The sequence below is a fragment of the Borostomias antarcticus genome, assembly GCF_949987555.1.
Source record: "Borostomias antarcticus genome assembly, contig: scaffold_123, whole genome shotgun sequence".
NCBI lineage: Eukaryota > Metazoa > Chordata > Actinopteri > Stomiiformes > Stomiidae > Borostomias > Borostomias antarcticus.
This window is the reverse complement of record NW_028176338.1, coordinates 291616-363483: the sequence shown is the minus strand read 5'-3', so window position 1 is coordinate 363483 and position 71868 is coordinate 291616. Positions and strand designations below refer to the sequence as shown.

The 71868-nt window shown below is 49.3% G+C and overlaps 3 protein-coding genes across 3 annotated transcripts; 2 read left to right on the top strand and 1 right to left on the bottom strand.

Annotated features, from left to right (window-relative positions):
• Positions 1-27777: 27777 nt before the first annotated feature.
• On the top strand, positions 27778-31121 carry LOC311328605 (protocadherin-1-like; the record flags this gene model as incomplete). Its single annotated transcript, XM_084462550.1, has 3 exons — positions 27778-28602; positions 30209-31044; positions 31103-31121. The coding sequence occupies 3 exons, from the start codon at positions 27778-27780 to the stop codon at positions 31119-31121; spliced, it is 1680 nt and encodes a 559-aa protein (XP_084318676.1).
• Positions 31013-35918, top strand: LOC311328603 (protocadherin-1-like). Its single transcript, XM_084462548.1, has 2 exons — positions 31013-31594; positions 33202-35918. The coding sequence occupies exons 1-2, from the start codon at positions 31124-31126 to the stop codon at positions 35536-35538; spliced, it is 2808 nt and encodes a 935-aa protein (XP_084318674.1). The 5' UTR covers positions 31013-31123; the 3' UTR covers positions 35539-35918.
• Positions 35919-48093: 12175 nt separating this feature from the next.
• Positions 48094-69066, bottom strand: LOC311328604 (ankyrin repeat, SAM and basic leucine zipper domain-containing protein 1-like; the record flags this gene model as incomplete). The annotated part of the gene is made up of 13 exons (XM_084462549.1): positions 48094-48141; positions 50588-50701; positions 50947-51052; positions 53148-53260; positions 53740-53796; positions 54281-54353; positions 55037-55083; positions 55253-55387; positions 55526-55637; positions 63518-63629; positions 64896-65018; positions 66633-66729; positions 68950-69066. The coding sequence occupies 13 exons, from the start codon at positions 69064-69066 to the stop codon at positions 48094-48096; spliced, it is 1254 nt and encodes a 417-aa protein (XP_084318675.1).
• Positions 69067-71868: the final 2802 nt, after the last annotated feature.

Sequence of the window (71868 nt, the reverse complement as noted above, 5' to 3'; positions counted from 1 at the left end):
ATACATTATCGGATTTGTCCGATATATCTCACGCTTCATGACGGTTCTGTCCTGAACACATCTATGTGTCAGTATTGCATCATACTTATAGCGCCACCTATTGGTGAAACAGGAAGTCCTCATAACTCCTCCATACATTATCCGATTTGTCCGATTTATCTCACGCTTCATGACGGTTCTGTCCTGAACACATCTATGTGTCAGTATTGCGTCATACTTATAGCGCCACCTATTGGTGAAACAGGAAGTCCTCATAACTCCTGCATACATCATCCGATTTGCACCAAATTGCTGACGCTTCATGAAGGTCACCTTCTGAACACATCTATGCGTCGGTATTGAGTAACACTTACAGCGCCACCTACTGGTGAAACAGGAAGTACTCATAACTCCTACATACATTATCCGATTTACTCCAAATTGCTCATGCTTGATGAAGGTCGCATCTTGAACACATCTGTAGGTCAGTATTGCGTCATACTTACAGCGCCACCTACTGCTTACAGGAAGTCCTCATAACTCCTACATACTTTGTCCGATTTACACAACATTTCTCACACTTCATCAAGGTACTGTCCTGAACACATCTATGCGTCGGTATTGAGTCACGCTTAGAGCGCCACCTACTGGTGACAGGAAGTTTCTGTCAGTACTGGACACCGAAATAGCACACCCTTTAACGGCGCCACACCCCGACCCGCGTGGGGTGCGAGGGCCCGCTCACTGCTGCTCGCAGCACTAGTTATTATTCTACCTTCTCCTTCTTCCAAAACAAATGCCTTTTTGGCGGCCTAAACATCGATGAAAACGGATGAAACTTTGCAGATACGTCAGTCCCGGTGAAAAATTTGATAATTCATGGGTGACGGAAATGGGTGTGGCAAAACGGCTCAAGAGCGCCCCCTGGAAAATTTAAAATGGCAAGCCCCACCTTCCAGTTTGATGTAGGCGAACGAAATTCGGTGGGCATATGTATTTCCTCGAGCAACACTAAAATGTCTCTTGGAGCTATACCAAACATGCAACAGGAAGTCCGCCATTTTGCTTTTTATGTGCCATTTTGTCCTTGTTTTGACCATTTCCATGCCTCGTACTTCAACGAACTCCTCCTACAGATTTTATCCGATCAACTTCATATCCGGTCAGCTTCATCTTAAGACCTTTGTGATCAAAAGTTATCAAAAAAATTGAGTTTTCACCAAACACCCTTGCCGTGGCGCCCCGCCAAAGTTTGACATTTCGCCATAAAACACGAAGTCCTCATAACTCCTACATACATTATCCAATTTGTCCGATATATCTCACGCTTCATGACGGTTCTGTCCTGAACACATCTATGTTTCAGTATTGCATCATACTTATAGCGCCACCTATTGGTGAAACAGGAAGTCCTCATAACTCCTCCATACATTATCCAATTTGTCCGATATATCTCACGCTTCATGACGGTTCTGTCCTGAACACATCTATGTGTCAGTATTGCGTCATACTTATAGCGCCACCTATTGGTGAAACAGGAAGTCCTCATAACTCCTCCATACTATATCCAATTTGTCCGATATATCTCACGCTTCATGACGGTTCTGTCCTGAACACATCTATGTGTCAGTATTGCGTCATACTTATAGCGCCACCTATTGGTGAAACAGGAAGTCCTCATAACTCCTCCATACATTATCCAATTTGTCCGATATATCTCACGCTTCATGACGGTTCTGTCCTGAACACATCTATGTGTCAGTATTGCGTCATACTTATAGCGCCACCTATTGGTGAAACAGTAAGTTCTCATAACTCCTCCATACATTATCCAATTTGTCCGATATATCTCACGCTTCATGACGGTTCTGTCCTGAACACTTCTGTAAGTCAGTATTGCGGCATACCTACAGCGCCACCTGCTGGTGAAACAGGAAGTCCTCATAACTCCTCCATACATTATCCAATTTGTCCGATATAGCTCACGCTTCATGACGGTTCTGTCCTGAACACATCTATGTGTCAGTATTGCGTCATACGTATAGCGCCACCTATTGGTGAAACAGGAAGTCCTCATAACTCCTGCATACATCATCCGATTTGCACCAAATTGCTGACGCTTCATGAAGGTCACCTTCTGAACACATCTATGTGTCGGTATTGAGTTACACTTACAGCGCCACCTACTGGTGAAACAGGAAGTACTCATAACTCCTACATACATTATCCGATTTACTCCAAATTGCTCATGCTTGATGAAGGTCGCATCTTGAACACATCTGTAGGTCAGTATTGCGTCATACCTACAGCGCCACCTACTGCTTACAGGAAGTCCTCATAACTCCTACATACTTTGTCCGATTTACACAACATTTCTCACACTTCATCAAGGTACTGTCCTGAACACATCTATGCTTTGGTATTGAGTCACGCTTAGAGCGCCACCTACTGGTGACAAGAAGTTTCTGTCAGTACTGGACACCGAAATAGCACACCCTTTAACGGCGCCACACCCCGACCCGCGTGGGGTGCGAGGGCCCGCTCACTGCTGCTCGCAGCACTAGTTCAGACTTAATTTATGACTTATGCGGCAGTGGGTGCATTAGGAATATCAGCTGTGGCTCCTTGCCACCCTCTTCAATGGGCATCACACAGAGAACCGTCAAGACTAGGATATACAGGAATGGGTTTGGGGGATAATTGTAGGGGAGTTGTACTGTGTGTGTGTGCGCGTGTGGGGGGGGTCATAGTAGAACAGCACACAATAGAATACCCATCTACTGCCTGACAGTAGACAACACAATTCCAAACCAATGTAGGCTGGGAGATACCCTGAAAAACACTTGATTTTCTGATGGCCAGTTGATCATTGTTACCTCTGCCCCTGCGACAGTGCAGGGTGAGAGGTTATTTTTTCGGTGGCCTGTGTTGGTTGGTTGTTTGGGTCTTTAGCAGGACTCCGAAAAAACGACTAGACTGATTTTCATGAAACTCGGTGGAGGGGCTAGCATGGGCCAAAGTAGAAACCATTACATTTTGGAGCGGATCCAAATCACGAGGTGGGTCCACGGGTTGCCCAAACATGGATGGACATTCACTTCATTTTTTGGACTAAGATTCCACAAAAACTATCAGACAAATTTTCGCCTGAGGGATCGCCTTGCTGAGCATAAATACACAATCAGAAAGAGGAACCATGATTATTCCCTGGCCAGACATTTCAGCGAGTGTCACAATGATAATGACTGTTACGTATAAAAGGTATCAAACATATCAAACCGCAAACTAAATCAAAAGGAAACTTTTTGGATTCATAAATTTAGTGCTCTAGAACACCCAGGCTTTAATGAGGAGATTGATTTTATTGATAGATTTTTTTCTTGTCTCTTCTATCCTGTGTTCTTTATTATAGCCATATCATTTGCTGTTATTATTTATGTTATTATATACATTTTATTTGATATAATTAGCATGAACTGCTATTATTATATTATTTCTTGTTATTGTAGACTTTACTTTTATTTGTTTATCATTTGCGTGAACTTTCACCTGTAGCGTAGCCCAATATGTAACGTGATAGCTTCCCCTGATGAAGTCCCATTAAGGTTGAAACATGCTGGCTTTTTATAAATTAGATGATTTAACCACATTAATAATGGCATTTTAATTTTACTTCCTTGTGGACATGTCTTTGGAGTGCCTGGATTTCCCCTGTTTGGTCCATTCCCGGTTTTCCAGGAGCACCTGAGATCTGTTTGACCTCTCATTGATAGTCAATCTTTCTTTTCCCTGACATTTTCATGCGTTTGAGTAAAGTTTTGATGATGGCTCTTTTGCAAGACATATGCTTAGTTTTCTATTATAGGAAATCACGATAACAGTGGCCACAGTGACAGCGTTCTTGGGACTCTTGCAGGGTGAGAGGTTATGTTTTCAGTAGTGTGTGTTGATTGGTTGGTTATTTCTTTAGCAGGATTATGCAAAAACTACCGGGCTGATTTTCATGTAACTCGGTGGAGGGGTGTAGGGGTGCATGGTCCAATTTAGAATCCATTAAATTTTGAAGCGGATCTGAATCACTGGGCGGATCCACAAATTGAAATAGAAGTGAAGCTAGCTCCCTGTTAGAGACACATGGTTTAGACAGGGGTGTGCGGGGGGGGGGATGCCACAGAGCCATCCAGACACGGCCACCCATTCACCTCCATTCATTTTTGGGATTTGGGCTCAGAAGCAAAAAATCATTCCCCATTCATTGTCAATGGCGGGGATTGAAACAGCCATATATCGACAAACTCTCGACCTAAAAAATGCAGCAATACCAAACATACCCTGCTTACACACCCATGCATGTGTACAGAGCCACAAGATGCATTCATGGGCGGAGGTCTGTGGTCTCTGAGCACCATTTCTAGTGTAATAAATGTATTTATTTATTTTCCCACATACCCTGTGAAAAAAATAGTTCCTAAGTCTCTGCACCTTTAAGTTGCACAAAAATTCCAAAATCCATTGTCTTAGCCTTTGCCAATAACGCGAGTGATACTGCATGACCATTACTGGACCATTGGGCTTACAAGTCTCAGACAGGGCTACTTCATCACAAAATCTTGGGTTCAAACCCCCTCCTCCACACCTGTACCTGTCCAGAATGTACAATTACCTCCATGGTAGTTGAAATACCTCTGCCTTGACTTTTATTGCTTTCAAAGTAAGCCATTTTCTTAAACACTCACTTGGCTTTCATTTGGTTTCTTTGGCAGAGGATTTAGCTTGCTCAGAGTCTGTCTGCTTCTTCTAACCTGCATCATTCACTAAAGACGTATTAAAGGCATATTCCAGTAAGGCAACCCATGTCTTTAAATAAGATCTTGCTCTTTCCATACCTGTCTTTGTGCTACAAACTGCTTTGCAGTGCCAAGAACACTTTGTCAGAGTCCATCAGGTTTTTTCTCTTCATTATTCTAATTGCCTTTAACCTATAATCAATATTTACGGCACACTCAGACCAAAGGGTTGGAGGACTAAGCGTTTCTTTCTGTCTCATTGGCTCTGATTTGATTAAAGCTGGGCTGGGTCCCAGTCACTGATACGGTTCTGTGTCTGACAAGTCTGACCTTTTACATTCAGAAAGGATTCAGGTCTCTTCAGCTTTTTCACATTTTGTTACCAGCTTTATTCTAAAACAATCAATCTCATCAACCAACATACAATATTCCATAATAACAAATAGCAAAAACAGGTTTTTAGAAATTTGAGGCAATAGGCTGACTTGACAGGGTTGAGTCATACTAGTTGTGAACAACTCGTGTTAAGCAAGCAGTACAAGGGAATCTGTATAATGTATTGATGAATCTTGAGATACATGTCTTATTAATAATCATCCCTGTTGCTTTGTCTTTGTGCTAGGGATATTGTGAGTTAGAGCGATTAGATGGTTGCCTGTGTGCGTGTGCTGTAGAGGCCTAAGGGAGAAGGTGTCGGCGAGGGTCACCCATGAATGCTGCAGCTGGTAAAGTTATGTTCACAGAACTAGGGAGTTACATTCTTCTGGAATAAGATCCAGTCCAGTAGATTGACAAACTGAGTGCATTATCCTGGACAGACAGGTGTCTCGGATGACGGGATATCTTACAAGGTGTCACAGTGGATATCTGGGGGGAGAAGAATGGTGCCCTTGGTGACCTTTATCTAATAACTTAACTGGGACCCAGTGGGGGCAGGAAGGAGCCTACCTAAGAATAACACCAAGACCTTGGGAGTTGATTTGGATTGCGGCCGCCACACAGGCCAGGCAGAGAGGGCACTTAGACCATGCTGAGAGAGTCTATTGTGCTGAACATCTGTAATAAACGTATATTTCGCCGCTTCCTATCCCGTGTTGGAGAAAATTCTTAAGTGATTCTTCATTGCAAGAAAGTCAATTAAGATCGTGGTTATAGTTAGGTGGTTCTGCACCCCTTTATTAAACTTAAAAAAACAAAACGCAGAACAACAAAAACAAGACGACATCAAAAGCCAACAGTATGAACTATCATCATTTGAATAACTAGGCGGTTTCCCTCTCCATCCACGTACGTCGTCTCCTATCGATTAGATACCTCACTGGGAGCGAGTAGAACGAGAGGCCGTCTGTGTTCACTGTTTCTCACGCTTTCTCTGAAACTCCTCGTTCTTTTCCTTCAGGTTCTTTCCGTCTCTGGGTGTTTGTAAGTCGGTGATACCCGGTACTGTTGGTTTGCTGGCGCGGTCGTACAGTATAGCGCTGTGTTAGTGTGTTAGTACCCTTCGTCTTTTCACTCTGCCTACTGTCAATCTCTGCCTCTTTTCTCTTCTGCTGTATCACTCACTCACCTGTGCACGGTTGGCTCTTTGTACCGTACTTCCCCTCGTCTCTACTACATCATCAGTGTTTTCCCTCCATTCCTCCATCCCTCCATCCCTCCCTCCCTCCATTCCTCCATCCCCTCCTGCTAGACTAGTCCCACATACGCTTGTTAGCAGTCGGCCGGTAGGGCGATACCCAGGGAGTGAAAACATCCAAGGAAGGCAGCAGTCTGCAGGGGGTGGCAGGCTCTGAAGCATGGTTAAACGGCACAGAGAGGGGAGCGTAATCCCCGTCAACACACGCGCATATGTGCTTGTCGGCAGGTAGGGCGATACCCAGGGAGTGAGAGAGGGATCACTCCAAGGAAGGAACAAGACTGGGGCAGTAACAGTTGGCCGGTAGGGCGATGGCGGATCCGGGAAGGGGTGGTTCGGTCACGGTGGCGAGGTGGTGCTTTAAACCTTAACTCCCTGTTCAGCGCTGCGGGGGGAAAGGCAGCGGCACTGCTTCCCCCGCCCGGTCTGCTCTCCTGGGGGTGTGCCTTATCTCTAACCCCCCTCGTGTAGCGCTGCACGGGGAGGGAGGGGAGGGGAGGGGAGGGCACGGCCCTGGGCCCCGGATGACCGCCCGTAGGGACGGAAGGCGTCTTCCTCCCCCTCCATCTCAATGTATGGACGGAAGGTGTCTTCCTCCTCCTCCATCTCCATATAGGGACGGAAGGCGTCTTCCTCCACCTCCTACCTGTGGTCGACCTGGTCGGACAGGGTGCAGACCAGAGTAGCGAGGCCCCTCAGTCGCTCGTCCTGGGCTTGCTGTTGGGCGGATACATGCTGCAATTGCACAGCTTGGGTCTGTGGGAGGGCTTGGAGTAGTCCGGGAGGTGCAGGTCTCTCCTCCATGTTGGCTGGGAACAAGGACTGAGCATAAGCAGGTCTCAGGATACATTCCTCATAACGGGCTGGACACCGTCTTAGCTAGCCGCTTGTTACTCCAGCTACAGCACATTTACCTGTACCATATAAATAGAGCTAGATCATCCTAAACACAAACCTCATGGCTACACCACAGCTTCTAACGCCAAATCCATGTGTACAGACCAATCGCGCTGCAAGGCGATACCCAACTGAGTCCTCTGCGTACAGTATGATCCTATCAGAAGTACCATTTCAAAACACACAGCAGAGTTCAATGCAGAAGCTATGTCAACGATCACGGCAGCTAGCGTGGCCCTGTGAACTCACCCCCACCCACCCCCCACCCCCGACCGGATCATATCAGCCCCATCAGACCGGCTACTGTACCACAGAACAATACAGCATCAGCCACAGCTGTATTTGCATTCTGGACGCCCCCACAGAGTCATACAAACCAGCACTTCAACCACGAGACTGGACCTCCTTTGAGACACCACCACGGAAATCTCCATAGATCTCAATATCTATGCTGGACAACTGGAGCTCTGTGTGATCACAATACATTCGTGCTCTTTGACCTGAATAATGTCAATCCATATGTGGAACACGGTCCTTTTCCCAGCTGAAATCTGACCACCCCCCCCCCCCCCCCCCCTCGCTGAATTCCACAGCCGCCCCCACATCATATTCTTTGACGCGGATCTCAAGACCAGAACCGCGCTACTCTGTCTGTGAATAACACCGTCGTCAAGCTCAGCCCCCTCCAGCCCCTGACCCCTGACCCCTACCTGTCTCTTGAGGCCGGAGGACTGGGCAGGAGCGTTCTCCTCAAACTTGGCCAGCAGCTGAGTGGCCATGGACTTGACTTTGTTATGGTTGCCCGTGGCAGCCGACTCTCCTCGGCGGTCGGTCAGGGCGTTGGAGACGGACGGCCTCTCGTCGCGGCCGGTCGTCGACATCTCGTCCTGACAGAAACACACCGGTTAATCTTGCCTAGATAGGGGGGTCTAAAGCCTAGCCTAGCCTGGTGGGGGGGTCTAAAGCCTGGCCTAGCCTGGTGGGGGGGTCTAAAGCCTAGCCTAGCCTGGTGGGGGGTCTAAAGCCTAGCCTAGCCTGGTGGGGGGGTCTAAAGCCTAGCCTAGCCTGGTGGGGGGGTCTAAAGCCTGGCCTAGCCTGGTGGGGGGGTCTAAAGCCTAGCCTAGCCTGGTGGGGGGTCTAAAGCCTAGCCTAGCCTGGTGGGGGGGTCTAAAGCCTAGCCTAGCCTGGTGGGGGGGTCTAAAGCCTAGCCTAGCCTGGTGGGGGGGTCTAGCCTGGTGGGGGGGTCTAAAGCCTGGCCTAGCCTGGTGGGGGGGTCTAGCCTGGTGGGGGGGTCTTAAGCCTGGCCTAGCCTGGTGGGGGGGTCTAGCCTGGTGGGGGGGTCTTAAGCCTAGCCTAGCCTGGTGGGGGGGTCTAGCCTGGTGGGGGGGTCTTAAGCCTGGCCTAGCCTGGTGGGGGGTCTAAAGCCTAGCCTAGCCTGGTGGGGGGGTCTAAAGCCTGGCCTAGCCTGGTGGGGGGGTCTAAAGCCTGGCCTAGCCTGGTGGGGGGTCTAAAGCCTAGCCTAGCCTGGTGGGGGGGTCTAAAGCCTGGCCTAGCCTGGTGGGGGGGTCTAAAGCCTAGCCTAGCCTAGCCTAGCCTGGTGGGGGGGTCTAAAGCCTAGCCTAGCCTGGTGGGGGGTCTAGCCTGGTGGGGGGGTCTGAAGCCTGGCCTAGCCTGGTGGGGGGTCTAAAGCCTAGCCTAGCCTGGTGGGGGGGTCTAAAGCCTGGCCTAGCCTAGCCTAGCCTGGTGGGGGGGTCTAAAGCCTAGCCTAGCCTGGTGGGGGGGTCTAAAGCCTAGCCTAGCCTGGTGGGGGGGTCTAGCCTGGTGGGGGGGTCTGAAGCCTAGCCTAGCCTAGCCTGGTGGGGGGTCTAAAGCCTAGCCTAGCCTGGTGGGGGGGTCTAAAGCCTAGCCTAGCCTGGTGGGGGGTCTAAAGCCTAGCCTAGCCTGGTGGGGGGTCTAAAGCCTAGCCTAGCCTGGTGGGGGGTCTAAAGCCTGGCCTAGCCTGGTGGGGGGTCTAAAGCCTGGCCTAGCCTGGTGGGGGGGTCTGAAGCCTAGCCTAGCCTAGCCTAGCCTGGTGGGGGGGTCTCAAGCCTAGCCTAGCCTAGCCTGGTGGGGGGGTCTCAAGCCTAGCCTAGCCTAGCCTGGTGGGGGGGTCTAAAGCCTAGCCTAGCCTGGTGGGGGGGTCTAAAGCCTAGCCTAGCCTGGTGGGGGGGTCTAAAGCCTGGCCTAGCCTGGTGGGGGGGTCTAAAGCCTAGCCTAGCCTGGTGGGTGGTCTAAAGCCTGGCCTAGCCTAGCCTAGCCTGGTGGGGGGGTCTAAAGCCTAGCCTAGCCTTGTGGGGGGGTCTAAAGCCTAGCCTAGCCTGGTGGGGGGGTCTAAAGCCTAGCCTAGCCTGGTGGGGGGTCTAAAGCCTAGCCTAGCCTGGTGGGGGGGTCTAAAGCCTAGCCTAGCCTGGTGGGGGGGTCTAAAGCCTAGCCTAGCCTGGTGGGGGGGTCTAAAGCCTGGCCTAGCCTGGTGGGTGGTCTAAAGCCTGGCCTAGCCTGGCCTAGCCTGGTGGGTGGTCTAAAGCCTGGCCTAGCCTAGCCTAGCCTGGTGGGGGGGTCTAAAGCCTGGCCTAGCCTGGTGGGGGGGTCTAAAGCCTAGCCTAGCGGGGGGGTCTCAAGCCTGGAACCTTGCCCTAGACCCACCGGATCTAAAATGCAAAGCGAACTGTCCCAGACTAAGCAAGTTTCTGATCTATCTAATTCATCTAACAAGCTAGTTTACATTGCGAGTGTTTGTGAGGCTAACGTTTGCTAGGTCAAATGAGACAAGCTAGTCCTGGTGGATCGCTAGCGAGCCGACAAAGTGTTGACGGTTGTAATATGTTCTTGATTCGAGTCCGTTTATAGCTAACTATAATCAACACTAGTTGGCTGGCTAGCTATAATCAACACTAGTTGGCTGGCTAGCTATAATCAACACTAGTTGGCTGGCTAGCTATAATCAACACTAGTTGGCTAGCTAGCTAGCTACATCAGAGTTGAACGATGTGATGATAGGCTCAATGCACCAGCTCCACTACTTCCTGAAAGGAAGTGGGCATCTTCATTTCCTGTCCTATACTATTGGATTAAGTGATTGATCAGGTGTGCGGCAGACCCAGCGCACAACTGATAAATCACTTAATCCAATAGTATAGGACAGGAAATAAAGATGCCCACTTCCTTTCAGGAAGTAGTGGAGCTGGTGCACAGAGCCTATTTCCCCGTGTCAGAGTTGGAGCTGTGTTGTACTGTGGGTGCAGTAAATGTATCTAACAAGGTTATCAATGCACTACCAAGCACACACCGTTAGAGATGGCAAGATTTTATTTGATCCGTAGCTATTTCACTTGACACTTTTGATTTAAATGTAGCGTACTCCGTCTCGGCGTGAGTTGTGGCTTGGCTGTTTCTCTGTTGATCAAACACGACTGCTTCATATGTTTCATATTCCTTGTTTCCTTTGGGGGGGCGTTTGCACATGCAAATGAAAACGTGTTTTTATTTTGCGGCGTGCACTTTTGGCCGTACAATTTAGGACCATAGTTCACAGGTTGGCTGATTCTGTCGAGGTGTCCATTTCGTAGTAAAAAAGTGGATTTTTCTTCTCCACGATGACGGCTTTCTTCCGTCTGCCCGAGACCCGGTGAGCATGAATGGGAATGATTTGATCGGTCAGTTCTTCAGATGCAGGTTCACAGCATGTTTAAAGTTCAAAGTCTGATTCCAAATGCAGAGAGCAGGTTGAATTTGTCCTCCATTTAGGTGTATTTTAAGCTTGTATTGTAACAGGTGGAGTGGAAGGTGATCTGCATGGTAATATCACAGCACCCAGACGGTAGCAGGCATTTGGATGGAATCATATGAAGTCAGAACTCGGTCAGCTGTAATACATATGTTTTTTTAGCCGATACAATGCTGTGCGTAGAGAGTAGGTTCCATCTGCCATGTGGGGGTATAAAGGGACCTCATACTAAATTGAAGTCAGGATAGTGCCGTGAAGAACCATACGGGGTTGAGATGGAGATGGGTGACTGCTCATAGCTTCCTGGATGTTCTTCACCTCGCATTATCCTACCAGGCAGCTGAGTTATAGGGGCCGTTATAACCTTCTTCGAATCTGAATGTGTGATGTGTGTGTGTGTGTGTGTGTGGGGGGGGGGGGGGGGGGGGGGGGTAAGGACTTGTTTCTTCTCAGAGAGTGCTATAGTGCATGGGAGCAGACAGGTTGAGGCGGTCAAACAACAAATTATTTATTATATACCGGTTGGACGCGGTTGCTACCTCTCTCCCATCCCAGACCACTCATGCTGCAGATCTCTGACCTGCGCCCCCTCGTTTACTGGGTAATATCAAGCGTGCATAGAGGCTGATACACGCGCTCATTGATTGTAGCCTAAACCATTCAACCCTGTTATTGCCTCTGTCTCCGGCGTGACATTTCCATTCCGGCAGCGTTGAGTTGAGTTGACCTGACCCCAGTGAGACGGGGAGGCTCAGCGTGATGCTGATCAGCCCAGCCGTGTCACATCCAGGGCCGTCCGCCAGCCGGGCTCCAGGGAGTCCCGCCGCCGTGCGCCTCCGGACCTGGCGTGCGGCCGGCGCTTTGTGGAACATGGCGCCCCCCCCCCCCGCCATCTAGCCCTTTAACCGGTCCAGCCTGGCAGACAGGCACCGGCAACAGTTTGCAGTTTTCTGCATCTGAATGACGAGAGAGAGAGGGGAACGGGGGGGGGGGGGTGCAGACTAATCTGGGCAAACAATAGGGCTGAATAAAATCATTAAACTAATCCCCCCTGTGCTGGGGTGTTAAGGGACCACCCATGCAGCATGGAGAAGCACCAGCCCAGGGGTCCCGGAGGGGCAGCAGTCGGGGTAGAGAATGGGCAGATTGTCCTGGACAAAGGCCCGGCTGGATGGGGCCGCCCGGAGCCGTCTCCCCCCGATTGCCCCGGCGTCTCACCTAGTCTTGATCGATCATCCTTCTACCCCCCCCCCCCACACACACACACACACACACACTTGCCTAGTTTGCTGTCCAGACCAGTTTATTTATTTATTTTGTATTGTGAGGATAGCGAGTTTGCAGTTTATCTGCTGATCGTTGTGCAACTACCCGCTGACAATTAAGCAAAATATGATAAGCCTATGTTGTATAATCTGACGCTTGCAGTGCGACTGTATATTTTTAGACTTTTCAAGGGCTTACGCAATATATCATCTCGCACTGGAATGGAGGAAAGAGCCCGTGCATGAAAAATGGAACAAGTCACGTTTAATTGTTACTATGGCTTATATAATCTGCTGCACAGGGGGAAAACGCACTAATGCACAAGATATGCTAGTGTGTGTGTGTGTGTGTGTGTGTGTGTGTGTGTGTGTGTGTGTGTGGGGGCTGCATTGTTAATTTGAACATGCTGTGCATTTGAAATAAGCGTGCGCGTGCGAGCGTGCGTGCGTACTCGTAGGCTGTTCTTGTTAGTTGCTCTTTGGCGAGTTCTTAAGTAAACAAGCCCACGTCGTATTTGTTTGTCTTCAGATCCTGTGAGCTGCTGAGAAGGGAAGCCGGTGGTGCAGGAAAGCGCCCGGTGCATCCGCCTCCATGGTTAGGTTAAACATTAACTGGGCACAGATGCTATCCTCCACCGCCCTCCGCGTCACTCATCCCGCTAGCACACTGGAACTACATTGCTTCTTAACCTCCATAAATGTCAGCGTGTAATTTGATTCCTGAGTTATTCTGCCTTTGTGCATTCCAATAAGAGCTCGAGCGAAGTGGCGAGTTAATACGCAAGCCGGCCCCGCCTGCCGTTGCCATGACACGGGCTGTATCGTACGGTGGCCGACGCGTGCAAATCACAACGGCAAATCCGGAACACAACGGCAAGTTCAAAAAACACAACCGCAAAGTTCAAACACAACAACAAAGTTAAAAAACACAACAGCAAGTCAGAAAACACAACTGCAAGTCGGAAACACAAATGCAATAAAGAATACACAACAGCAAGAGAGAAAACACAATCGCAAATTGGAAACCACGATTGCAACTCCCAAAAACACAACGACAAAAACCAGAAATCACATTAGAAATGTGTCAACCGGAAAGGGATTTACTACTTGTTGAATCTGATTGGGCAGCTATAGTGTCAATAACAGTGGGACATGTGCGGGAAGCGAATATTTAAATTAATTTGAAATGATACGTTTAATGACTGGGTTTAAGAATGGAACTATTTTTCTCCCACATGCAGGAGCCTATCTTGCCTCCTGCCAGGCTGTTGTTATAAATAAGAAGTTCTTAAAGTCCCAGTTAACCAAAATCAGAGATTTGCTTGAAAACACATTCTATGTGTTAGTGATGCATTGCTGATAACATGTAAAAATGGGATGAACCATGTGTAGTACTGAATTGTGAAGTTAGACCAGTTTTGTGTTTTTAACCAGTTTTGATTTCCGGATTTTCTGGGCGGGCTTAAAACGGGTACCGGATGACGTAGAGCGGTGTTCTTAGCATATCCCCGCCCTAACACTATATAAAGCTAGAACGGATTTGAATCTCCGGTTTTCCTGCTCAATCTTGAGTCTAGAATTAGCTAGTTTTAACCAACAGTCTAGAATTAGCTAGTTTTTCTTAGTTAGCAATGCCTATGCATAAATCTAAACGAAAATGCATCCTTCCTGGATGCCAGCAGGAATGGGATGATAAGGTCTCCTTCTTTCACTCCCGAGTAAAGCTGAAATGAGAAGCAAATGGTTAGCATTTTTGAAGAGCCATGGTGTTACAGAGTCTGTCACCGCTAGCGCCCGCCTCTGCAGCAAACATTTCACTCCCGAAAGCTTCTGCAATTATAATATGAGGCTTTTGGGTTTCACAGACTCACGACTGGTCCTGGTGAATTCGGCGGAGCCAACCATCTCCCTCCCCAGCCTCCATTCTCCTGTCGCATCAACCTTTGGTGCCGACACCGCTGCCTTGTGTGCTTATAGCTTATTAACGTTATAACGTTAGCTAGGTAACGTAAGCAATAGGAAAATACACTGCTATTAATATACAAAATATGTCTTGACATGTATGTGGTAATGTCAGCTATGATGAAGTATGTAATCTTAGGAGGAATTATAGCTAACATTAGCTATGTAGCTTGTTTCAGATGGGAGTGTGTATATAACCTTAGTCTAGCTAACAGCTAGCAGCACCGACCAGGCGACCACCCACCAAATAACGTTACGGATGATATATTATGACTATAAGCGTTAACTATACAGAAACTGCCTGCCATATTTGTGGCACCTGATGTGCGTATGGGTTCACCGGTAATGGTTACAGTATATTTCTCCAGCGGGAGACCGGGAGGTGGGAGCGAGGGGGATGTTTAGGAGACCGGGAGGTGGGAGCGAGGGGGATGGTTAGGAGACCGGGAGGTGGGAGCGAGGGGGATGGTTAGGAGACCGGGAGGTGGGAGCGAGGGGGATGGTTAGGAGACCGGGAGACCGGAGCGAGGGGGATGGTTAGGAGACCGGGAGACCGGAGCGAGGGGGATGGTTAGGAGACCGGAGCGAGGGGGATGGTTAGGTAGACCAGCGGGAGACCGGGAGCGAGGGGGATGGTTAGGTAGACCAGCGGGAGACCGGGAGCGAGGGGGATGGTTAGGTAGACCAGCGGGAGACCGGGAGGCGGGAGCGAGGGGGATGGTTAGGTAGACCAGCTGGAGAAAGACGCACCCTCTCCCAGCGAAGCGGTGCTCGGCGGCTACTGGCTGAACATTACAGTTCTGTTGGATATGTTGCGGGAAAGTTGAAGCCGAGTGCTCGTTATTCTCACACATAACATTGCCAACGAGAGTGGATGAGTCTGTCCCGATTATCAACTCCGGTAGTGTACGCTTCTTCGCGCTATCAGCGCTGTTCAAGCCAGTGACTAAAAGGTACATTTTAAACAACTTTTTCCATTGATCCCAAGGGACGACAGGATCGCCTGGGAGGGATAGGAATGGGTCCGGAGGTGGCAGGGAGAAAATAGGGACAGACTCATACATTCCTCGTTGCCTGTTTTTGTATTTTGCATCTAAGGGCAGTAACACTGGCGCGTTGGTATAGAGTAGCTACAGTTTTACCTGTGTTTGTCAGGAGGTAGGTTAGGAGGAAGCATCTGTGCGTTTGATTCATTAGACAAGTGTAATTTCAACTCCTCTCTCCTGTTTTCACAAAGCTGTGCCTTCCTACCACAAAAGAGACGGCGTGCCAGTGTGACTATGCAGACCAGAGAACGGTACTATTTGACAGGTTCTTCCCTCCACACCCCCTCCCCACGCAATTGGGTGTGGCTTCGGTGCCTTCAGCAGACACGCCCCCACGGTCTCAGACCAGAGAATGCTGCTGATTTTTAACCGATTTTGAAGCCTTATTTTATATACTTAGCGACATTTTTAATCACTCAGATTTGGCTGGGTGGTTAATGACATGTTTTCCTGTGGTGTGTGAAGCTCATAACAAAAAATTGAACTGGGTTAACCTGGACTTTAACTACTTGCCTGGATAAATAAAGGTTATTGATTGCTGATGAGCTAGCTAGCTAGTTCATTGATGTCATATCAAATATTGGACATTTGTATCTATAGCTAGTGACCTGCTTTAGGAGGCTAGTGGCCTCTAAGTAGTTTGCACAAAACAGCTGATCAGACGTTACGATGCATAGCCAGGCTCTTGGCTAGTCTATGTGACACCTAGATGGCAATAGCGAAAATAATGAAGATATGTTTAGAGTATATCTGTGGTGGTGATGGGATAACATTCATATACAGAGAGAGGACGAGTAGTTGTTTTGTTGTATATTATTTCAATATACAACAGAGATCATTCTCTACAAAATAGATTACATCCTAATTCGTAGTTTTACTGGTTGCACCAAACCAACCTCCTTGGGGTGTTTGCTGGGCTGCGACATTTTGCGTTTCAACATGAAGCAGTCGGCCCTTACTCCAGCCAACCAGCTAACTTCAAAATCACTAGGACAATGAATGAATGATGATGCTAGTTGGGTGGAGTGCGCGGTTCACTGCACCCTGGTTACGCACCGTTCCTGTGGGTGGGTGTCTCTCTGTGGCACGGCGGACCAGTATCCAGTGCGCATATTGAGAGATACGGGTGCAGCCCAGTCTTTTATACTCTCTGATATTCTGCCTTTCTCTGAAAAGTCTTCCACTGGTTCTAGTGTATTGGTGCAGGACATCGAAATTAGCTATGTGTCGGTGCCTCTCCATCTGGTGCACTTCAGTTGTGATAGCCAGTGGAGTGTAAGGTGCGTCCGTCTTTTCCAATAGGTGTAAATGTTCTTGCTCGGTAACGATATTGCTGGTGGCAGGGTTATGCCTAGGCTGGAGGTTTTGGAACATATCCCTCTGTTCTACAACCTGATGTGTTGGCCCAGAGCTAGGTTTCCTGAAGTGTTCCCTGTGTGCGCATGTAGCCTACCCGTGCGCAGGACTGAGTGAGGACTTGGTTGATACCGTGTTCGCGACTGAGTTGTCTGACTCATCAACTGCCCCAGTTCCATCTATGCCCACCTCGCCTACCGCTGACACAAGTGCTCGTAGTCAGAGCATGCTCCAGAGTAAAAACCTTGTGTCCGAGCCTACCCAGCTACCTATGACACGCAGTAACCTGATTTCCTTACAGAGGACAGATGTTGAGTTGGCCAAGCGTTGGGAGGCTGCTCGGGATAAATGGATGATGCTACGAATTAGGATGTAATCTATTTTGTAGATGATCTCTGTTGTATATTGAAATAATATACAACAAAACAACTACTCGTCCTCTCTCTGTATGTGAATGTTATCATATCACCACCACAGATATACTCAAAACATATCTTCATTATTTTAGCTATTATTGCCATAGGTGTCACATAGACTAGCCAAGAGCCTGTGTATTCATCGTAACGTCTGATCAGCTGTTTTGTGCAAACTACTTAGAGGCCACTAGCCTACTAAAGCAGGTCACTAGCTATAGATAAAAATGTCCAATATTTGATATGACATCAATGACAATTAGCTAGCTAGCTCATCAGCAATCAATAACCTTTATTTATCCAGGCAAGTAGTTAAGAACTTCTTATTTATAACAACAGCCTGGCAGGAGGCAAGATAACAGCCTGGCAGGAGGCAAGATAGGCTCCTGCATGTGGGAGAAAAATAGTTCCATTCTTAAACCCAGTCATTAAACGTATCATTTCAAATTAATTTGAGTATTCGTTTCACGCACTTCCCACTGTTATTGACACTATAGCTGCCCAATCAGATTCAGCAAGTAGTAAATCCCTTTCCGGTCGACACATTTCTAATGTGATTTCTGGTTTTTGTCGTTGTGTTTTTGGGAGTTGCAATCGTGGTTTCCAATTTGCGATTGTGTTTTCTCTCTTGCTGTTGTGTATTCTGTGTTCCGGATTTGCCGTTGTGATTTGCACGCGTCGGCCACCGTAGTATCGCCATGGTAAATGACTCGCCAGCCGGTCTGTAACCTCGCTCCCGCCGCGGTTGGCTAGCTACGCGGGAGACGTTGTGCTCTGACTAACCTCCCCCTCGCTGGACAGCAGCCCTGGGCAGGTCCAGCACCAGGGGCGGATCCAGAGTTTTTTCAGGGGGGGGGCACAGGGGGTACCCACTGTGAAGTAGGGGTGGCACCAATGCGAGCGTGCAAGGCAAAAATTTTGGGCACTTTAAAAATAAAAAAATAGAAGCATAAATAGGGTTTTAAACTACAATAAGATCAGATGATGATTTCAAAATTCCCCATTTTCACATAAAAATGAAGGCCTCTATCAACCTCTCTCAAAATTAAGACGACAAAGTGGAAACAATTACACTGTAACTGTACAATTAAGAAAGGTATGTCTTCATGTATTTCTTAGTTAAATTATTTACCTGGTAAGGAAGGAACATGCTTCATGACCTTTTCGTTTTGTCAGCATTAAAATTCTGATGTCCACTTCTTTAAATGACACTCATCATCATCATCTTTCTCATGTTAACTCACCATCAGTAGCCTAAAACAGATTAAATAGGTGCAATGCATTTGACAAGAATAACATTACAGCAGTCAATTTTCACACATTGCGATGTTTATTAAATGTTTGTCCAACTATATACATGTAAGTAGATCAATATAATTATCATTAGAACAATAGAAACAATTTTCACACATTGCGATGTTTATTAAATGTTTGTCCAACTATATACATGTCAGTAGATCAATATAATTATCATTAGAACAATATCATAAGAAATATTTTGATTGGTGTGTGTGTGTGTGTGTGTGTGTGTGTGTGTGTGTGTAGACATTAACTTAGTAAGAGGTCTATGTGTGGTGTGTGTGTGTGTGTGTCTCAGATTGTGTCCAGATTCCTTGGTCTCCTACACAGACACAGAATTCAAAACAACTGTATTTTGCGATTTCTGTGTCGACTACTAAACAACTTTACAAACAGATCCATGTCCAAGGCCTTGGCTCTCTTGGACTCCACACTTAGCACCCCAAGGTCACTGAGTCTAGCATTGTTCATGGTGGTGCGCAAATGGTTTTTTATTAATCTCAACCTAGAAAAGCTGCGTTCACAAGTAGCTGTGCTTACAGGTAGGGCCATGGCAACTTTGCACAGTCTGAACAGTTCATGGAAGACCTCACCGAATGGCTCCAGGAATACTGTAAACTCAAGCATATTGGTTAGATCCTCCATTCCAGCCACCTTCTTCCTCTCCAAGACCCGTTTGGCTTGATGTAGCTCATGCTTAAGATCATCAAGGTTTGAGTTGTAAGCCTTTCCTAACAAAAACAGAGTTGTCTCGTCCAAAAAGGTCTCACTTTTGGGGTTGAGTGCTTGAATTCCTTTCATGATATCACAGTTGGTTTTGGAAAACCGCCTCGTAAGCTCAGCATTCACAGTGTCTAAGATAGGATAGAAAACAGTCCTACGAAAATACTTCTCGTCTTGATCTCTGTCTAGCTGTCGCTGACCAATAGTGGATGTGACAACAGATCCACAAAGAGCAGAGCTCATCTTTGGCTGCCTTTTGGAAACCCTCTCTGTGCTAATGTTGCACTGGCGAGCAATGTCCAACACTTCAGTCCACAGCTCCCCAAAAAAGGCTTCTTCTCTGTACTGTACAAATGTGTCCTGTAGTGACTCTATGAGGTCAACTGCCCTGGCTAAATCCAATGACGAGGATTGCAGCATATCAGAAAGAAACTTTGTGTCTCCCAGTATCCTCCGAAAAGTTGCCAAAAGGCCAATGAAGTTTAGGTCCATCTGCCCATACAGCCCACGTGCCTCTACACTTCTGTCTCCACTGTTCTCCTCATCAATCTCCTGGAGGACACGGAGAACAGCTGGAAGCCGGTCCATCAGGTTTCGACAGGCAAAAAACCTGCAAGCCCATCTAACATCACTAAGTTTGGGCAGCTCTCGCGGCGGCTGACCCTGGTACATTTCTTTCTGTATGTCCTGCCACTTTTGGTGTACATAAGACCCTGAGAGAAATGTGTAAAGGCGCTGCAACAAAGAAAAAAAACATGATGCCTCTGGCACTGCTTTCACTGTGTCCACAATTACCAAATTAAGGCAATGTGCGTTGCAGTGCACATAAAAAGCATGCTTAGCCTCTGACTGAACCCTTGCAGACACACCAGTGTGTCTGCCGCTCATCACCGACGCTCCATCGTAGCCTTGCCCAACTAGCTGCTCTCTATATTCCAACCCATACTTTTGGAGGCTATTCACTATCTTTTCTGTAAGCCCAGCAGCATCAAGCTTTTCAGCTTGTTCAAAATGCATGAAACTTTCATGCACTGTTCCCTGGTAATAGTATCTGAGTACTAATGAAATTTGTTCTTGTTTTTTTAGGTCTTTTGTCTCGTCAGCTAGGACGCTAAATGCCCCACTTTGTTTCACCTCTTCAGCAATGTCCTTCCTAACCATCTCAGCCAGCACTTCCAAAATCTCATTTTGAATGTTATGACTTGTGTATTTGGCATTGCCATGCTTTATTTTCTCTTTTACTAATGGGTCATGTTTGGCAATGAGTTCCATAATGGCCAAAAAGTTTCCTCTGTTGCCCGAGTCCTCTGACTCTCGGTGGCCACGCTGCGCTATGTTTTGGGTGGCTGTACACCGCAGGACATCAGCAACAGTCTTAATGTACTCTCGATTTTCTTCAACTTTTTTTTTGTATTGGTTATCCAGTACCTGGAGCAAAGATGTATCATTTTCCACACCTTTTTTATACTCTGCCCATGCCATCATGGCATTAACATGGTGCTCTGACTTTGCATGCATTTGGAATCCGCCATCTGTATACATGGCCTTTTTCCAGTTTGAAAAACCAGTGCCTGGGGAGAATATTGTCTCGAGAGCAGAAGGCAGTGAAAAATGCCTGCATACAAAACAATGTGCGTTGTCCTTGCTCGGAGCGTACTCAACCCAGGTGAAGTCTTTGAACCAGGAGGCATTGAAGGATCTTGTCCTACCCTTTCCGCACTGAGTTCGAGGGTAGTTCTTCAGGATAGGTTGAGCAGGGCCCGCAGCTCTTGTCTGAGAAATGTCTGGAAAACATTAAGTTTCAAAATGAGTCTGTGGAAACTAATCTGTATGGTTCATGCTGAAATTGGCCTGTCATTGTTTCATACTCAGGTGTTCAAGGCAAGCTTTAATACTCTACCTTGAGGGCCTTTAGGTGTAGCAAATGCTCGCATAGGTTGGGCAGGGAGGGGATTGCTGCTGCTGCTGTCGTCAGAGTCTTCAGATTCCACATCAGTGTCCTCCCTGGTAGCATCTAAAGTCATCAAGATAGTTAGTCAACACTTCATTAACTATATTTGAGATTTCATTTCAATTAGCCTACACTTGTATAAATTTAGTTCAGACAATAAGCCATTGATTAGCCACTACCAATTGACCCCAAAATAAGACATTACTAACCATTGTACACTATTAACTTAGAGCGCCTAAACCGCCTACTGGGCCCAGTTATTGGCTTGTTCATGTTTAGCCCTTTATAGATCCAAGATGACAATATATATCTGCATACTTTTTATTTTCCATCACTCAACCCCTTGCTTTCACCTCAATCCAACATTGCAGTCCCTGGAGCCACATAACACCTTCAAATGCCATCATTGGTGCTGATCTGAGTTTCTGCCATACCTGCCGGTCTCTGGCTGCATTCAGGCTGCTGATCATCTCTTGTGGCACTTTGAATTTCTGCCACACCTGCTCGTCCCTGGCTGCATTCAGGCTGCTGATCACCATCTCTGGGGGTACTCTCTGCTGCCTGACCTGCACTCTGACTGTCCCTGTTTTTTGCCTGCCTCTTGCCAAAAAAGGCGGCTATGTCTGCTGAAGTCCCTGCTGCTGGTCGTTTCATCTCGTTTCCCTGAGAACATGCATGCACACAAACCATTCTTTTATTACTCTCTCTGTCACACACACATTCATACATCAATATTCTGAATACTGTATGCAATATAATTCGGCTAGACGGTACAGGCGGGCTGAGGCGGCTACGGTATAGCTGGCTAGCTTACGTTAGCATTAGCTTGCTCTTGCATGGCAACATAATAGGCTACTCTAGCGAAACACTCCTCTAAGTAACGTTAGTCATTTCCAACATAGTTTCGTTTTCATACAATGCTCACCTGTAATAGACATTACACATACACACATAGCCAAGATGCATCATGGCGGCAGCTGTTCCTATGTAGCAGCTAACGTTAGCGTTAGCTGATGTTAGCGTTAGCTAACGTTAGTCAAATGCATTTGAACCACAGCAAGAGGTAACCACAATGCATTATCCAAAGTACTCTTGTCTAGTACAAACATACTTTACACAATGAAAAGTAACATTTTTCTTACATTTAAATCAAACAAAAACAGATGGGCTAGCTGTTAGCTTTAAAACTGAACACCAGACCACGCACATGCAAGCTAAGCTGACTAACTGTTAACGTTAACCACATGAAAACGTAACCTACGTTTGTCCAATTGATGACATTTCCCCATACAAACGAAACCAAAATAATTTTACCACAGTAGAAATTTGCAAATATCTGCTAATGTTCTTACCTCAAAAAGTAAAATGTCCCACCCGGTAATGTTACCATTGCATTGCCTCGATGACTCGATCCAAGTCCAACTGACTCCTCTGCGAGGGAAAATACTTTTTTTCTCTTCATTCAAAACCAAAGTAGAGAAGGCTTTTTTTATTAAGAGAAGGCTTGCTCAGCGCGCGCTATGCACGTTCAGCTCAGCAATCAGTGATTGACATCACTAAAAGCCAATGAGAATGGGGGGGCACACGGGGGGGCCAATCAGATCACAGGGGGGGCGGGTGCCACCCCGTGCCCCCATGGTGGATCCGCCCCTGTCCAGCACACCTGATTAAACTATCGGCTGAATTATAACTCAACACTGAGGCCCGGCCGTGGCGATGAATACGCCTTGGACACCAGGACACCAGGACACAGCAGCAAGTATATATATGTGTGTGTGTGTGTATGGGGTGTGATTAGTGCCAGCACACCATACTGAAACGCTTGACTTGCGCCTACTTAAGAAGACGCGATGACATCAAACGTCTAAACGCACGTGTATAATTTCCATTGACAAACAATGGAGAGACAGACGTCTCATAGCTGTAACGTACCTGTCACGCAGACGCTGTGCACATGTTGTTTACACGAATTGCGCATCGTGTGCGTGACGGCAACACTACAGGTTAGATGCGCCTCACATATGCGACACCAACACTACACATGACAGTTTGGTAAAATCATAGATGAACGTACGTACTTCGCTTGTAATGTGTGCAGAAATTACGTGTCAAACGTGCCAGTGCCTTGCTTGCGCAGCAGACGTGTTAGCGGCCGCACGTGTAAGATCAGTTGCCTTTAAATCATAGCTGGTTCTAATCTCGTCCTTGCCCATTGCGAATGCATTCTCAATAAATGGAATTCGCACATGTTAAGCAACTTGTTTTTAATAAAGCCTAATATCTGAATGACTCTTTCTTCGCAATTTAAAACAAATGTTCAGATACACGTGTTTCTTGTCAATAGAGGGCGCTGCAGCACCGTCAGCACCAGTTTGAACAGCCACAACCTATTTGAAAATGTAGCGATAGTGGAGATAAAACGACACATATCTAGGAAAAGTTATGCAAGGAGGGTCCTGGAATTTGATTGAGTGCAAATAAATATTATTAATTTTTATTCAATATGGACAAATGAGCCCCGCTCGCAGCTTCTAGTGCCCGCTGACTTAACACGAGCGTGCAAACGTTACATGCATGTGCGCAAAAATGGCACGGCACTTTTTACACGTGACCCTCTGAGAATGCGAGCGACTCGTAACGCGTGCGTATATGCACGCCTATTAATCAGCTCGCCAAAGTACCTTTATACACGCAATGCAGGCGACGAAAGCACTGAGTGTTTGTTACGCTGGCACGAATCACACCCCATAGTGTGTGTGTGCGTGCGTGCGTGCGCGCGTGCGTGCGTGCGTGTGTGTGCGCGTCCATTAGATGTGGTTGTGTAATAGCTAGAGAGTGCATGGGAAGGGTGCAGTAAGACTAATTGCAAGACATCAATTCCTCAATGTGGCGGAATCATAAATAACACATTCTGTATTACGTCAGCTGACGGTGTAATCTTCACACACACACACACACACACACACACACACACACACACCGGTGATGAGGGAGGTTGGAAAGCGCTCCTGTGTTGATTTATATGAGGCTTGACCCAGCCGCCATTCATACACACGCGCCCGCACACACACACACACACACACACACCGGTGATGAGGGAGGCGGGTAAGCGTTCCTGTTCCTGTGTTGATTTGGACGTGGCTGCAGTCAGCCGCCATAAATCGGACCCCCGCATCCTCTAAATCCCCAGCAGCTAACGGTGACAGATAAGGCCCAGAGAGAAACCAGCCTCAGCCCTCTATTGTCATTGAAATGTGTGCATGTCATTGTGTGTGTGTGTGTGTGTGGCTGGACCCTGGTCGGAGGGTCTTCTCTCCAGGAGGCCCCCGCCAGGTGGCAGATGCAGATTTGACTTTCTTAAGACCCCAGTGTCGTGTAAACGCCGGCGTCGTCGGGGACCCCCCCCCCCCCCCCCCGTCACTCGCGACGCACAGCGACGGCCCATTTCCATCACAATGTCAGCCTCTTCGCCAGCACTCGACTTGACCAGGACTCTCTCTCTCTCACACACACACACACACACACACACACACACACACACACACACACACACACGCGCAAACACACACACAAAGACTTTTGAGGCAATGCAATTCTTACTTTCCACCCCTTTACTCTTCCCTCAGGAGCTTGCTGGCTCTGCTTGCACATACAGACACATGCACGCACACACACACACACACACACACACACACACACACACACACACACACTCGCAGCCTGGTGGGAATGTCCCAGTGCAGTCTGGAGTGTGGGAAAGGATATGATGAACAAGGCTGGTGCTCCCTGGGGTTTGAGCACAGTTCCCAACAGTTCCCCGCCCGCCCCGCACCCCGCCCCCATCCTCGCTGTCCAGAGCCTCAACAGACCCCCCCCCCCGCCCCCTTAGTATAGACCCTCACACAGCAGCATCCATCACCACACACACTTCACATCATAGAGTCACAGGAAGATACAGATGAATTTCCAGCCTCAGGGCTCATTTTAAGATATTTTTTTATTGGGGGGGGGGGGGCGTGGGGGGGGCGTCCGGATGATGAACGATCCGGTTTAGCGACGCTTTGTCTTTTATCGACCGCTCGGGCGTCGGGGCCTCACTCGGATCTCTGGAACGGTACTATCCTTGATGAGGTCACTCAGCTGAATTTCAGCGGCAGCCCGTCCGTCCATCCGTCCCCCGTCTGTCCCCCGTCCGTCCCCTGTCCGTCCCTCCGTCCGTCCCCCTGTCCGTCCCCCTGTCCGTCCCTCGTCCGTCCCCCTTCCGTCCATCCGTCCCCCTGTCCGTCCCCCGTCCATCCCCCCGTCCGTCCCTCCGTCTGTCCCCCTGTCCCCTGTCCGTCCGTCCCCGGTCCGTCCGTCCCCCTGTCCATCCCCGTCCGTCCTCCCAGGCTCCTCGTCTGGTGGAATGCGCGGCGTCTGGGCTGCCTGTGAGAGGCCAGGAGGTGGGTTAGTGGCAGAGGTGAGGTATTTGGCACCTGTGTTGGTTGAACTATCCCCACACACTACCACACACACACGCGCGCGTGCACACTTTATAATTAGACAAATATAAGGGCGCAAGTGTGCCCTCAATGGGGAAGAGAGGAGAGCCGTCGCGACAGACCCAGTGTTCGACGACGGGAACGAGTCCCTCCCTCGCTCTCCGCCACCGCGTTTCCTAGACGGCCGCGTCCGTTCAAATGAGCGTCGTCGGGACGTCGCGGTCGCCGCGCAGCCCCCCCGTGCCGTCCGGTCAGCGCGCGCATCAGAGCGGCTCGTGCGTAAGCGGCGTAGAGCCGGCGTGCGTTCCCGCGAGCGTCATGCACGAAGAGCCCTTCACTCGGCGTCACGCTGTGAAAAAATAAGGCCTTCCTCCCGCCCACTGCTGTGTTTATTTATCCCCCTCCCTTTCGTGTGTGTGTGAGCGTGCGCGTCGTGAAATCGTTCAGGCGGAGGTCGAGTGGCGGGTCTCGCTCTCTGGGTCACTGATCCCCCCCCCCCGCCCCCCCCCCCGCCTACTGCGTCATTACAGATGGGGATGAAATAACTGCGGGAGAGAGAGAGAGAGAGAGCGATGGAGTGAAGGACAGAAAGAAAGACACGCCAAGAGCGAGAACAAGGCCCCAATCTTCCGTGAGGGCACTCTGCAATTAGCACAGCGGGCAACATGAAAGTAGCCTGACCTCCAACCCTCACCTCAACGGATTAAAAACCCAAATCGGCTTTTTATTCACTTTTTTCCTCTCTCTCTGCGCCTACGCCTGCCTCGTGTGCAGATAGATTGTTAATGTGTCTCTTTAATGCGGTGTGTGTGTGTGTGTGTGTGTGTTGTCACAGCCACTCCCTCCCTTCGCCATCCTCCTGCATCCCTCCCTCCCTCCCTCCCTCCTCCACTCCTCTCCCCTGCAGACTGATGAGGATTGAATGAGGGAGCCTTTTGCTAGTGAATGTTTAATAGCTGGAGTGGCCAATGGAAGATTAGAAAAGCACTCTTTCGCTCTCTCCCTCATTGTCCCTCTCTCTCCCTCTCCCTCTCTCTCTCTCTCTCTCTCTCTCTCTCATTCCTTCTCTCCCCATACTGCATGCCCCATTCTTTTGCCTCGATAATGAGTCCAGAAGACACCAGGGGACCAGACATCTAAGAAATGAAGTTTCTCTCTCCTTCTTATCATTGCATTCCATACAATCTCACGCACGCGAGCGCACACACATTCAGACGCGCCGACATGAGCACACGTACTCAAGCCCGCGTGCAGCGGCACACTTCTGAAGCAATCAGTCCAGATTGCAGCAGAGCAACTCGGGCACGTATGTGGCCCAGCTGGAAGAGGAGGAGGAGGAGGAAGAAAAGGCAAATCGGTCACTCCCACCCCTCCTCATCCACGACGCCAAATCACAGCCTGAGGTGTGGGGGGCTAGGGCTGTCGGGGTGGTGTGGGGGGGGGGCGAGCAGAAGAAGTCCTTTCCAAAACAAGGATGCGAGAACTCCACAGATTAAACCCCGTCGATCGGTCCCCCCCCCCCCCCCCCCCCGCGATCGCATCCGTAAGGGTGCGCGTATGAAGTGAATTCCGGCCGGAGGGGGGGAGGGAAAAAGTGTCACACCCCTGGGGAGGCGGTGATCAAAGACAAAACGCTGAAATGGAGCGGTAATTAATACGGGACGAAAGAGGTTAAGAATCAAAACGGAGCGTTGCTTTGTGTAAATTACCTTGATCAACATCTCATCAGCCAGGAAACAAAAGCCAGATTCCTGGCACCGGGTATTAGCATGCTGCCCATTGAGCGCTGGGTCCGCTTTCAAAGGAAATCCATCTAAGTGGGGTTTAGCCACAATGTTTGTTTGCGGCACATTTGACGGACTCGGCCGCCTTGTGTTCATATCAGAGGCTGTCGACATGAGACGGGGCGATGGAAGACTGAGTTTTTCCCACAGTGCTCTCTGTGTGTGTCTTGCTGTACTGAAGCACCTGGGAGAAATACAAGGTCAGAGGTCTCGCACGAGTGATTGTTCTCGACACGTTTAGTGCCTCGCGAAGATGAAGCGTACAGTAATACCTTAAAAGACCCGTCATAAATCCCGAAGAGCTGCCTTTCGGGGATTCAAAGTCAAGTGTCTTTAAGAGGTTTTTTGGCAATGTCCGGCTCCTCTGTGGGAGATGAGTGAGCCGTCCTCTAATCGTGTTTTTTTGGCCCCTCCCTGTTTGTTTCCTGCAGATCGATGCTGTGCCAATCGGGCGGAGTGATGGCGTGGGGGCGCGGGGCCGTGCTGGCGTTGGCCCTCGCGCTGCTGGTCTGCTGCGGCGCCGCCCCCACCGACATCCTCTACCGGATGCCGGAGGAGCAGCCGCCCAACACGCTGATCGGCAGCCTGGCGGCGGACGAGGGCCTGCCCGACACGGGTCACCTGTACAAACTGGAGGTGGGCGCGCCCTACCTGCGCGTTGACGGCAAGACGGGCGAGATCTACACCACGGAGATCCCCATCGACCGCGAGTCGCTCAGGGACTGCAGGAACCTCTTCGAGGGCGCCAAGTGCTTCCTGGAGTTCGAGGTGTCCATCACCGACCTGATCATGGGCCAGGGCCAGCGGCTGATCGAGGGGCGCATCGAGGTGCTGGACGTCAACGACAACACGCCGCAGTTCGCCTCGCCCATCCTCACGCTGTCCATCCCGGAGAACACGCACATCGGGGCGCTGTTCGCCATCCCCATGGCCACCGACAAGGACTCGGGCCACAACGGCGTGGCCGAGTACTCGCTGAGCATGGGCCACGACGCCAGCCAGCTGTTCAACCTGCAGGTGGCGGAGGACACGGACGAGAAGCTGCCGCAGCTCATCGTCATGGGCAACCTGGACCGCGAGCAGAAGGACTCGTACTACCTCAACATCCGCGTGGTGGACGGGGGCGTGCCTCCGCGCGCCAGCAGCGCCCTCCTGAGGGTCAGCGTCACCGACCAGAACGACAACGCGCCCAAGTTCGAGAGGACCCACTACGAGGCCGAGCTGCCCGAGAACAGCCCCATGGGGCACTCCGTGCTACAGGTGAGGACGTCACGCGCCAACCCACACATTCGGCTCCTCGTCCGGACAGAGAGGCGGTGTCTCGCACATCAAATGGCTGCCGTTTCATGTTACGGGGGCTTGTTGTTACAGTCCATAAATCAACATCACTCTCTGGGGGTCAGGGGTGTTCATCTTCCCATTTCCAGTCTGTATCTGACTAATTGGATGCGGTTGAGACCGTAGCAGAGGCACCGGCGACCCGGTCCGACACCTCGAGAGCACTCCAGCCCCTCAGGCTCTGTGTGACAAGCGCCCTTGTTTCATTAGGCCTCCCGTTCCCCCGAGGCGCCGGGGCACTGCCTCAAAAACAACAGGGTTAAGGTTAAGGAAACAATGAAACTCAATCATATTTTCGCAGCCAATCGATTTAAGTCCTCTTTTTTTCCACTGCTCCTCTTGAACGCTGGCTTCACGAAGCCCTAGTGAATTATTGACAGGTTCTGAGAATTGCATATTGGATTGCAGGGCCAGCGCAGTCGATGCTTAGATCAGGGAAGCAGTTGACTTGGCTCTGTTCCAGGAACTATTTGAAGCTTACCAGGCATAAAATTGCTCTAAACTGTTAATCTTCTAGTCAACAATTAGTTTGAGCGATCAAGTTGGTTTTCAAAGAGCTTGTCGAGAGAGTGCTCTCTCCCGTCACAATCTTTCAAAGGGCGCAGTAGCAAATGAACGAGAGGGAAATGGTCTGATTAGACCGCTTAAGCAGGTCAGATGTGTCAATCAAGCATTTCTCCTTCCTCAAAGAACCCCTTTCCAAGAGCATGTTAAGTGAAATGAATTTGGTTTATGCGGCAAATGAAATGGAATGAGTCAAATAGAGCAATAATACCAATAATCCCCATGGATAATCTCATGACTGAGTCAGATTAAGCCATGATGGCTCCGCAGTGGGCTGGCTAGTCCTATTTGAGTTTCATATGTGCTAAGTGATATAGTGCTATGTAAGATGTGTGCGACAATGAGTAATGGTATACAGGTTCCAAAGGTGTATCTAGGTATGCCTAGTGGGTCATACAAAATGTCTCAGTAACACAAAGGTTCGGCTTGACAGTAAAAGTGTTGAGTCACTGGTTAAACAGTCACACCTTACGCCAGGGGCAACTACATGAAACCAGATTAAATGTCACTGACAGGATATTATGCAACAGACTCAGAGGTGATTTACCAGGTACAGTAACTGGGTGGCTCGTGGTGACTGATGACTTCACATTATGCTCAGGATTATGTAGGCAGGGTCTAGACAATCCATTGTCGCCGATCCCTGCCACTCCTCCAGCCCTTCCTAATGACCCCAGTGGAAGAAAGTGTCTTTTGATAATGAGAAGAACATTAACAGTTCACTTATCTCCCCATTAGATGCCAATGACCCATAGGACAGTCACTTGATGTCTATGTGGGGGTGTGCACTTGGCTTTGATAGCATATTAAGTATCACACAGAGCATTAACTTGTGTCGTCAGAACAAAAGAAGCAATTCATTGTCGAAGCCCAACGCAGGACAGACCTGTGGACAGACAGATGACAGAATACAGTTTTGTTACTTTCCTTCAAAATGGTCATGACCCATCGTGTGTCTCCACAGGTGAAGGCCAACGATGCCGACTTGGCCACCAACGGAGAGATCGACTACAGCCTCCACCAGGCCTCGGACACGGTCCAGAGGCTGCTGCGCATCGACCGCTCCACGGGCGTCATCTCCGTCAAGGGACTGGTCGACCGAGAGGAGGAGAACTTCCTCAAGTTCTTCGTGGTGGCCAAGGACCGCGGGCCAAACTCCAAGAGCTCGAAGGTCCTGGTGACCATCATCGTCAAGGACCAGAACGACAACGCACCCGCCATCGAGATCCGCGGCATCGGCCTGGTGACCCACCAGAACGGCGTGGCCAACATCTCCGAGGACATGCCCATCGGCACCGCTGTGGCCCAGGTCCAGGTCTCGGACCGCGACGAGGGCGAGAACGCCGTGGTCACCTGCGTGGTTGCCGGCGACGTCCCGTTCCAGCTGCGGTCCGCCAGCGAGTCGGCCAACGACCGCAAGAGGAAGTACTTCCTGCATACCACCACATTGCTGGACTACGAGCGTGTCAAGGACTACCGGATCGAGATTGTGGCGGTGGACTCTGGCAACCCGGCTCTCTCCAGCACCAACTCCCTGAAGGTCCAGGTCACCGACATGAACGACAACGCCCCCGTCTTCTCCCCGGCCGTGTTCGAGGTGGACTTCGACTCCGCCCCCACCGACATCCTCTACCGGATGCCGGAGGAGCAGCCGCCCAACACGCTGATCGGCAGCCTGGCGGCGGACGAGGGCCTGCCCGACACGGGTCACCTGTACAAACTGGAGGTGGGCGCGCCCTACCTGCGCGTTGACGGCAAGACGGGCGAGATCTACACCACGGAGATCCCCATCGACCGCGAGTCGCTCAAGGACTGCAGGAACCTCTTCGAGGGCGCCAAGTGCTTCCTGGAGTTCGAGGTGTCCATCACCGACCTGATCATGGAGCAGGGCCAGCGGCTGATCGAGGGGCGCATCGAGGTGCTGGACGTCAACGACAACACGCCGCAGTTCGCCTCGCCCATCCTCACGCTGTCCATCCCGGAGAACACGCACATCGGGGCGCTGTTCGCCATCCCCATGGCCACCGACAAGGACTCGGGCCACAACGGCGTGGCCGAGTACTCGCTGAGCACGGGCCACGACGCCAGCCAGCTGTTCAACCTGCAGGTGGCGGAGGACATGGACGAGAAGCTGCCGCAGCTCATCGTCATGGGCAACCTGGACCGCGAGCAGAAGGCCTCTTACGACCTCAACATCCGCGTGGTGGACGGGGGCGTGCCTCCGCGCGCCAGCAGCGCCCTCCTGAGGGTCAGCGTCACCGACCAGAACGACAACGCGCCCAAGTTCGAGAGGACCCACTACGAGGCCGAGCTGCCCGAGAACAGCCCCATGGGGCACTCCGTGCTACAGGTGAGGACGTCACGCGCCAACCCAGACATCCGGCTCCTCGTCCGGACAGAGAGGCGGTGTCTCGCACATCAAAATGGCTGCCGTTTCATGTTACGGGGGCTTGTTGTTACAGTCCATAAATCAACATCACTCTCTGGGGGTCAGGGGTGTTCATCTTCCCATTTCCAGTCTGTATCTGACTAATTGGATGCGGTTGAGACCGTAGCAGAGGCACCGGCGACCCGGTCCGACACCTCGAGAGCACTCCAGCCCCTCAGGCTCTGTGTGACAAGCGCCCTTGTTTCATTAGGCCTCCCGTTCCCCCGAGGCGCCGGGGCACTGCCTCAAAAACAACAGGGTTAAGGTTAAGGAAACAATGAAACTCAATCATATTTTCGCAGCCAATCGATTTAAGTCCTCTTTTTTTCCACCGCTCCTCTTGAACGCTGGCTTCACGAAGCCCTAGTGAATTATTGACAGGTTCTGAGAATTGCATATTGGATTGCAGGGCCAGCGCAGTCGATGCTTAGATCAGGGAAGCAGTTGACTTGGCTCTGTTCCAGGAACTATTTGAAGCTTACCAGGCATAAAATTGCTCTAAACTGTTAATCTTCTAGTCAACAATTAGTTTGAGCGATCAAGTTGGTTTTCAAAGAGCTTGTCGAGAGAGTGCTCTCTCCCGTCACAATCTTTCAAAGGGCGCAGTAGCAAATGAACGAGAGGGAAATGGTCTGATTAGACCGCTTAAGCAGGTCAGATGTGTCAATCAAGCATTTCTCCTTCCTCAAAGAACCCCTTTCCAAGAGCATGTTAAGTGAAATGAATTTGGTTTATGCGGCAAATGAAATGGAATGAGTCAAATAGAGCAATAATACCAATAATCCCCATGGATAATCTCATGACTGAGTCAGATTAAGCCATGATGGCTCCGCAGTGGGCTGGCTAGTCCTATTTGAGTTTCATATGTGCTAAGTGATATAGTGCTATGTAAGATGTGTGCGACAATGAGTAATGGTATACAGGTTCCAAAGGTGTATCTAGGTATGCCTAGTGGGTCATACAAAATGTCTCAGTAACACAAAGGTTCGGCTTGACAGTAAAAGTGTTGAGTCACTGGTTAAACAGTCACACCTTACGCCAGGGGCAACTACATGAAACCAGATTAAATGTCACTGACAGGATATTATGCAACAGACTCAGAGGTGATTTACCAGGTACAGTAACTGGGTGGCTCGTGGTGACTGATGACTTCACATTATGCTCAGGATTATGTAGGCAGGGTCTAGACAATCCATTGTCGCCGATCCCTGCCACTCCTCCAGCCCTTCCTAATGACCCCAGTGGAAGAAAGTGTCTTTTGATAATGAGAAGAACATTAACAGTTCACTTATCTCCCCATTAGATGCCAATGACCCATAGGACAGTCACTTGATGTCTATGTGGGGGTGTGCACTTGGCTTTGATAGCATATTAAGTATCACACAGAGCATTAACTTGTGTCGTCAGAACAAAAGAAGCAATTCATTGTCGAAGCCCAACGCAGGACAGACCTGTGGACAGACAGATGACAGAATACAGTTTTGTTACTTTCCTTCAAAATGGTCATGACCCATCGTGTGTCTCCACAGGTGAAGGCCAACGATGCCGACTTGGCCACCAACGGAGAGATCGACTACAGCCTCCACCAGGCCTCGTACACGGTCCAGAGGCTGCTGCGCATCGACCGCTCCACGGGCGTCATCTCCGTCAAGGGACTGGTCGACCGAGAGGAGGAGAACTTCCTCAAGTTCTTCGTGGTGGCCAAGGACCGCGGGCCAAACTCCAAGAGCTCGAAGGTCCTGGTGACCATCATCGTCAAGGACCAGAACGACAACGCACCCGCCATCGAGATCCGCGGCATCGGCCTGGTGACCCACCAGAACGGCGTGGCCAACATCTCCGAGGACATGCCCATCGGCACCGTTGTGGCCCTGGTCCAGGTCTCGGACCGCGACGAGGGCGAGAACGCCGTGGTCACCTGCGTGGTTGCCGGCGACGTCCCGTTCCAGCTGCGGTCCGCCAGCGAGTCGGCCAACGACCGCAAGAGGAAGTACTTCCTGCATACCACCACATTGCTGGACTACGAGCGTGTCAAGGACTACCGGATCGAGATTGTGGCGGTGAACTCTGGCAACCCGGCTCTCTCCAGCACCAACTCCCTGAAGGTCCAGGTCACCGACATGAACGACAACGCCCCCGTCTTCTCCCCGGCCGTGTTCGAGGTGGACTTCGCAGAGGAGAACCAGCCGGGCGATAAAGTCCTGGACGTGATCGCCACGGACGCCGACAGCGGCTCCAACGCCGAGCTGACCTATTCCATCATCGTGGACTCGGCCACCAAGGGCCTGTTTGAGATAGATCCCAACACAGGGGAGGTGCGTGTGAGGAACCAGCTGGATCGGGAACACAGGGAGCACTACGAGTTCCATGTGGCGGCCTCGGACAAGGGCTCCCCCAGCCTGAGGGGGACCGCCACGGTCATGGTCAGGGTCCTGGACCGTAACGACAACGACCCCAAGTTCATGTTGAGCGGCTACAGCTTCTCCGTCCTGGAGAACATGCCCCCCCTCAGCCCCGTGGGCATGGTGACGGTGATCGACGCGGACAAGGGCGAGAACGCCCGCGTGCGCCTAACGGTCGAGCCCGACAACGGCAAGTTCATCATACAGAACGGCACGGGCACCATCCTCTCCAGCATCTCCTTCGACCGGGAGAAGGAGAGCACCTACACCTTCCGCCTGAGGGCCGTGGACGCCGGCGACCCCCCCCGCTCCTCCTACGTGGGCGTGACCATCAACGTCCTGGACGAGAACGACAACGCCCCCTACGTCACCAGGCCGTCCAACTCCACCTTCAAGTTCCTCCCGCCGCTCACCGCGCCGGAGACCCGCGTGGCGGTGGTGGAAGCCGAGGACATGGACACCGGGCCCAACGCCGAGCTGGTCTACAGCATTACCGGCGGCAACCCCCACGGGCTGTTCCACATATCCCCCAACAGCGGGGAGATCACCTTGGCTGAGGAGCTGGCGCGCAAGCACAACGGCCTGCACCGTCTGGTGGTACGGGTGAACGACAAGGGCAAGCCTCAGCGCCACACCACGGCGCTGGTCCACATCTTCGTCAACGAGACCATCGCCAACGTCACCCTCATCGAGTCCCTGGTGGGCCACAGCCTGTACACCCCGCTGGACAGGGACATCGCCGGCGACCCCAACTACGCCCAGGCCCAGCGCAGCAACATCCTGTACGGCAGCCTGGCCGGCCTCGCCGGCGTCCTCCTGGTCATCGTGGCCGTCGTGGTCGTCCGGCACCGTCTGCAGAAGGACGCCAAGAGCGGCTACCAGGCCGGGAAGAAGGAGAGCAAGGACCTGTACGCGCCCAAGCAGGGCCCCAAGAACGGCAAGGGCAAAAAGAGCAAAAAGGGCAAGGCCCCCAAGCCCGCCAAGCCCCTGGAGGAGGACGAGGAGGCCAGCCTGCAGAAGGGCCTCAAGTTCAACCTCATCAACGACAGCGTCAGCGACAGCCCCCGGATCCACCTGCCCCTCAACTACCCTCCGGGCAGCCCCGACCTGGGCCGCCACTACCGCTCCAACTCCCCTCTCCCCTCCATCCAGCTGCAGCCCCAGTCCCCCTCCGCCTCCAAGAAGCACCAGGCCGTCCAAGACCTGCCCGCCACCAACACCTTTGTGGGCACGGGCGACAACAACTCGGATTACAGCTACAAGGCCAACCCGCCGAAATACAGCAGCAAACAGGTAGGCGACTACTTTGTAAACAGCAGGAACATCACGTGGAACACATGGGGTGGTAGACCTGGGACTGGCTCGCAGAAACCTGCCACTAGCAAAACTGCACTGACCACTCTGTCCTCACATGACCACGCCCCTCCATTACACCACTGGGCAGGCTCGTCTTTACATCTTTGAAGTTTCATTTGATTTGTTTTTTTTCTGTTGATCTTGTGTGTTCTCGCCATAAAACGACTCACTACACTATCATTTAAGAAGGAGATACCTTTTTGTTTTGATTTGAGTTTTATCTCACCGTTTTGGGTTAGTTTAAATGAAGGAGCTCATCATTTTTATTTGTATCTAACAGTGGCATATTGTCAGTTGGGCCCCTAGTTTCTTACTACTCACATGCTCACTTAGTTTGAATATTTTGAGAAAGGATTTGGGTTTTAGAGACCCTCTTTGTGGGACAATCATTACTCTTCACCCATAAAATGTTCAAGCATGACCAAGAGCAAAATGTGAATTCCTCAAGCTAATTGTTTCTTGGCTAGGATAATAAGATACTGGCTAAAATGCACTTTTTAGTGCTTTCGCTGAAGTTCATTTTAGTTACCTCGGGGGAACAAAACAACATTCTTATTGGTGAGGAGGACGGGAAATGAGGATTGCTGCTACTGGGTGTGAATCCCTACTGAGACAAGACATGACATGACATATTCAAAAGGTATAACCAACCTGATTGCCATTATTCACCAGCTACAGGTGTTAAATGTCAAGATTTGACCTCAAAATACATATATTATTGTCACGACCTCAGTCTGGGCTGCTATGATCTTGATATCCAGGGCCTTTCAGCTACTTCAGTTGGAGGTAAATAATCTGTTTGTTGTTTATCAAGCGATGCTTCCTGTGTGCCATTTCATAAAAAAACATTACTGTAACGTTAAGATTTACGACAGGGTTGGGGGTTATTTGATGTATGAATAAAAGATTCTCTCTCAGTTGTAATGAAGGATGTTTGTTTGTGGTAAGTGTTTTTTGTTTGTTATGTTGGGTCTCAAGTGTGAATCTAAGCCCATTAACTTGAGACAGACCTTTTTCACAGTGGTTTGTGAAAGCTTTCTCTGAAAGGTATAGCGATTTAGCAGCAGGATAGAAGTGAGACATGCGTACTTGGTGGAAGCTGTTCTTTGCTTCTCCTCAAGGGGTTGAAACAGTATAATGAAATACTTGACGGAAAATGCAATGAAATACAAACTGGCTCGTCAAAATGATCTAGTTCTAGGGCTTGAGATCAAGCTACATTTCAAAAAGGGCTAATTTTATTCTACCTTTAAATAAACTTTATTATACCCGGGGCTGATTACATATCAGATGTATAAAAAGGCCACACATCCACATGAACGGAAGCCACGGCCCCACAGGCAGGGGAAGGCCTATGACCATGCATATGATAAACACATTTGGCTGATACTCAACTCGCTAGAATATGCAGGAAAACGGCTCCTCCCCACAAAAAAGGACCCCTGTGTCTATTTACGAGAGAGGGGGGAGAGAGTTTGGTTGACAAAATATAAAACAGAATGTGTGTTTTTCTGCTAAATTTGATAATGTCCCCCTCGGGCTTCCAGGGGCCTGGGGATTGGGCTGGAGCTATTTGTATCTAACAGTGGCATATTGTCAGTTGGGCCCCTAGTTTCTTACTACTCACATGCTCACTTAGTTTGAATATTTTGAGAAAGGATTTGGGTTTTAGAGACCCTCTTTGTGGGACAATCATTACTCTTCACCCATAAAAGGTTCAAGCATGACCAAGAGCAAAATGTGAATTCCTCAAGCTAATTGTTTCTTGGCTAGGATAATAAGATACTGGCTAAAATGCACTTTTTAGTGCTTTCGCTGAAGTTCAAAATAACGTAAGTACTTCAGCGTACATGAAGAGCCAAGAGGTCAGGGGAGGGCCACAGGACGACGTTAATAAAAAATAAAAAAAGCACACTTAAGGGAAGTCCATTCGGTGCCGTCTGGCTTCTTAAGCCTGCGGCTGCACACCCTGTCAGGCCGTTTGAGGAATGACTTTAATTACGCCGTCTTCATTTGCCGGTCTTAAGTAAATTGTTTGCACAGATTAATCGCAGGTAATCCCGGCCACCCTCGCCTGTACACAGAGAGTGCCTTGCTTTATTTAATGTTCATACGCGGGGGTCGTTAAACGTACGCTCATAATGTGTTTTCCGTGTCGGGGCTATACCATGGATGTATTATATTAACTGGATACAGCCACTCCATTCACTGGCCGCTATCAACAATGAAGCCCTATTGAACCGCGCCATCTTGGCAAATTTGTAGTCATTTGACTATTTCCGGTGACTTTTGACTTGCGCAGTTGTGCTTTTCTGGCCTTCCGGTGACTTTTGACTTGCGCAGTTGAGCTTCTCTGGCCGACGCGCGTCCACGAAAAAGTTCACATTTATCTGAAATGTAGACGCACGTTCCCGGCTCTCTCGGCTCTCCCCGCTTTGATTTAGCAATGAAAACCGGCTTGCATATTAACCTGTTTTTGTCAAATATATCAATTGGAGAAATTATTTTTTGATCCTGGCATCTTAGTTTTAACAGGTTAAATATAATTGAACATGTTTTGTTTGCTAGTAGATGGTATTCATTCCGTTCGCGATAACGTTATTGCAGCCAGGCTAAATTCCTCCAGGGAGCCAGTGACAGGCGAGTTGAAGAGCTTCACTCCCCGCCAGCAGGAGCTTTGGCCGCCGCTACCGCATCTCGGATAACCCGCTGAGTTCGTGGCTGCTATTTCACACTCGCCCTTGATCAATCCCAATACCGATCCATGGTAACAATGAATCAATCGTTCAGATCAGATCGGAAGTGCTGCATGCATGTTACAACATCATTGTTACATTTATTAACATAACCATAGCCTACATTTATCTCTCTAACGTTAGGCTATCCATCTTACACCAGTCGGCCATTCGATAGCTGGAAGCGGTCAACGCCAACGTTGACTGAAAACACCCAAACTCAGTGTATCGTTTCATCTTCATGCTACACATCAACTCCTTTACATTGTATGTGAATAAATTCCTGTTATTCTAAAAATATCCCATTTCTGTCCATTCCTGGAAAAGGCTAATAATTGCTGTCAAATGATCACTCCAGTTTATCACCGTATCCCACTACCATTTCAACTATGCACAGGAGGTTGTCTTGTGGTCATTTTCATTAAAAATGATTAGCCTGATCAGTTTGTTGTATGTATTAAGCCCTTTTTGAGCGGTATGCTTGTATTAATAGCTTATAGCTTGCCATACTCACCAACCTTGGGACCTCAGAAATAGGGAGCATTTCCAAACCAAATTGCGGGGGGGGGGCATTAAAAGCATTACAAATTAGACATTAAAAGCATTAAAACGAAATGTGAAACAGCATGACAACATACATATTCCTTGATTATTTGTATGCTGTGTTGTCCCGTCTGAGTTTGTCCTGTTCGTGATTGGTCTCGTGTTCCCACTCGATAGGCTTGCACCTTGACGTTGGTGAGTGGGCTTTAAACCAAGACGGGCTGTATGTGTATGTGTGTATGTATGTGGTTTGTGTGTCATATTCTATTATTGAAATGTAATAACAGAAACAGTGTGCCTCCTCTTATCCTCACAGCTCAAGCCATTTTTAGGAGACCAGTTCACACCTCAACCAGACCTGCTGCTGTTTAGGACCTGCTTTAAGCCCTTTTTTGTGGTGTCCGTTTTCTGTGTTCTGTGTCAAGTAAGCCAACCCACCTTCAATGCAGTGTAGCCTCCACATTTGAATGGTTACAGCAGTCTTGTCGTCTACAAGCAACAGTCTCTGGCTTTGCATGGCAATTTATGTAGTATCATCCGAGTTCTACAAATGCTGTACTTTTTTGTACTGTAAGTAACCCCTCAATTATTCAATTTTACTGGGGAGCAGTGACCATAGCCTACTTGCCAACCCTCCTGACTTCCGCGGGAGATTCATAAATTTGAACTAGGTTGTGTAGTAGATAGATAGGCTACAATAAATTAGGACAGATGCACATTTACTGAACAGCACAGACAAAAGTCGGACATTAAAAACAATTGCTCCATACACACATATATATATATATATATATAATGTTTCACATTTCGTTTTAATGCTTTTAATGTCTAATTTGTAATGCTTTTAATGCCCCCCCCCCACAACAAACTGATCAGGCTAATCATTTTTTAATGAAAATGACCACAAGACAACCTCCTGTGCATAGTTGAAATGGTAGTGGGATACGGTGATAAACTGGAGTGATCATTTGACAGCAATTATTAGCCTTTTCCAGGAATGGACAGAAATGGGATATTTTTAGAATAACAGGAATTTATTCACATACAATGTAAAGGAGTTGATGTGTAGCATGAAGATGAAACGATACACTGAGTTTGGGTGTTTTCAGTCAACGTTGGCGTTCACCGCTTCCAGCTATCGAATGGCCGACTGGTGTAAGATGGATAGCCTAACGTTAGAGAGATAAATGTAGGCTATGGTTATGTTAATAAAGGTAACAATGATGTTGTAACATTCATGCAGCACTTCCGATCTGATCTGAACGATTGATTCATTATTACCATGGATCGGTATTGGGATTGATCAAGGGCGAATGTGAAATAGCAGCCACGAACTCAGCGGGTTATCCGAGATGCGGTAGCCGCGGCCAAAGCTCCTGCTGGCGGGGAGTGAAGCTCTTTAACTCGCCTGTCACTGGCTCCCTGGAGGAATTTAGCCTGGCTGCAATAACGTTATCGCGAACGGAATGAATACCATCTACTAGCAAACAAAACATGTTCAGTTATATTTAACCTGTTAAAACTAAGATGCCAGGATCAAAAAATAATTTCTCCAATTGATATATTTGACAAAAACAGGTTAATATGCAAGCCGGTTTTCATTGCTAAATCAAAGCGGGGAGAGCCGAGAGAGCCGGGAACGTGCGTCTACATTTCAGATAAATGTGAACTTTTTCGTGGACGCGCGTCGGTCAGAGAAGCTCAACTGCGCAAGTCAAAAGTCACCGGAAATAGCCAAGTGACTACAAATCTAGCCAAGATGGCGCGGTTCAATAGGCCTTCACTTTAGATTTCGAATCCTGGGGGCTTGACTGACGTTGACAATAAGTAGCTTCACACGGTGCTCCGGCGATACCTAATGGTGCCTGTCAAGTGGGCCGCCTAATGTCGTGTGACACAACCGGAGCTACTCTGGGAGGTCCGAATACCACAGGGCCGATTAGGAGCCGAGATTAGGCCCAAACCAAGACATTTTACATTTTAGTAATTTAGCAGACGCTTTTATCCTAAATGACTTGGCCTACAATATAGTAGGCCAAGTGCATCGGGTAGGGATATAAGTGAACTAGGCTACATCCCGGTCATCGTCAGTAGGCTAAAACCTTCAACAAGTGCCACCACAAAAACTCTCTGGTTAATTTAAGGGATTGGGAACAATCAGATCTTCATATTATCACAAAAACAGATTATAACCTTGTGCGAACTGCAGACGTTTTTCACTGGCCAGTGGGGCTTAAACTGGTGACGGGATGCGAGATGACTGACATCGATTCTAACCTGACAGGTTGCTCTGCATTGAGTTCACATCTGTCAGGTGTGTGACAGTTTTGAGCAGCGCAGTCTGATACCGATCGCAGCAGCGAGCGGGTGCGTCAACTTGATAAATGTGCGACTGTAAAGTGAGACAATGTATGGAATGCGATGCAAGCTTTGGGGAAAACTAAGTCATCTAGCCTACAGTGGGGCGAAATGCTTTACACAATTTTACTCCGATACAGCCTACATGAGAGCCTATTCTTAAATTCTTAAAGCATAAGCCTGCGTAAGGTTTCCATGCAGCTGAGGGATATAGCCTACAGAAAAGTCTCACACCAATGCACAATCGCGCTTCCTTTGTATGAACTCCGTGGAGAAATTGGTAGGCTATCATATCTATTTCTAAAGTACCAGCACACATAGGCCTAAATACAACCCAACATTATCAGGCATTTTACACAATGTTCTATGTCTGCCGTGATAAAAGTTAATTCATTAATAATTGCTAAGTTAGGCTCAAATGGTGCATATCAGACATCTGCAGTTGCATGCACCGTTGCTGCATAGCTTATTCGAATACGTACTACGCAGCAGCAGCCGTCCGAACACGTTGTGGTCCCGTATGGAGTCAAAATGAGGCCAGAAAGCATTGTAAACGTAAGTGAAGTATTGTAAACAAAAACATATGAATTGTAAACGTAAGTGAAGTATTGTAAACGTAAGTGAAGTATTGTAGACGTAAGTGAAGTATTGTAAACAAAAAATATATAAATTATTACTTAATTATTAAAAAATAAAATAAAAATTGCATTTACAATACTTTTTTGCGTTTACAAAACCTTTTCTGCATTTACAAAACTTTTCTGCCTTTACAATACTTTTTCTGCGTTTACAAAACATTTCTTGCGCTGCAAAACATTCTGGCCTCTCTTTGACGTGGGGGCGGGGTTAGATGAGTGGCGTGTCCAGAGAGGAAGAGGCGGAGTTTCGGGATGCCCACCGCCATATGAGCGCTGCTCAACGTTTTTTGGACATATCTATGGTTTTGATTTATATATGGCGGTGGGCATCCCAAAACCCCGCCTCTTCCTCTCTGGACACGCCACTCATCTAGCCCCGCCCCCACGTCAAAGAGAGGCCAGAATGTTTTGCAGCAAGAAAGTTTTGTAAAGGCAGAAAAAGTATTGTAAAGGCAGAAAAGTTTTGTAAATGCAGAAAAGGTTTTGTTAACACAAAAAAGTATTGTAAATGCAATTTTTATTTTATTTTTTAATAATTAAGTACTAATTTATATATTTTTTGTTTACAATACTTCACTTACGTTTACAATACTTCACTTACATTTACAATTCATATATTTTTGTTTACAATACCTCACTTACGTTTACAATACTTCACTTACGTTTACAATGCTTTCTGGCCTCATTTTGACTCCATAGTCCCGCGCCATGGTGTTGCAGTTCCAGCGGTGGGTTTGAAACTGATGTTGACACTCGATCCAGTCCTTAATCCCGGCTCCGATCGCCTGCATGACTTTGGGATGCTGGCGGCACAGCTGCCGCTGTTTGTTAACTAAGCCTGGGATGTTGTCGCACATCACTTGCGACCCGAGGGTACCCATGTACCTGCATTACAAAAGCATGAAAGCGTTTTCAATGACTTTGACCACTCGTTAAGCTGAATGTTTGATATTAGGGAACGGCTACTCCACTGCAATATGAGTAGGATTGGAAAATAATCGATAAAGGTTGCACAATAATGCTCTCCAGTGGTAGGCTATATTATGCCCAGTCACCATAATCACCATATTCCGGTCGACAAGCGAAATACATAATGTCAGTGTAATCATAATAATTCAGTTAAATTTAAATTCACTATCTGCGTCGACCCCTGAAGTTAGCCAACACATTGCTACAGATAAATAAAAACATATTCCGCTTGGCAATAAGTTCATATTACTAAACTTTGGTCGGTGTGCACATTCGTTCAGGCACCTGTACAAAGCATTTCCATGGGGAAACGGAACGAAGGCTTCTGGGTCGCACAAATCAAACGGCGTCTTGAATTTAAAAAATGTTGTCGCCTAATCATAAACAGTAAACGACAAGGTCGGGTTTTTGCGCGTAAAAAACATAACGATGTGGGTGTTTGTTTAAAGCAAAGCGCATGAGATCTTGAGTTAACAAAGATTTTCTGTGAAGATAGGGCAGATGATCTGCTATCAGGTTTAAATTGCTTACACAAGGGGTGGGCGCAGTCCTGTCTCAGGAATGAGGTGAAGAAATTAGATGTCTCAAAGTATCTGTTCAGGCTAGCTTGACACCAGACACAAGCTTGGCCGATTTCCAAGCGGCAAGGTGTAGAATGTGGTACAACGTGATGTGCGAAACCCTGAACGTTTTAACAAAAACAATCAAATGGACTGCATACCGCTATGCTATTGAAGAGACCTTTGACAATATTATTCTTTACTATTTATAGTTGGTGTAGACATATGTTAAGAATGAAAATGGTCCCAATGCGAAATGCAGATTCCTCAAAGCCGTCCCAAATGTGATGTGTGCATTTAAATTGGATTATCACATTCTTTTGAACTCGCCTCTCAATCTCTTCGATTGTCACGTTGTATTTCCTTTATCTTTGATCTCGCGTTTATGTAAGCGATTTAATGTTCCCAGCGCTTCTTTGTATTGGGAGGTCCGGTCTGCTGACAGGAGGAGTGGACAAACTGGGTTCATCTCCTGATCCCCGTGGAAGAACCGAACGAGAAACCGGGAAATCCATCAAACAACATGCCACCACTGTTACGGGACACATTTAAAGGCTTTATTGAATTTCAAGTGCACTTTGTAGGCTACAGCTAAGAATGTGTTGGCTATCATTATAAGCCGACCATTTCACTACAGCCCTGCCTATATTTTGAAAGTCTAAGTTATTGTATAAAAATGTCTGCATCATGAAATAAGCAAGTGGGACATTTTTCTATATTTTATTCTCTTCTAACCAGTGGCTCTGCTAGATCTGCCACTCACCATTTTCAATTACATTTCAGGTCTTTTTCACAAAATCAATTAAGAACAAACTATTAAGAACAAAATAGAAAACACAAGAACAAAATCTGCGACTTGGGACAGGATTGCTTCTATGCCTTCTGCTCTGGCATCCGTGTCCAAAATACCCCCCCCACACACACACACACACACCTCCCTCAGGCAAACCACTCTCATGGGGCTGGCTAAACACTGTTGGCTCTGGACAGGAGAACACAGAGCAGACCGGCTCCGAGCACGCTCAGCACTACCCAGCCAGCGCCTGGCCTCTTCACCGCCCTGGCCTTCCCACAACCTCCAGCCTGGTCCATCTATGGGAGGAGGAGCACAGTGTCACCAGGGAACGAACGAACGAACACACACACACACACACACACACACACACACACACACACACACACACACACTCTGCCAGCAGCGATACACAGTCAGATAGACTCGTACTACTCAGACACCCACATCCTTTCAAGTGAACATTCAGATCTCACACAGGAGGCTAACCCTAATCCTGACCAGATTGCACTTGTTCTCTGCCAGTTCACCTCACAGAAAGCTCCATTTTAGGGTTAGTAATGGGTGGGAATTGGCTCCATTACTGCGAGTGATTGGCTAGAATAAAGTGGAAAGCACCAGTTACTACCTGGGGAGAGGGCAAGTCTGGTCAAATCACATCACATCTCAGAGATGGCAGCGTCTACTGAATCATGAGTCCACTGAGTCATGGACTCATTTATTGCATCCCTCATCACTTAACAAGCAAACAAACAAAGATTTTCATTCTTAACATATTACATAACATATAATATAATATATAACATAATATAATATATACATATATAATATACTATGATTATTATATATATATATATATATTAACATATGTCTACATCAACTATAAATAGTAAAGAATAATATTCTCAAAGGCTTCTTCAATAGCATAGCGGTATACAGTCCATTTGATTGTTTTTGTTATCATGAGTCATGGACTCATTTACTGTATCCCTTACTCACCAGCCTACATCATTGGGTCTGGTCGTGGTCAACCACCAATATGCCATTTCCGGTAATGTGGGTGGGTTAGAGTAAGTGTGTCATAACTTAGTAATGCAGCTGACGCACTTTCAATTGTCACTAAGAGCATTAATAGAGTTGTACTATTAGGCTACAATTTATTACCATCAAACAATTATAAAAACCCCAATGGTCCCAGAGTTTGGACGGATTCTTACAGTCTGGCAAAAAATATATGTTCCCCATAGTTTCCGTATGAGTGTGAAGAAAGGCATGACTGGCCCTATGCTATGTCTAATACTCACCTACTCCACAGAGCTGACAGACAGAGGTTACTGTCTGACTGACAAAGACAGTTGAACCCAGTCTGGGCCGATAACTCAACCGTTACTGAAGCTGCGGAAATATACTGACATGCACCGCAGAACACAGTAACAGAGAAGCCTAATAGGACTGAGTTCAAATGAGAGTAGCCTCACAGGACTCCAAAATGAGAGCCCAGCTCCTGCAGCTGAGATCCGCAGTTTCAGAACTAGACACCAGATGGCAGACATGAGCATGGTCATATTCTGTCAACTGGCATTGTGGAGATTAGGATTGTAGTCTTTCAGGTTCTTTAGATGATTGTGAATCACCAAATTGTCTGTACAATTATTATATCAATCATAAATTACATTTTTGAATAATCAAATAATTATCTAATCAAATAATTATCTACAAATAATAGGCACTAGTCCATGGTAGGCAATCAACTTCAACTTCGAAAGTAGCTGTTGACAATGGCATCTCTCATTACACAACCACCGAGCGTCTTATTTAGCCTGGAGAAAAATCCACAGGTGGGCCTGATAAAGCACTGCTAATTATGATCTGGTCGTCTTGAAATGTCTGAATCTGGAGGTGATCATACCCTGAATTCCTTTGACATACCGGGACAAAATCTGTCTGAGTTGTCTGATCCTGGATCACAGAATGGGATTTCAAAATCTGATGGATCTGATTTGAGATTAAATGTTTTGAACTCCTGGCCACGGGTAAACTGCTGATACTGATGAAATATGAGTGTCTGTCATAAAGACATGGATCCATATAGCGTTATGTTACTAAAGATGCAAGACAAAGGCCAAAAGGATCCTGAGAGACCCCAGCCACCCGACTGTTCTCTCTGCTACGGTCAGGGAAGAGATACCACACCCACAGGGCGAACACGGAGAGACCCCAGCCACCCGACTGTTCTCTCTGCTACGGTCAGGGAAGAGATACCACACCCACAGGGCGAACACGGAGAGACCCCAGCCACCCGACTGTTCTCTCTGCTACGGTCAGGGAAGAGATACCACACCCACAGGGCGAACACGGAGAGACTCAGGATGTTCTCTCTGCTCCGGTCAGGGAAGAGATACCACACCCACAGGGCGAACACGGAGAGACTCAGGATGTTCTCTCTGCTACGGTCAGGGAAGAGATACCACACCCACAGGGCGAACACGGAGAGACTCAGGATGTTCTCTCTGCTACGGTCAGGGAAGAGATACCACACCCACAGGGCGAACACGGAGAGACCCCAGCCACCCGACTGCTCTCTCTGCTACGGTCAGGGAAGAGATACCACACCCACAGGGCGAACACGGAGAGACCCCAGCCACCCGACTGTTCTCTCTGCTCCGGTCAGGGAAGAGATACCACACCCACAGGGCGAACACGGAGAGACCCCAGCCACCCGACTGTTCTCTCTGCTACGGTCAGGGAAGAGATACCACACCCACAGGGCGAACACGGAGACACTCAGGATGTTCTCTCTGCTCCGGTCAGGGAAGAGATACCACACCCACAGGGCGAACACGGAGAGACTCAGGATGTTCTCTCTGCTACGGTCAGGGAAGAGATACCACACCCACAGGGCGAACACGGAGAGACCCCAGCCACCCGACTGTTCTCTCTGCTACGGTCAGGGAAGAGATACCACACCCACAGGGCGAACACGGAGAGACTCAGGATGTTCTCTCTGCTACGGTCAGGGAAGAGATACCACACCCACAGGGCGAACACGGAGAGACTCAGGATGTTCTCTCTGCTCCGGTCAGGGAAGAGATACCACACCCACAGGGCGAACACGGAGAGACCCCAGCCACCCGACTGTTCTCTCTGCTCCGGTCAGGGAAGAGATACCACACCCACAGGGCGAACACGGAGAGACCCCAGCCACCCGACTGTTCTCTCTGCTCCGGTCAGGGAAGAGATACCACACCCACAGGGCGAACACGGAGAGACCCCAGCCACCCGACTGTTCTCTCTGCTCCGGTCAGGGAAGAGATACCACACCCACAGGGCGAACACGGAGAGACTCAGGATGAGCTTCTTTCCGCAAGCCAATGTTAATTTGTAAACTCTTGTCATTTTCGTAATTTGTAAATTAGTAATTGTAAATTTGTAATTTGTAACAGAGTATTAGAGTTTATCTGTATCAAGCACAATGTTGGAGCCGGCAGCAACGTTTCACTGTGACTGTACACCGTACAGTACAGCACATTACACGTGACAAATAAAGGAATCTTGAAATCTTGGATCTCAAGCTATAGTTTCTAATGCTACCATCAATCACAGGACCCCCTTGCCTATCTCAAGTCAATCTCACTCTTAGCACTTGTGTGTAGGTGTGCGCCCCCGGAAATATGTAAGAATGTGTACTCTAATAATCTCCCAATATGTCATTATACCCAGCACACAGCACTGTAGTGGAAAGTTACCGCTGAGTTACTGCTGTGAATACGCTTATAATTCCTCCTTGGTTTGAGGCGTTGGGAGAGGCAACATAGATGGTGTTGTGAGTAGTTGTTTGCGTTGCCCCTCTTGGTCCACGCCCGAGGCCAGTCGGTCCGTATGGCCTCCATTGGCTGTCAGATTCCTCACGCTGAACCACTCACACCACCTTTCCTCCCAAGCAACTTCTCCCATCCCCTCCCTCCCTCCCACCCTCCCTCCCTCGAAGCACCTCCCCCTCAACCCCCCCCCCCCCCAACCAGCTCAACATCTCCACACTGACAAGCCGCTGTCACACCGCCACTGAGTTATGGGCTGTGAGGACTCTTCCCTGTCAGAACCTTGTGGGTCTGAATCTGAACACACACACACACCACACCACACCACACACACACACACACACACACACGTACCACCCATCACCTTATCCTCTTTAAGAATCCGTCATGGTTAAGGTGAGAGGCTCAGAGCCAATAAGAGTTGGGGAGCAAAAACACAGTGGACACAAGGCACTCCTCAGCCACCCAAATTAGCTGACTGAGCGCTCAGCTACCTAACGTCTGTGGAGGAGAGGGGAGGTCTGTGGAGGACAGGGGAGGTCTGTGGAGGAGAGGGGAGGTCTGTGGAGGAGAGGGGAGGTCTGTGGAGGACAGGGGTGGTCTGTGGAGGAGAGGGGAGGTCTCTGGAGGAGAGGGGAGGTCTGTGGAGGACAGGGGTGGTCTGTGGAGGAGAGGGGGGTCTGTGGAGGAGAGGGGAGTCTGTGGAGGACAGGGGTGGTCTGTGGAGGAGAGGGTGGTCTGTGGAGGAGAGGGGAGGTCTGTGGAGGAGAGGGTGTGCTGTGGAGGAGAGGGGAGGTCTGTGGAGGACAGGGGAGGTCTGTGGAGGAGAGGGGAGGTCTGTGGAGGACAGGCGAGGTCTGTGGAGGAGAGGGGAGGTCTGTGGAGGACAGGGGTGGTCTGTGGAGGAGAGGGTGGTCTGTGGAGGAGAGGGGAGGTCTGTGGAGGAGAGGGGTGGTCTGTGGAGGAGAGGGGTGGTCTGTGGAGGAGAGGGGAGGTCTGTGGAGGAGAGGGGAGGTCTGTGGAGGAGAGGGGTGGTCTGTGGAGGAGAGGGGAGGTCTGTGGAGGAGAGGGTGGTCTGTGGAGGACAGGGGTGGTCTGTGGAGGAGAGGGGAGGTCTGTGGAGGAGAGGGGAGGTCTGTGGAGGAGAGCGGAGGTCTGTGGAGGAGAGGGTGGTCTGTGGAGGACAGGGGTGGTCTGTGGAGGAGAGGGGAGGTCTGTGGAGGAGAGGGGAGGTCTGTGGAGGAGAGGGTGGTCTGTGGAGGAGAGGGGAGGTCTGTGGAGGAGAGGGTGGTCTGTGGAGGACAGGGGTGGTCTGTGGAGGAGAGGGGAGGTCTGTGGAGGAGAGGGGTGGTCTGTGGAGGAGAGGGTGGTCTGTGGAGGAGAGGGTGGTCTGTGGAGGAGAGGGGAGGTCTGTGGAGGAGAGGGTGGTCTGTGGAGGAGAGGGGAGGTCTGTGGAGGAGAGGGGAGGTCTGTGGAGGAGAGGGGAGGTCTGTGGAGGAGAGGGGAGGTCTGTGGAGGAGAGGGGAGGTCTGTGGAGGAGAGGGTGGTCTGTGGAGGACAGGGGTGGTCTGTGGAGGACAGGGGTGGTCTGTGGAGGAGAGGGGAGGTCTGTGGAGGAGAGGGTGGTCTGTGGAGGAGAGGGGAGGTCTGTGGAGGACAGGGGTGGTCTGTGGAGGAGAGGGGAGGTCTGTGGAGGAGAGGGTGGTCTCTGGAGGAGAGGGTGGTCTCTGGAGGAGAGGGGTGGTCTGTGGAGGAGAGGGTGGTCTCTGGAGGAGAGGGTGTGCTGTGGAGGACAGGGGTGGTCTGTGGAGGAGAGGGGTGGTCTGTGGAGGACAGGGGTGGTCTCTGGAGGAGAGGGTGTGCTGTGGAGGACAGGGGTGGTCTGTGGAGGAGAGGGGAGGTCTGTGGAGGAGAGGGGAGGTCTGTGGAGGACAGGGGTGGTCTGTGGAGGAGAGGGGAGGTCTGTGGAGGAGAGGGGAGGTCTGTGGAGGAGAGGGTGGTCTGTGGAGGAGAGGGGAGGTCTGTGGAGGACAGGGGTGGTCTGTGGAGGAGAGGGTGGTCTCTGGAGGAGAGGGTGTGCTGTGGAGGACAGGGGTGGTCTGTGGAGGAGAGGGGAGGTCTGTGGAGGAGAGGGTGGTCTGTGGAGGACAGGGGTGGTCTGTGGAGGAGAGGGGAGGTCTCTGGAGGAGAGGGTGTGCTGTGGAGGAGAGGGGAGGTCTGTGGAGGAGAGGGGAGGTCTGTGGAGGAGAGGGGAGGTCTGTGGAGGAGAGGGGGGTCTGTGGAGGAGAGGGGAGGTCTGTGGAGGAGAGGGGAGGTCTGTGGAGGAGAGGGGAGGTCTGTGGAGGAGAGGGGAGGTCTGTGGAGGAGAGGGGAGGTCTGTGGAGGAGAGGGGTGGTCTGTGGAGGAGAGGGGAGGTCTGTGGAGGAGAGGGGAGGTCTGTGGAGGACAGGGGTGGTCTGTGGAGGAGAGGGTGGTCTGTGGAGGAGAGGGTGTGCTGTGGAGGAGAGGGGAGGTCTGTGGAGGAGAGGGGAGGTCTGTGGAGGAGAGGGGGGTCTGTGGAGGAGAGGGGAGGTCTGTGGAGGAGAGGGGAGGTCTGTGGAGGAGAGGGGAGGTCTGTGGAGGAGAGGGGAGGTCTGTGGAGGAGAGGGGGGTCTGTGGAGGAGAGGGTGGTCTCTGGAGGAGAGGGTGGTCTCTGGAGGAGAGGGTGTGCTGTGGAGGAGTGAGCCACTCCCAGACCACTGACCGTGCTGAGCAGGTTGCGGAGGCAGGACACCTCCTTCTGCAGGTCCCCGGTCTGGGCCACCAGCTCGTTACAGATCGCCTGGGCCTCCCTCTTAGGGTCCAGAGACAGAACTACCTGGAGGGGGTGAAGAGAGGGGAGTTACAAGGAAGGCAGAAAGAAAGAAAAAACAAAACCCAGAGACACAAAAAGCAGTTGAGTCTGTGTGCAGCCCTGCTGTAGGACTCCAGGGCCCTGTACTACCAAGCTAGTTCAACATTTACAGGATCACTTTTCGCTAGCTCGCTCGAGCAAACCAAACAACCGCAATCACGGATAAACGGTACCACCACGGTGGCAATCACGTAGTACACAGGTATTACCTCTGAGCCTCGCAGGGGGAAGCGATTGTTGACATCCTGCACCGTCTCCGTCAGGTAGCAGCACCGCTGCCTCAGGCTGATCAGGAAGTTGTATAGCTCCTCCCTCCTAGAGACAGAGACACACACACACACACACACACACACACACACACACGTTCCTCTTTTATGGAACATGACAGATCGATAAGACTGCATTTGCGACAGTGTCCGCAAGACCGACAACAGGACACCTCAACTCTCCTCTCCACCAACAACCAGTTAGACAAAACACTTAGCGTGGCCGTCTCGGCCTCTCAAAACCCGCTCCGTCTTTTAAAAAGAGAGAGAGAAAAAAAACACACCTCCAATTGATTTGTACCGCTCGCCCTCTTTCTTCATCACTCATTCCCGGGACGCCGACAGCTCTCTGCGTGTTAATGATAGCCCGGCTAGCGCGGGGAGCTAGCACGCTAGCGCTGGGGGGCAGCAGCCGTTTCGCTGTCCTCACACACTGTCAGTGCGGCGTGTAAACACTGTCAGTCAGGCCGGGGCTCCTATCTCCTCTCCTCGGCCCTGGGTGTAAGGCGGTGTTAGTTTATCTAGGAGCCCGCTGAGTGATGTGGGGCCGGGGTCCGGGCCGGAGGTACTTAGGCCTGGGGAGAGGAACGACGGTGGTAGGGTGCTGAGGTGAGGTGAGTGGGGATGATGATGATGATGAAGACGATGGTGGTGGTGGTGGTGGAACGAGGCAGGAATGTGGATGAGATTCTTCCCATACTGAAGGGCATCGGCATGTGTACACAGTGTCACGAGGAAGCGAGGCGTCAGATTGAGACGCGGTAACTTGCACAAGGCACGGGACGGTCCGGATGAGTCAGAGTGTGTGGGAGTAGTTTCTTTAACTATCCACTAGGAAGGTAGCCACTGACGAGACTCCAATTTTTTAGACACTTCTGAATGCTGTTGATAATGTCGTTTAAACTGAAGACATTTTTGCAAGGTGACACGTGAAATCCTAAAAGCTCGGACTTGGGATTGCTGTACGCACACGTACGCAAACACACAGATATAAAGGGAAGCTAGTGGAAAGCTCATCGCTACTGCTTGCCTGACAGGATGCTGTAGGGGGTTTGTACGTGTGTGTGTGTGTGTGTGTGTGTACCTTTTCCCACAGGGAACCGACTTTCGTTCAGGGTGAGCTCCAGTCGTCCGCTCTGCCTGACTCGACTGTTTACAGTATGGGGATTTACTCTGTGGAATTTACCGCCTCTCCGGGCGCGCTCCTCTCCCCGACGCCCCCCTCGCCGCGCCGTCCCTCCCGTCCCGCGCCCGTCCCCGGGACGTCCGCGCCCAGGATTCATGACGTGAAAGAGCGCGGAGAGACGGGGCCGGTTTGGCCCCCGTGGCTGCCTCGTCATCAGTCACCGGGGCGGAGACGAGGCTTCCATCGCATCCCACCTTACAAATCATTACCGGCCCCACTTAAACCATTAGGACCCCCCGAGCTCCGCTCGCCTCTGACAGAGAGGATGATGGGAGGAGGAAGCCGGGAGGGAGGGAGGAGAGGGGAGAGGAGAATAACAGAAGGAAGCACAGTGGGTGAGGGATGGCCTCCAGGGAGAAGGCTGAGATGGTTCAGGTGTGGTGTAGGTGGCCCTGGTTCTAGGACGGGAACGGGGTGGTTTTAAAAATGGCTGCGTAGCTCCAGGTGAACCGTGATAGGCTGTGGCGGTGCCACGCGTTCAGGAAGTGCCACGCGTTCGTTCAGGAAGAGTAGAGTTTGAGAAGATCCTTAAAGGTGGGATAGGTAGTTAGCTTTTGGCTTTATTTGGTAAATTTGGCATAATATCCTTTCAGCTATCAGTAACAGAAGTGCTAGACTTGGATCTCCGTGTTTGCCGCTGCCTCTGTATTTTGGATTCAAAGAATGCACCGCGCCCGAATGTACTGACCAATCAGGGTCTCCATCTCGCCACACCTACCAGTCATGTTTGGAGGGAGGGACTACATCATGATTGACAGGAGGGAGGGGCGGGTTCTTTTGAAAAAGATGACCAATCGGAGGCCTTGGTTGACGTCAAACTACCTACCCCACCTTTAATGGTCGGATGGTGAATCAACGGCCATGAAGCTGGGGGGAATCAACTCTAGCTAAGCTAGAAGATAAACAGGACTTATATGATGCGTGTTTTGGGTGAGCTCTCCCACAGTGGCCAGCGTACCCGGTGTCTATGTTCTCCAGCTGGTTGAGTGTGTCCAGGTCCACCCTGTCCCGCTCCATCTCCTTCACAGCACTCAGAACCTTGTTCTGGTCCTCAGGGTCAGTGATGCCAATCTGGGAGGGGGGAGGGAGAAGAGCAGGGGTGGGTGGAGAGAGATGGAGGAGGGAGAGATAGAGTGATGGAGGGGTGGAGAGAGAGAGAGAGATGGGAAGGTGGAGTGCAGAGAGAGATGGAGGGGTGGGGAGAGAGAGATGGAGGGGTGGAGAGATGGAGGGGAGAGAGAGATGGAGGGTGGAGAGATGGAGAAGGGAGTGAGAGATGGAGGAGAGAGAGAGAGAGAGATGAAGGGTGGAAGGAGAGAGATGGAAGGGGGGAGAGAGAGATGGAAGGGTGGAGAGAGAGAGAGATGGAGGGGGAGATGAAGGGAGAGCGATACAGCTTGCTGCATGTTTTGGCTCCATCTACTGAACACGCTGCCCTATCTAATTCCTTAAGAAGGAAAAATAAATAAACAAACACTGCTGGCGTTCAGGTCCGGGGTGAAGCCAGGTCAGGTGACACACACAGAACACAGGAGGCTTGTTCACTCTACCTTCTGCAGGTCATCCGTCTCCATGGTGAGCAAGTGGCTCCAGGTGACGTCATTCTGCTAGAGTGAGAGACAGAAGCGGTCATCCCACCGTGGGCCTACCATAACCCCCAGCTGAACCATCCCACCGTGGGCCCACCAAAACCCCCAGCTGAACCATCCCACCGTGGGCCCACCAAAACCCCCAGCTGAACCATCCCACCGTGGGCCCACCAAAACCCCCAGCTGAACCATCCCACCGTGGGCCCACCAAAACCCCCAGCTGAACCATCCCACCGTGGGCCCACCAAAACCCCCAGCTGAACCATCCCACCGTGGGCCCACCAAAACCCCCAGCTGAACCATCCCACCGTGGGCCCACCAAAACCCCCAGCTGGATCACCTGGGCTCCCCCACTACCTGCATGTGTGCTCGTCTGTGCGATGCGCTTATCAACCCGTGCCCAGCCAACCCTGTCTTCATTAATCCTACTGACACCAAGCTGATCAGGGTTCTGGAGGACTGTACTACTGTCCTCACCGGCGGAGCTCTTAGGAGCACTCACCATCATGATGTCAGCAAGGTGCTCCAGGTTCAAACCGTGGAGGAGCAGCTCCACATCTCCCAGCTTGGTCAGACTGCGCAGGTTCAAAAAGAAGGATTTGGTGATATTACTGAAGTGAGTTTCCTTAGGGTCCATGTGTCCCGCCTACCTCTCATCAAAGCATAGAGAGTCGTCCCTTGGGACGACCTTAATTCGGAAAAAATACATACGGTAGTCAATGGCGATAAACAAATTTTATGATTTCTTGGTCCCATTTGAATTGTGCCATGACCATCACATATGATATTTGTCAATTTAAAACATTATTTTGCAAGTCAAGTTTGCAGGCAAGTCACAGTTTGTCGTAATACTGTAAAACAGTTATTCCAGAATGAGTTTAAAATTATTAAAAGAGGTGAAAACCACTATTAGTCTGGCCATGTTAAGAGCTGCAGGAATGCGAAAGGAGAGTTAGTCAGTTCTGTGAGCTGACATGGGAGATTAAGGGAGATGGTCATGGCACAATACAGTCGAGATCAAGAAATCATTTTTCTCACGCGTTCAACACCATTCATATTATTTCTCTGATTTAAGGTCCCATGGCGGATTTCTCTTCCTGCTTCCACTTAGATACAGTGCAACGCTCCTGTCAACAGCAAAGAAAAAGTGCATTAGGTACAGGGTTGCACAGGGGTGGAACGTTTCTGGTAAATTTCTGTAAAATGACAAGGGGAACATCAGCTTGGGAATTTTGCCCATTAAATTAGCTTCAACAACCTGCTGTTGGCGAGGGCGTCGCCCGGGCAGGCCAGGATCCTGGCGATCTGGCAAAATGGAAGACGTTCACTTTTCACTGATGTATACATTTGAGGTCAGGGTGTGCAGAGTCACAGAGCCAGCATCAGTGTTTTGGGGGGGGAATGTGTGTGAAAGTCATCCTATCAGCGCGGTACACTGTACAATACTGGGGGTTGGAGGTTGGGGGTTTTGTACCTGTGTTCGTTTGAACACCCTGGCTAGGTCGGCCACGCTCTTCCCCGCAATGGTCTTGAGGTTCCTGTCGGCTCCCAGCTCGAGCAGCTTGAGGACAGCCTGTTCCCTGCCATACTGCACAGCCACTGCTAGGGCCTGGAACACACACACACACACACACACACACTATTCTGACCAAACCAGGCGCGCAACAAAAATGTCTTCCCCAATCAGTGATTGACAAACACAGCCCCCCCTCCTCTGTGCGTCACTCTTCTGGGGTTCTTCTCCTACCGTGTAGCCGTAGAGGTCCTGGACGTTGACCTCGGCTCCGTGGGACACCAGCAGGTTGATCACCTGACTGCAGCCGTCTCTGGCTGCCAGCATCATGGCCGTCATATGGCAGCTGAGGACAAGACACAGAGGAGAGGGGTAGAGGAAGAGAGGAAGAGAGGTGGAGGAAGAGAGGTGGAGAAGTAGAGTAGAGAGGTGGAGAAGTAGAGAGAGGTAGAGGAAAAGAGGTGGAGAAGTAGAGGAGAGAGGTGGAGAAGAAGAGGAGAGGGGTAGAGGAAGAGAGGTGGAGAAGTAGGGGAGAGAAGTGGAGAAGTAGATGAGAGGGGTAGAGGAAGAGAGGTGGAGAAGTAGAGGAGAGAGGTGGAGAAGTAGAGGAGAGGGGTAGAGGAAGAGAGGTGGAGAAGTAGAGGAGAGAGGTAGAGGAAGAGAGGTGGAGAAGTAGAGGAGAGAGGTAGAGGAAGAGAGGTGGAGAAGTAGGGGAGAGAAGTAGGGGAGAGAGGTGGAGAAGTAGATGAGAGGGGTAGAGGAAGAGAGGTGGAGAAGTAGAGGAGAGGGGAAGAGGATGAGGTGGAGAAGTAGAGGAGAGAAGTAGAGGAGAGAGGTAGAGGAGGGGTAGAGGAAGAGAGGTGGAGAATTAGAGGAGAGAGGTAGAGGAGGGGTAGAGGAAGAGAGGTGGAGAAGTAGAGGAGAGAGGTAGAGGAGAGAGGTAGAGGAGGGGTAGAAGAAGAGAGGGGTAGAGGATGAGGTGGAGAAGTAGAGGAAAAGGAGAGACGAGATAGGGAACAGGAACACTAGACGCCACTAGAGGGCGCCAGACACCAAGCCCAGACTGCTCAGGTTGCACTGTGACTGTTCAATACCTCAAGGTGGCCCATCATTAAACTTGACTGCATGAATACATCATTGATTTGCCAAACCGTGCATGTCTACACACACACAAACACCCACATCCAAGGTCTAGGTGGTAATGAGCAAACAGTCGCCCACTACAGAGGGGGCTGTCTAACATGAGTAAGCGGCAATCGAAAACATCTTGCCTCAGGCATCAAAACTCGTGTACATTAACTTATTGTAACAGAGGCATAGTTAGGCTAATTGGCCAATCAATTAATTCAGCAATTGGACTGAGGATGTAATCAGTGTGGGAGTTCATGAAACCTGCCACCAAAATGACGTTGCTCTAAGCTGAATCTCAGGGAGGTGGCACAGCTGGCCTGGCCACAGGTGACCGTCCCATTGTCCAAGGGTCGGCGTGTTGAGTAATAAGTGCAAATAACCACCAACTTTATCACCCATGACTGGTTACAGTGGGTGAGAAAATGGCATCAGTCCAGAGGTGTGGGAAGGTAATTCATCACAATAGCTGACGTTTTCCCAGGAAGAGGGGGAATGTTTTTTTGTGTTTGCTTGTGTGTGTGTGTGTGTGTGTGTGTGTGTGTGTGTGTGTGTGTGTGTGTGTGTGGAAAGCAATTCATCACAATACCTGACGTTTCCCAGGAACACGGGGAATGTATTTGTTGTTGTGTATATGCATGTTTGTGAGAAAAAGAGTTAAATGTGTATTGTTTATGTGAAAAAGAGCGCATTTAAATTCTGTGTGTGTGTCAGTGTGTGTGTGTCAGTGTGTGTGTGTGTGGCTGGTGACATCAGAGCTCAGATGAGAGAGGAGCACAGCAATTTCTCATCCTGACAGATTCCAACAACTTAGTTCCTCTTAGACCAGCAGTGAGGTGACAGTTCCTCTTAGACCAGCAGTGAGGTGAGTTCCTCTTAGACCAGCAGTGAGGTGAGTTCCTCTTAGACCAGCAGTGAGGTGAGTTCCTCTTAGACCAGCAGTGAGGTGAGTTCCTCTTAGACCAGCAGTGAGGTGAGTTCCTCTTAGACCAGCAGTGAGGTGAGTTCCTCTTAGACCAGCAGTGAGGTGAGTCAGGTGACAATGAGGATTTTAGAGCCCTGTAGTCCTGTTTTTTCCAAGGGGCACACAAGTGACAAGGTCATTAACTGAGAGGGGTTGGTCGTGTGTGTGTGTGTGTGTGTGTGTGTGTGTACACTGTATGTGTTTCAGTCTAGCGGTTCCCAGACCAATGGAGAATCAATACGCAGTCGAGCAAACAGTTTTCCAACGTCACAACTCTGAGAACAATGGCCTTGAGAGATAAAGGCCAAACCCTGCTTCTTCTTCTGAGGCCACTACAACAGGGCGTGGCTCGGCCGGCCTCTGACCACACAGTCCGTCTGAGATCCCCCTCTACACTACGTCAATAACAGGCCTTATCAGTAACAGGCCTTGGGGTTTTCAGCAGAAACTTTCGAGTTTCCTGGACACAAAGTTTCGACACCTGTCCCCCTGACCAGCCTTCATCACACCTGTCCCCCTGACCAGCCTTCATCACACCTGTCCCCCTGACCAGCCTTCATCACACCATTGACTGGTCTTCATCACACCTGTCTTACTGACCAGCCTTCATCACACCATTGACTGGTCTTCATCACACCTGTCCCCCTGACCAGCCTTCATCACACCTGTCCCCCTGACCAGCCTTCATCACACCTGTCCCCCTGACCAGCCTTCATCACACCTGTCTCCCTGACCAGCCTTCATCACACCTGTCCCCCTGACCAGCCTTCATCACACCTGTCCCCCTGACCAGCCTTCATCACACCATTGACTGGTCTTCATCACACCATTGACTGGTCTTCATCACACCATTGACTGGTCTTCATCACACCATTGACTGGTCTTCATCACACCATTGACTGGTCTTCATCACACCTGTCCCACTAAAGGCTTCCTACCCTGAGGGGTTGGCTCAGAGAGACTAGCAGGCTGAGGGGTTGGCTCAGAGAGACTAGCAGGCTGAGGGGTTGGCTCAGAGAGACTAGCAGGCTAGCAGAGGACAGCTGGCTATTTAAAACAGGTTAGTAGTCTGGCAGTAGGCAGCCCAGTGGTTAGAGCATCTGACCAGAAAGGTTGCTGGTTCAAGACCGGGCCAGGCCACTTGACAATCATTGCCTACCACTGGGCCATTGTACATATTATGCTGCTTTCCAGTTGCCTCGAGAACTCGGAAGTTCCCCGGCGGAAATGTTATCTGTAATCTGTAAACCTTGGAAACTCGGGGGAACCTCACCTGCCCCAACCACAACTCCTACCTCAAAATCAAAATGGCTGCTCCATGAATCCATTTTAAGTGAAAGCTGTAGTAATACTGTTTATTAGCATGTCTGTCTTATTTTTGTCTCATTAAATCAATCGTATACACAGTACTGTCCAACTTCTATCTGCGGACAGGTTGCCACAGTGTTTGTATGCTCAAAATACCGCATAGTGCGTTGTTATCAACTGGTATTGCCAACAATGGTTAACTTGGCTAACAAAGATCAGGCTAAAGTGGGTTTTTCGACTAGTTGTAAGTGGAAGGCGGTAAACTGAGGTGTGACGCCATACCCAGCACCGAATGAGGACTTCAGAGGCAACTGGAACGCAGTGACCTTACACCCCAACACTAGCTCATAACATTGGAAGTCACTTTGGATAAAAAGACTCTGCTAAATGACCAAATTGTGGTCTTCCCAGAGCCAGCCTTACTCACTATAGTACTCTTGCTGTGTGGGTCTGGACCCCACATCTTGCTCCTGAGCAATGATTCCGTCAACAGAAAGCATTTGTTTATAAGCAGACTGGGGGAAATGCAGCTGGTGTAAATTGCTGGTTTAGAAACTCAGACGTACAAGTGAGGTGTGTGTGTGTGTGTGTGTGTGTGTGTGTGTGTGTGTCTTCGGGGGAGCGGGATGTCAGTAATGTACATAGCCCTTGTCCACGTAACCTCTGTCTCTTGTTACCGTTCTGCAAATATTTTGTCTGGAGAGGAAACAATCTATTTTGTACCCTCTTGTTCTGTAGCTGGCGTGTGTGTGTGTGTGTGCTGTTACAGGGTGTGTGTCATGGTAAGTAACAAACTCTGTGAGGGTGGCCAAGTGGACATGGAGGGGGGGGGTGCAGGGCTGGAGGTAGGAAGGGCTTCATCCTTGGCTTGCCATGAGAAATGTCCACAGATGATGAGAAAGGCTAAGTGGTTCCAGAATCAGCGCTCTCCCTCTTCTCTCTTTCTCCTCCCCCCTTTTGATCACTTCATCCCTCCTCTCCCCCTCTCAGTCCAGTCTTTGGTGTCTGGTATGGTCAGTGTTAAGTTAGGACTGTACAGGGTGTCTGGTATGGTCAGTGTTAAGTTAGGACTGTACAGGGTGTCTGGTATGGTCAGTGTTAAGTTAGGACTGTACAGGGTGTCTGGTATGGTCAGTGTTAAGTTAGGACTGTACAGGGTGTCTGGTATGGTCAGTGTTAAGTTAGGACTGTACAGGTGTCTGGTATGGTCAGTGTTAAGTTAGGACTGTACAGGGTGTCTGGTATGGTCAGTGTTAAGTTAGGACTGTACAGGCTGTCTGCCTCTCAACAGACATGTAAACGCACTGACCTGGGGGCGGAAGGATCAGAGCAGAGTGGACAGAGAGAAGGAAGTCATGGAGAGGTCAGTATTGAGGAGGTGGACAGAGAAGAGGAAGTCATGGCGAGGTCAGTGTTGAGGAGGTGGACAGAGAAGAGGAAGTCATGGCGAGGTCAGTGTGTCGCTGGGGGACAGAGAGGAGGTCATGGAGAGGTCAGTGTGTCGCTGGGGGACAGAGAGGAAGTCATGGCGAGGTCAGTGTTGAGCAGGTGGACAGAGAGGAGGAAGTCATGGAGAGGTCAGTGTGTCGCTGGGGGACAGAGAGGAAGTCATGGAGAGGTCAGTGTGTCGCTGGGGGACAGAGAGGAAGTCATAGCGAGGTCAGTGTGTCGCTGGGGGACAGAGAGGAGGTCATGGCGAGGTCAGTGTGTCGCTGGGGGACAGAGAGGAAGTCATGGCGAGGTCAGTGTGTCGCTGGGGGACAGAGAGGAGGTCATGGCGAGGTCAGTGTGTCGCTGGGGGACAGAGAGGAAGTCATGGAGAGGTCAGTGTGTCGCTGGGGGACAGAGAGGAAGTCATGGAGAGGTCAGTGTGTCGCTGGGGGACAGAGAGGAGGAAGTCATGGAGAGGTCAGTGTGTCCCTGGGGGACAGAGAGGAAGTCATGGAGAGGTCAGTGTGTCGCTGGGGGACAGAGAGGAGGAAGTCATGGAGAGGTCAGTGTGTCCCTGGGGGACAGAGAGGAAGTCATGGAGAGGTCAGTGTGTCGCTGGGGGACAGAGAGGAGGAAGTCATGGAGAGGTCAGTGTGTCGCTGGGGGACAGAGAGGAGGTCATGGAGAGGTCAGTGTGTCGCTGGGGGACAGAGAGGAAGTCATGGAGAGGTCAGTGTGTCGCTGGGGGACAGAGAGGAGGTCATGGAGAGGTCAGTGTGTCGCTGGGGGACAGAGAGGAAGTCATGACGAGGTCAGTGTGTCGCTGGGGGACAGAGAGGAGGAAGTCATGGAGAGGTCAGTGTGTCGCTGGGGGACAGAGAGGAAGTCATGGAGAGGTCAGTGTGTCGCTGGGGGACAGAGAGGAGGTCATGGAGAGGTCAGTGTGTCGCTGGGGGACAGAGAGGAGGAAGTCATGGAGAGGTCAGTGTGTCGCTGGGGGACAGAGAGGAAGTCATGGCGAGGTCAGTGTGTCGCTGGGGGACAGAGAGGAGGAAGTCATGGAGAGGTCAGTGTGTCGCTGGGGGACAGAGAGGAGGAAGTCATGGAGAGGTCAGTGTGTCGCTGGGGGACAGAGAGGAGGAAGTCATGGAGAGGTCAGTGTGTCGCTGGGGGACAGAGAGGAAGTCATGGAGAGGTCAGTGTGTCGCTGGGGGACAGAGAGGAAGTCATGGAGAGGTCAGTGTGTCGCTGGGGGACAGAGAGGAGGAAGTCATGGAGAGGTCAGTGTGTCGCTGGGGGACAGAGAGGAGGAAGTCATGGAGAGGTCAGTGTGTCGCTGGGGGACAGAGAGGAGGAAGTCATGGAGAGGTCAGTGTGTCGCTGGGGGACAGAGAGGAGGAAGTCATGGAGAGGTCAGTGTGTCGCTGGGGGACAGAGAGGAGGAAGTCATGGAGAGGTCAGTGTGTCGCTGGGGGACAGAGAGGAGGAAGTCATGGCGAGGTCAGTGTGTCGCTGGGGGACAGAGAGGAAGTCATGGAGAGGTCAGTGTGTCGCTGGGGGACAGAGAGGAAGTCATGGAGAGGTCAGTGTGTCGCTGGGGGACAGAGAGGAGGTCATGGAGAGGTCAGTGTGTCGCTGGGGGACAGAGAGGAGGAAGTCATGGAGAGGTCAGTGTGTCGCTGGGGGACAGAGAGGAAGTCATGGAGAGGTCAGTGTGTCGCTGGGGGACAGAGAGGAGGAAGTCATGGAGAGGTCAGTGTGTCGCTGGGGGACAGAGAGGAGGTCATGGAGAGGTCAGTGTGTCGCTGGGGGACAGAGAGGAGGTCATGGAGAGGTCAGTGTGTCGCTGGGGGACAGAGAGGAAGTCATGGAGAGGTCAGTGTGTCGCTGGGGGACAGAGAGGAAGTCATGGAGAGGTCAGTGTGTCGCTGGGGGACAGAGAGGAGGTCATGGAGAGGTCAGTGTGTCGCTGGGGGACAGAGAGGAGGAAGTCATGGAGAGGTCAGTGTGTCGCTGGGGGACAGAGAGGAGGAAGTCATGGAGAGGTCAGTGTGTCGCTGGGGGACAGAGAGGAGGAAGTCATGGAGAGGTCAGTGTGTCGCTGGGGGACAGAGAGGAGGAAGTCATGGAGAGGTCAGTGTGTCGCTGGGGGACAGAGAGGAGGAAGTCATGGAGAGGTCAGTGTGTCGCTGGGGGACAGAGAGGAAGTCATGGCGAGGTCAGTGTGTCGCTGGGGGACAGAGAGGAAGTCATGGAGAGGTCAGTGTGTCGCTGGGGGACAGAGAGGAGGAAGTCATGGAGAGGTCAGTGTGTCGCTGGGGGACAGAGAGGAAGTCATGACGAGGTCAGTGTGTCGCTGGGGGACAGAGAGGAAGTCATGGCGAGGTCAGTGTGTCGCTGGGGGACAGAGAGGAAGTCATGGAGAGGTCAGTGTGTCGCTGGGGGACAGAGAGGAGGAAGTCATGGCGAGGTCAGTGTGTCGCTGGGGGACAGAGAGGAGGTCATGGAGAGGTCAGTGTGTCGCTGGGGGACAGAGAGGAGGAAGTCATGGAGAGGTCAGTGTGTCGCTGGGGGACAGAGAGGAGGAAGTCATGGAGAGGTCAGTGTGTCGCTGGGGGACAGAGAGGAAGTCATAGCGAGGTCAGTGTGTCGCTGGGGGACAGAGAGGAGGAAGTCATGGCGAGGTCAGTGTGTCGCTGGGGGACAGAGAGGAAGTCATGACGAGGTCAGTGTGTCGCTGGGGGACAGAGAGGAAGTCATGGAGAGGTCAGTGTGTCGCTGGGGGACAGAGAGGAGGAAGTCATAGAGAGGTCAGTGTGTCGCTGGGGGACAGAGAGGAAGTCATGGAGAGGTCAGTGTGTCGCTGGGGGACAGAGAGGAAGTCATGGCGAGGTCAGTGTGTCGCTGGGGGACAGAGAGGAGGAAGTCATAGAGAGGTCAGTGTGTCGCTGGGGGACAGAGAGGAGGTCATGGCGAGGTCAGTGTGTCGCTGGGGGACAGAGAGGAGGAAGTCATGGAGAGGTCAGTGTGTCGCTGGGGGACAGAGAGGAGGTCATGGAGAGGTCAGTGTGTCGCTGGGGGACAGAGAGGAAGTCATGGCGAGGTCAGTGTGTCGCTGGGGGACAGAGAGGAGGAAGTCATGGAGAGGTCAGTGTGTCGCTGGGGGACAGAGAGGAAGTCATGGCGAGGTCAGTGTGTCGCTGGGGGACAGAGAGGAAGTCATGGCGAGGTCAGTGTGCTCGGGACAGGGTTGCAAGGCAACAAAAGATGATTTGCCAAGCAACGAGCAAGAGTTTTACAAACGTTTTCCTAAGCTTACTCCAAAAACTGAAATGTCAAGGTACAAAGAGGACATGATAGAACAGACAGTCAACACACACACACACACTTCTCACCTGTCCAACATGTTGGGATCTGCGTTTCTGGACAGAAGAAGCTCCACGCACTTGACAACCTTGTCCTCGCTGGTGGATGATGTGACTGCAGCCATTAGTACTGTGTATTGGTCTGTGTGTGTGTGTGTGTGTGTGTGTGTGTGTGTGTGTGTGTGTGTGTGTGTGTGTGTGTGTGTGAGAGTGTTTGTGTGTAAAGGGAAGGGGGGGATACAACTGCATTAGTATCAGGAAACATTTGAATTTTGAACAGTCATACTCATGTCCATTAATCAACGATTCATATGGTTTAGTGACCCATGTCAAAACCACACAGTCCATGTGGACTGCAGACTGTGTGTTGCCCAGTTGGCACCGAACTGACCTGGATGAGACAGCTCATAGACAAAGAGAGCTGCCAAACTGGACAGATGCCCATTTCTGGTGATCAATATTCCTTTATCTCAGAGCAGGAACTATGGCTTTCTGTATGGATCAGGCTGCAGTGGAACTGTCTCTCTCATATCGTGTGTGCGTGTGTGTGTATGTGTGTGTGTGTGTGTGAGAGAGAGAGCAGGTCTGTACGGCAGAGAGCAGACTGCCGGTTTGTGTCTGTGGTGGATGGGGGAAAATAAATAAAAGACCCCGGTTGGCCTGGCAGAATGACGACAGCTTTACCGCCCCCCCCCCCCCCCCACTCTCTCTCTGCGGAACACAAATCAGGAAGTGGCCGTAACCCTCCTGTTTAACTGTTTCCTTTGAACACTCAGGATCCATCAACCTTGTGTTGTAACACTGCCTTAAATGATGTTCTTACGCACGCGCACGCACACACCTACGAACCCCCTACAGCATCCAGCCATCCCAAGTCTTGTATTAGCCAAGGTCCGGTCCTAGATCCATGACATACCTCCTCTTTAACCCTCTCCCTGTCTCTCTCCGACTCTCTTTTTCCTCCCTCCCTCTCTCTCTTTCTCCGGATCACTAGATCCGACAGACCCCTCCAGAGACAGGGAACGAGAGTGTAAACTGAAAACACACCGGCGGATTAGAGGGATGTTTTGTGAGAGTTCCTCTTTGGCGTCATAGCTATTAAGTAATGGCAGATGAAGCAGAGTGGCGCGCCATCTAACTGGTTCCCACGTCCTTGGCCGGGGCACGTGTGGAAATTGAAAGAAGGTGTGAGAGGGAGGGGAGGGGAAGCTTTTGAGTGTGACACAGGTTGTGTTTCATAGAGTGAGTGGCCGATTGAGGCATTAGTCACAGACCGCGCTGGTGGTGTTTGACATGACAATCCTTTCATTATCCTGAAACCCGGAATCGTTTCTGAAAGCCGACCATTTCCCGATCTGAAGTGGAAGTGATCGTTGTTCTGAAGTGGAAGTGATCGTTGTAGTCTTACTTTTACTGTAGTTGGCGCTGGCTCCTCTGTCCAGCAGCAGCTTGGCCACGTCATGGTGAGCTGCGTGAACGGCACACATGAGAGGCGTCCAGTCACAGCCCAGCCTCGTCTCCACGTCCACACCTAACACAGGTCCACAGTTAGAGGTCTGAGGTATATGGGCCTGGTTAGCTTACATCTCAGCAAACTACATCCAACTGCAATCAATTCATTCATGAAGACCCTTGAGCTTGTTGGCTGTTTTCATCAATTCAGTTTCTCAACATACTGTAGGAAGATGTTACTGCCCGGTGGCTGTTTAAATCAATTCAGTTTCTCGACAACTGTGTTAAGATGTTATCGTGTATTTATTACAAGGCTCTCTGAAATACTCAATTCTGATTGGACAATCAACACATTCTACAGTCGATTATTTCTGAATAACTGACACGATAGAGGCAATGGAACAATAATGACCTCTGCTAGGGGTAACATTGTTCAACCGTTGTTATCAAGCAAAGGTTTAGTTCATTCTCTGGCGAAAGAAAAAGTGTAGGCTGTTGCTAGGTCTATTACAATGTTTAAATTTCACTTTCAATGGAAATTACAACTAACATAGTTGGCTATGTACTACGTAATGTTGCACTGTTGTTATGGAGCCAAGAAACTGCAGCAGTGTTGATGGTTGATAGCGTAGCCAAACATTTTTTTTGTTATAGCTACAAACAAAATAAACAAGTGGTTCTCAAATGGGGGTACGCATAACACTAGGGGTATGGGGGGTTTTTTTCTTCTTTTTTTTTTAAGTTACTTTTAAAAATATCTATTATACTATAATAGGTTCAATGAAGACATTTAAATATACATTTTACATCCAAGTTCGAGAAAACACATTTTATATTCAATAGTCACCACAATATCAGCCAAAGCACAGTCTACTCTTACGGCTGCCATAAGAATACAGTAGACTGTGCCTCTCAAATCTATGTTTGATCTTTGAAATGTAGCATTAAAGTGTTTTTCAGTTACAAGGTTGGTATTTAAATCAGACATTGATGGCGCTGTATTGTACATCTTTAGAGCCTTTTTTTCTACCAAAAATGTTTTGCGCTGGTCAGGGGGTACTTTGCTGAAAAAATATTGGGGGTACATTATCAGAAAAGGTTTGAGAACCGCTGTTCTAAACAATATTTTGTCTCTATGTATTCAAGATAACGTATGGCCAGCCGGTCATTATTGAAAAATAAGAGCCCGAAAGTCTACGTGCTGCCCCACAAGGTAACTCATTGAGAGTTGTATTTTCAGCACTATGTGCAAGTAGCCACTGATAAGACCTACCATTGATAAGACCTACCATTGATCACACCTACCATTGATCACACCTACCATTGATCACACCTACCATTGATGATCAGACCTACCATTGATAAGACCTACCATTGATGATCAGACCTATCATTGATAAGACCTACCATTGATCAGACCTACCATTGATAAGACCTACCATTGATAAGACCTACCATTGATCACACCTACCATTGATAAGACCTACCATTGATAAGACCTACCATTGATCAGACCTACCATTGATCAGACCTACCATTGATAAGACCTACCATTGATCACACCTACCATTGATAAGACCTACCATTGATAAGACCTACCATTGATCACACCTACCATTGATAAGACCTACCATTGATAAGACTACCATTGATAAGACCTACCATTGATAAGACTACCATTGATAAGACCTACCATTGTCCAACAACTGCTGAACTAACTGGATGTTGCCCGTGTAGACGGCTTGTTTCATCGTGCCGTCCTCTGCCTCTGGCACCACTTCATCTGTGCCCTGGACACAGGTCATAGTTTCATTAGAAATAAGAACAAATCAAACACTAAAGACGCTAGATAGTTCTATTTGAGTACTCAATAGTACTACCTACCTGCCTAACTGGTTTGATTTGGGGTGGCCTTGTCTTACACTACAGGGCCACAGAACACAAACACTACAGGGCCACTAAACAACAAATACTGCCTATCTAGACACTGCCATGGTCACCGTGCTTGGAAGGGTTTTTTCTCCATTCGAATTTGCGAGGTGGCCATGGGTGTATGAGGTGGCCATCTTGGTGTTTTTCTAAGCCACCTTGCAGATTGTATTTCATTTTAAAAATGGCGATAACCCACTAATTTAGGTTAAGCCTTGTGCGTTTCCCCATTCAGTGGCGCTGCACACGCAGCAAAGACCTCCATTGATGACTCTTTTTTTGTCTTCCACATTTGCTCTGATGAAGACTGTAGTACAACTGCAAAGACAACATTAACAACAGACTGTAGTACAGACTGCAAAGACTGACTAGCATATAGAAATAGCTTGTCATTATCCAGCTAGCATTTAGTTTTTGCCAGACAACATGTATGATCACACACAGCGAAATGTCATCAATGATACCACAATCACAACAAATGTCAGAAGAAACCCCAAATATGCTATTTTGCATTAAAGTATAGGAAGGCTCCCTTCCAACGAGTCATCGCCAAGGAGGTCCATCGCTCTGAACCCATGGCCAGAAGCAGTGGGTGAGTTAAATGGCTGGTTCCCCTTACATGAAAGTAAATCAACACAGATGTAAAGGTATGAGAATTTCATCATGATTATAGTCACCAAAATGATCACGGTTATCGGTATTATCACAGTGTAGGTGCTGATGTGTGGAGTACAAAAAGTACAGATACACACTGAAATAATTTCCCCAAGTTTTATACTGAAAAGTATTGCCCCCGGATCAATTTGGATAGGCATATTTCAGTTACCAATTTTGCTTGAACATGAGAGAGATTCTGAGAGAACTAATGCTGTACAAGTGAACAAGGAACCTTCTAACTTTGTGCATTATTATTAAAACCATTAAAGGAGTAATTGGTAGTGGAGTAGTGGTATTTGGCATCATAAGCTCGTTTATTTACAATCATATACAATGGTCAATATAAAAATCTTGACGAATTGGGCAGTCTTTAGTGCTCATTGTTCATGTCACAGATAAGTACACAATGGATCTCTATGAGCATATATCTATATACTGTAGGTTATGAAAATAAAATAAAAAAAACAACGCCTACACTTAGGCCTAGTTTAAAGTGTTTTCACAGTCCAAACAGACATGTCTCTACATGGTATAGGTTGTTTAATGTAGGCTACATGTTCATCATCCTTTGGGCCCTATTTTGGTGAATCTGACGCTGTCGGTGACACAGATGCAAAAGTGAGGATGCTGGACCTTTGAAAGGGGTAGTGTGCTATTTGGGACATTTAGTCCTATTTGTTGTCTGTCATGAACCTGAAATAATAATTTCACTGATCGTTCCAGTATTTTATAGGTGTTTGGCATGACTTGCATATTGAGACCAGTAAGATTACACCCTGTGCTTCCTGTCTCGGAAAAGCACATTTATCAGTTTTCCAACGCATTTCTATGTGTCATTGGCATTGATAGGAGAAGCCATGCGAGTGAATGGCAGAACCCAGAGATGAAGTGTAGAGAAAAGATGAGAGGACCCAGGGCAGACCCTTGTGGAACCCCTGTAGTCGGAGTACGTGGTATAACTATAGCAGACATCAACCCTCTCCATGTCACCTAGTAGAAGCTAGGGTCAGGTAGGATCATGGATGCAAACAGGGAGCGTGCAGAGCTAGGGGGAGAGGCTAGGGTCAAACCGCGGAGGGCACGCGATTTCATTTGCTAGCTAGTGAACATGGCCTGATAGCTATGTAACTGGCGGAGGTCTGCGTGCACGCTAGCATTTAGATAGCAAGATAGCTACTAGCTAAATTCGAGCCAGCCAGTAGGTAACGTTTAATGTCCCGATGTCGCCCGTCAGTATCGCTTCCATCTCCACTTTGCCCGCTGGGTTCAAACGTGTCCCCTGACTTGCCAACCGACATGACAACCTTCATAAACACGCTTTAGCCAGCTAGGGCCTACGCCGCTGAAGAGCTCGCAATTCAATGCCGTGGGTGGGCGGTATTTCTACTCCGAAGTGAGTAGAAATACAACTCGGTTATCTATACCTGCAATACCTTAGTGTAGTAGTCTGTTTTCGACGACGAGATTCCGATATCCCATTCATCATTGCTCCCGTCGCTTTCATCTCCAGCAGGGAATGCGTATTCCACTTCGTTTATCATGTTAATCACTTCACTTACGCTTCTGTCCTACGCACACTGTACGTGAGCTTCTGTCCTACGCACACTGTACGTGAGCTTCTGTCCTACGCACACTGTACGTGAGCTAATCCTCTGCGCGATCATGGATGGATTGATCTACTGCTGCACTGTGGCGCACGTGACCCGCGGGTTTACTTCACCGTGACCTTTGCACTGTAACACCAAAATACTCCCATAATCTGAGATGGGCAAATATACATGAAAATATACCGTTAGGCCTATCTTGTTACAAAATACCTCTCAAATAAATGCATCAAAATAAAATACATAATACTGGTGCCAGAAAATGTATCAAGAAGGTTATCTTGTAAAATATGTATTTTTATTTTAAAAATACAGGAAAATAGTTTTTTGTCCTCAATATGAACAGTTTATTATTATTATTACTGACGCCTTATGTTATCATACTTTTCAAGACCCATTTTACAATGTTGGTGTTACACTGTCCTGTTGTAAGTAGTCACATGACAACATTACTAATATCAAAAGCTATTGGTTCAAGTTTTAACCGATGGTAGGGGGTTTGCACACTGTACCTTTTAATTTGGGGCAAAAGGCCCCCGTGGGTGAGGGGGGGGGGGCTTTTCCCCAAGAGTGGGGTAATAGGCCCCCTTAACAATTTTTTTGTTTTTGTACTATAACATAAAATGTATCTACTGTCCCAACATATTACTCTTATAAACAACAGATGAATCTGTATTTTACCCTGGCGAAGACGGACAGGAGCACTTGGTTGGCCCCCAGGCGCGTCCACATGCACGCTGCCTATTGTCTGTTGCCCTGGAGGGCACCCATTTCCAGTAGGGGGCACTCTTACCTCTGATCTTAGGAACAAATTGCCTTTGCGTGGGCAATGATATAGGTTTTCTATGAATTAGGATTGGTTTAAATAGTTAAGTGTTGAATTCAAGGACTGACTACTGGTCACTAAAAATCTGCAACTGACAACTTGAAACTAATTTCCTTCCTTGACAGAGCCTAAAGTCTAAAACTTATCCGCGTAAAGTCCTCACTGCGACATCCAACGTATGACCTTTACTTTACTTGTACTCCATACAATTCTTTCTTTTTTTTGAGTCTGAACTCTTTCAATTTGTTGGTTACAGAATTGTGTATGGTCCAAAATAATGTAGGCTCTGTCATCACAATGGTCCGCTAGAGACAAGTTGACTACGTTGATTGAGGAAGCCTATACTGGCAGACAGTGGAACACATGGTTTGATTGACAAATAATGAGCCTACTGTATACTCAGACTTCACTATGAATATTTTGTCTATTTGTTTTGCCTTATTTGCAACTGAAACACACATTGGCCCAAAGGGTACACCCAACTGTCTGTCCCATAACATCCTGCATTTGCATTTGAGGCCTCCACAGATTGCAGTACATTTACAGTACACACTCCAAGAACAATCTTACCATTGTTGTTCACCTGTTTACAAATTAAACTATGTTTAATGTCCTCACCACAGTAATTAACTTAATGCAATACAACATTGTGCACTACTTTTGGAATCCTATGGTGGCTAGAAATATTTGTAACATATGCACAGACCCTTACACCATCAACAGCTTTCACTACCCTACAGTACGTTAAATGCAATTATTGTAAGTCGCTTTGGATAAAAGTGTCTGCTAAATGACTGTAATGTAATGTAAGGTGTAAATCTGTCTCTGAGATGTTCTGTATGGTCAAGTCTGATCCCTTATAATGTGGTCTTCAATTACCTCTTCACACAATCATCACCCCTCTGACCAACTGGCAAGCACACATTTGTGGGCGTCATGGATCTGGGGGCAACACATCCATGGCGGATGTCTTTTTAAGGAGAGGTCACGGCTAATGTAAACCGTTTTTTGGGAGTTTAGTTTATAGAAACATCTGTTGTACAGAATATAGGTATGTATTGGTGTCTGAAATGAAACAAACACCAAAGGAGGGTACATCAGTCACCATCAACACATTTATCCTACAAGAGAAGATTTAGTAACCATCAATCGTTTCCTTGCAGTACATGAAAGGTTTGCTTCGCCTCAATACTCAATTGCCCTGGGATCTTTTCTGTGTAATTGGAGATTATTTAGATATCGCAAAAAAAAAAAAAAATATATATATATATATATAAAATAAAGACCCCCCAACAGCTTACCCCAAATAGTTGTTTGACATATATCAATAAAATATCAGAATAATGTCATCACAACATGTTATTGTCTGACGGTGCAGGGCGAGAGGTAATATTTTCAGTGTTGTGTGTTCGTTTGTTCAGTGGTTTGTTAGCAGGATTACACAGACAATTTTTCATGAAAAAGAGGGATGTAGCATGGTCCAACTTGGAACCCATTCAATTTTTGGGTGGATCCAAATCACAGGGTGGATCCACATGCCGCCCAAACATGACCTGCCAATCACCTCCATTCATTTTTTGGACTTAGCGAAAAAATCTCTCCATTCATTGTCAATGGGGGGGTATTCAAAAGGCCATATCTGGACATGGGAAGGTCACAGAGACCCAGGGTTTGGACTGGCTCTCGACCTAACAAATGCAACGATATCAAACGTGTCCTGCTCTCACGCTCGTGCACGCACACAGAGTTACGAAATGCATTCACGGGCGGAGGTCTGTGCTCTCTGAGCACCATTTCTAGTTATTATTTTCCAACACAGTAAAACTAGTACTTTTCAAATGTTAATATATATTACTCTGTGTATGATCAGAGTTTGGTCTGTGTGAATAGTGCTTCAATTTGATTACAGTAAT

Coding starts and splice junctions, on each gene's coding strand:
- LOC311328603 (XM_084462548.1), top strand. CDS start 31,124: ATGGAGCAGGGCCAGCGGCTGATCGAGGGGCGCATCGAGGTGCTGGAC. Junction 31,595..33,201: donor TGGGGCACTCCGTGCTACAG/GTGAGGACGTCA, acceptor GTGTCTCCACAG/GTGAAGGCCAACGATGCCGA.